The following is a 72,089-nucleotide window of genomic DNA, read 5'->3' as shown; positions in this document are numbered from 1 at the left end:
GTGAATTATATTTTTATATAAATTCTTTTTCAAATAGAAAGCATATTAAATACAAGGAGTATTTTAAGAAAAATATAAAATTATAATATCGTCCTTAAGAGATACATATAGGATTTCATATCGAATTACTTTTGATGTTTGAGTTGTAACGATGTTGCAGCTAATTTGCATATTATGATATATGTCATACTTTTTGCATTATTCATAGTTGAATTATAATTTATAAATATTTTAAATAGATTATTTTTTATAATTTTCTAATTTTAATGTAATTTTTATAATTATTTTTTATTTTATGCTATCTTAAAATTCTTGAAATTAGTAAAATTTAAAGATCTGTGGGACTTACGCCCTATGTCTCAGGCCTTATGTCTCGCCTCATCAGAGGTAAAACGTCTCGCCTCATGCCCCCGCCTTTTATAACATTGATAAACAATTAATATGTAGTACAAGATAGATAGATGTTAATAAAGTAAATAACGTTTAACTGTAAAATCAGATAAAAGTTAAATAAATTCTAGCTCAAGCATGTGAATTTGAGGAATAATTTTTACTATTATATAGAAATATTAAGATCCGCCTTTCTCCCAACACAAGAAAAGTTACTCCATATTGGAACTAGTACTAACAATGGAAATATTCTTGTCCATTAAATAAGAAAATAGAAAGAAATATTCAAGAAGAATAATTCCCCCAATTTAATTAAAAGCAGGAACTAGAGTAATTTCCTACACTGGAATTTATTTAGAAATAACAACTAAACCACTATTGTGATTTAAAAGAAAAGATAATTCGATACTAGTGAAAGAAATAAAACAGAGAAGCTTATTAAGAATTTGGATTCAGATTTCTAGCTCTAAGCTTTCTTTCCACTGCGATGCCCTTTCTGATTGGTAAATCCCTTCTTATATAAAAGAGAAAATTATGATGATCTTCTCGATTTGGTGCTGGTATGTTGGATTTGTCATGGCAAATCCGATTACTCATTTGCAAGTTGAGATTTTTTCATGTAAATCTAGATTTGTCATGTAACTCTAAATTTGTCCCGGCAAGTTGAGATGTCTTCATGGTAAGTGTGGATTTGGTGCATCATTAAAGTCCAACGTAATTTATGTGTTTATTTTCTTTTGCCAAATTATTTTTTCCATCATAACTTGCTCTTTACTTCTTTGTAGTATTTTTCTTGAAGTTTTTCTTGCTTTGTACGACAATTCTTCTAAAATCATTCCTGCAAAATTTAGTTAAAAATATGGAAGAAACATGATAATATTTATGTTTTTGCTGAGAAAAATTATATGGTTAAGATCAGGTAAAATACACTTATCACCTAGACCCAATTCCTTCTTTTAACTTATACCGGAGTCTTCTACGACTGATCATTAATCGAATAATTCCTTTCGTTCCATTTTAGCTTTCTTCAAACGTAAGCAATTGCTTTTCCTGGTCTTTTTGCCTCATTGTTGCGTGCATACTTAGCTTATCTGAGTTCACACGCATGCCAAAATATTTGTGCAACTCATATGGTCTCGAATATTACTTTTGATCTTACTCCCCGCTCATTAGCTATGGTAGGTGCCACTTTCTTTTGGAGTGCATACAATTTTGTGGTGAAACTGTTGTTACACAACCATTTCCTCTTTAGGTCACTATGCTTTGGTTGAAGCCTTCTTCCTTATTTCCTCAGCTAGTCTTTCATTGTACTACTTAGGGGGGATCCTCTGATTCTTGTAAGGTGCGAGCTTATCACACCGTATGCCTGACAGAATTTTTGATGTTCTTCCTCGCCTATAATTACCCGTAGTTACTTATTCCCATGCCCTTATGCTTGTAGGGTTACTTCTGAACTAATATTTCGACTGACTTCCTAGTGGTACTTTTTTTTATTTACGTAACACTCATACAGTATATGTATCTACACCAACTCTTATCCGAATATTTCTCAAGGATCACTGTGTCATAACTGCTATGCTGAATTCTCCATATTGGGGTTCCCTATGTTTATCTTGCACAATCTGTTGATTTGTCTGTATCCTCTTGTCTAGCCATAGCTAGGCTCTTCCCGAATCAACTACTAACTACTTGTTGGCCCATTCCCGTATCAATATTCCGCGTAATTGTTCTTGGATTATCTCCTTTGTCTTAACTTACCTCTCGCACTGGCTCCTTATTACACAATAACATCTCGGGCAGGAACCCTTACTTCCTCTCCTTGATGTTGTGTTTGCATAATGCTCTGGTATCGTAGCATATCTGTAGGCTTTGAATAAGTGCAATCTCATCCCTTTTTCATTTTATCGCATTCTTCCTTTACTATTCCATAATTACTAGAACCACTTAACTTTGACTTAATGCCACATCACTCCATATTCCCCCCTTTAGGGAAGTACTAATATTTAGCGCTATGACGATCTACCTATAGATGTTTTACCTCTTCATTATTGGCGTCTTCTCACATTATCGATGACCCTTACTCGCCTTGCGGTAATCTTTCTGTGCTAAGCAACTTTGCTCACATTGCTTGCTTTAGGGAAGTATCTTCCAGAGTGACCATTCTCTAAATTTCTCATGAATCTTCTTATATTGTCCATTCTATTATCGCCGAAACAAAATCTGAAATTCTCATGATGCCGACTATTATCCAATCACTCAGTCCCTAATTCACGTTTGGTTTATCTTGTGAACGAGCCCATACTGAATTATATTATTCTAGGGTCTAATTTTTCCTTCTGGTAGTTGCGTTAGAGTCACGAACTTATTTCTCGAAGTGAGGATATGACTTTATGGCATATACTCTTTTGTTGTCTCAAGGCCTGTCACCTCTCGTCTTTTCCTTCACTTGACTATAGACTCTATAATACTGCCATCTTTTTGACCTACCATTGTCATCCATGTATCACATCTTACTCTTAATGCTTCATTAGCTCTCTTCTTATTTTCTGCTAACATTTCTGTCTATCACTTTATTTTGAAAAATTCAACAAGATATTATTTTGCTTTTAGCTCCCCTTTGCTCCATCCACTGGCTCTTCGGGTTGCCTAGCATTATCTCTCTACTAGGGACGGGAGCCATACTAGGATAATATTTATCCCTTCCAGCCTTTCAATGCCTATCTTTGTAGTGCTCATATCTAGTTGTACTATTTTAGAGTGCAACATTTGGGTATCTCACGAGGAGATGTATTAGCACATTTGCAATATTATTTAGAAATGTCAACTGACGCAAACAATCCATCCATCATTTTGGGTTACTCTAATCCTAGCCGGATTCTGATATCCCGTCCTCCTTTTATACTACTTCTGTTGACCCCCATAGGGCATAACCGAAATGGGTGTGACCAATTGTACATACATCTGTTACTATTGAAGGTAACTCAAAATGCTTATATCTCTCTACCTGAGTTGAAAATACCGATAATCTTCATTAACTGGGTACCTCGTACCTTTTTTCACCCTGCTTTTGTTACTTGCTGGAACTTATGTCTACTTTCTGATTCTCGTTTTTTTTTCATTTTTATCGTAAAAGTGGATAGGCATTCTTGCCTCAAGAATCCTTATCAAGAAGCTTACACATCTTAGTATACATATGATCTGCTGAATACTTCATATTTATCCATCATAAGCATGATGCAAAAATTGAGTTCTTCTAACTCAACTCTTCCACAACTATATCTCTTACCACCTGTCTTTCTGGATGCAGGCATCGCCGTATTATGAATAAGATAGAGTTTAGAAAATTGAGTTCTTACCATAGAGCTCTACCATACGATCTAGAGTAAGAAGAAAGAGTGACAGTCTTAAATGCCATGTAGCCTCCTACTTATAAGTGTAGTGCACAACACACCCATAAATAAGACTCTAGTAAACACAGCTTGTAGACTTCCTAGGATAGAACTGCTCTGATACCACTTTTGTCATGACCCAAACCGATGGGCTGTGATGGGCACTCGGTACCTTACTCAATCGAGTATCAACATAACGTATCTTTTCACATACTCTCACAGATAATTGAGCCGAAAGGCTGCCGTGATATAACTAAAATATAACATGTGATACCAACTTATACATAAGACATACGGGCCTATAGGACCAAAATAACCACTCGTATACTAAACATAGACCGACAAGGCCATACAATCCTTTACGTATATGACATCTGTCTACAAGCCTCTAAGAATACATAATTTCAAAAAGGTCGGGACAAAGTCCCGCCATACCAAACAGTACACGTCTAAATCATACTAACCAAACAAGCAACTCCGAAACAAATGGAGCGCATCAACATCTTCCGTTGAGCTGATAGCCTACTTCAAGGGCTCTTGACCTATCTATCAGGACCTGCGGGCATGAAACACAGTGTCCCCAGGCAAAAGGATGTCAGTACAAATAGTGTACCGAGTATGTAAGGCACATAAATAAGTACGTAACAAACATGGAAGAAATACAGAGTAAATGACTCAACTTGTAAGTCTGGATAACTCTGTAATTTATGAAATAATTATAGTGTCATGCATATTCTTATGAATGTGATGTCGTGCATAGGTACATGTTTCATAATATCATCAGGCCTCTATGGGTATCCCATCATATCAGCTCAGCCACTATGGGCAAAATCATCAACGTATATCAGCTGATTAGGTGGTGGTGCGTATATAACGTCATAACCTATCCCATATCCCATATACATATATATATATATATGCATATATATACACGTATATAACGTCATTTGGTCATGGGTCAATGTGCATGTATAAATGCATGAAATACATATGAAATACATTTATAAAATCTCTCGATACGTCATAAGACCATTATGACTCTAATTAATATCATAAAATAAACTTTACCAACTTACGTATTTTTGAGACCCATGAACAGATGATAAAATAATATGACACATGGGGAATCAAGAACATAATTATCTCTAGTATTTCTATGAATAGAGTCGTTTATGGAAGTTGTACATTTGTTTGTTTCGTTCGTGTCATATAGATCATGCCAAAAAGAAAGAAGGGATAGCCTTAACATACCTGGAGTAGGGAAAAATCCATATGATATTCTTGAAAAAGGTTACACCGTACTCCTTTAAAACCGCAAAATTTTACATTGCTAAGGTTCTAATAATTCTTGTTGGAATTGCTAACGTTCTGATATGAAATGTTGTATTCCAAATATGAAGTGTTGCTATTTGGAAAATGAATTCACGTTCCTATGCTCCTTGGATTAGAATGTGACTGTATCGTAATGTTCTTGGCAAAAATTTTCTAAGGGATTAGAAATGGAATTGAGTTAGGGAATTATCCTTAACTTTAGGTGGCTCTCTTTAATTAATGTTTGGTGTCACATTTCTTTCTAAGTGTGACACCTTGCATCCTTTAGAACTTAGTCATTAAAGGGAAAGGGGTTACTTGCCACGTTGGGGGAAGAGTTAAATCTTATCCCACTCTTTAATTAATTTTCCAATAATTAATCAATTGCCCACATAATTAAAATTTATCTCAAATTACTTAAAAACTACTCACTTTTAACACCCTTTATATACCTTACTATCTTGGTCATGTGGTACCTTGTATGGCACTAGTCCATGAATATGGGGTATTATAGCTTGGACCGTATTTTATCCCCAAATTGTCAAACTTCGACGGAACTCATTTTCTTCAATTTGCTTACCCTCTCACCTTCACGAATTAACTTATCACTTGTTCGAAATAGCGTAATACTTATAATCCCAAAATAAATCTCATTCTTGAACTTATGTCGATTAACTTACGACAAAACCTTAACGTACGAAAATACGGAATGTAACATCTCATTTCTGAGCTTATATCAACTTACTTATGGCGTACTTCCATGTACAAAAACATGGGGTGTAACATGGATGATGATGGAAATTGGCTTGTTTTCCAGCTGAAAATAATAGCACAGTTACTGGCCATTGAGAGTAATCTCCATCCAGGACGCCGGCGTGTGGTCCTGTGGTGGTGGGGTGGAGGTCAAAATGATTGGAGGTTTGGAGGCGTTTCCATTTTTGGTTTTTTTTGCTTAACATTTTTGGACTACTATTAAATGGGGGTTATTGGGGGTAATAAAGGGGAATGGCTGGTGATGGGATTGGATCGACGCCTATGGTAGCTGCTTCGTAACCTATGTCTAATACACTGGTTTTGGGATTAAAGGAAAATCTAGTTAAGTTGATGGCTATTGTCAAATCAGTTAAGATTTTTTGATTTCTCAAAGATGGAACTTGAGTTTCCATGGAAGGATTTTGCACAGTGCATGTTGGTAGGGGAGATGTAGCACAGTAGGATTCATCATTTGGGTCTACTAGGGTGTCTTTGGGTTTGGGGTCGGCGTGGGCCTCCGCCTGAGTTATTGTCAGACTCCCCTCTAGGCCCTTTGGGCTTGTTGACTTTGTGCTTCTGGGGAAGGGGGTAGGTATTTTGCCTTTGGGGTGTAGGAACCTCGTCATTACTAGGTGTTGGGTCTCTCCCCTCTGGGCCCGCTTTTTTTTGTACTTGTATTGGGCCGGTCCCATATGCGATGGCTCTTGGTGGGTTGATTCTTCATGGCGGGTGAGATGTCTTTTGTGCTTTGAGATGGGCTGGTGTCTTGCACAGAGTTAGTCTTGGAATTATAGCGAAAGGTTTGGGTTTTAAGGAACTTACCGGAGATGGCATCAGGCATTCGAACTTGGATGTCGTCCAATTGGTCGGAAATTTTGCCTTTCCTATTCAGGTTCATTTATTGGCGTTGTTGTGTGGGGTGTCCTTGTTTGCGTCTCCTGGGGAGGATACAATTTTCCATTCCTCATTTTCGTCTCTATTTGCTTTAGTATTGGAGCAACCTTGGTTGTCCTGTGCCGTTGGTGAGTTGTGCCGGTGGTGAGTTGGGCTTTTTCCTGTTTGAATACCCTCTTAGGGTGTGACCTAGTCTTCCACATCCTATACATAGGACATTCTCACCTTCATAGACAATCACTTGCTTGTGATCACCAATGGTGACAGATGTTGTGACTGGTGATTTCAGTGGAACTTGGATGCAGATTCTCGTATATATCCCCCTTAGTGTTGCTGAGGTCACGTATCAATCTTGAGAAGCTTCCCAAGCTTCCTGCCAACTTTTTCTAGAACTTCTTTGTCATAGAATTCGGTGGGCAACTGGGGAAGTCGTACCCATATCGTAGTGAAAGATACGGTGGCTTCTTGTGGGATAAATTTTGGTTCCCACCGTCTGACAGAGAGGAAACTTCTGGATACGAACCATGGGCCTTGGTGTATAGCCTTGATCAATTTTCTTCCTTACCAAACTTGATTATGAAGAAGTCTCATCCTAGGTCAATTAATTTGGATCGAGAAGATGATGTGGCATACGCTGGCCAAAAAGTTTAATGATGACCGAGAAGCGTCATGGCTCATATAATCTATTTTTGTCCTCTTGGGAGAGAAGGATAGGGCCTAGATTTTCCTTACCCTTTAGATCATATTCTGACTTTTCAAGATCCGATACAAAGTAGTCTATTTGTGAGGTGTCCTGTTTGTCAAGAAGCATTTCTTAGTGTGTTTGGTTGGTATCTTTCTCCATGTGGTTTGTATCCGGTAGTTTCGGTGGTATGTTAGGTATTTTGGTTGTGTTTTCCATTAGGTTGGGTGTAGTGAAAGATGAGAGTCTCTATCTCTATGCAAATGTTCCTCCTCCAAGTTGTTTGGTTTAATAGTTGGAATAACCTAATGAAGATTTAAGTTAACAATTAACCTGGACAAACGAAACTGGTAAACCTCATCATTTTTCAGATTTTCTAGTTGTCTATACTTATTCTATTGTTATGTGTACAACATGCTTTAACTTACTCAACTAGCCTCCATGACAGGCCTATCGAGTAAGTTAATCACATGAAGAGCACAACTACAATTAATTCAAATGAGCAAGAGCTAGAGCAAAGGATTCTGTTTGTTCTCTTGGGAGAGAAGGACTAGGCCTAGATTTTCCTTGCCCTTTAGATCATATTATGACTTTTCAAGATTCGATACAAAGTAGTCTGTTTCTGAGGTTTCATGTTTGTCAAGAAGCATTTCTTTGAGGAGTGTGTTTGGTTGGTATCTTCCTCCATGTGGTTTGTATCCGGTAGTTCTGATTGTATGTTAGGTATTTTGGGTGTGTTGTCCATTGGGTTGGGTGTAGTGAGATATGGGAGTCTCTCTCTCTGCAAATGTTCCTCCTCCAAGTTGTTTGGTTTAATAGTTGGAATAACCTAATAAAGATTTAAGTTAACAATTAACCTGGACAAATAAAACTGGTAAACCTCGTCATTTTTTAGATTCTGGTTGTCTATATTTATTCTATTGTTATTATGTTTATAACATACTTGAACTTACTCAACTAGTCGCTATGACATGTATATCAAGTAAGTTAATCACATGGAGAGCATAATTACAATTAATTCAAATGAGCAAGAGCTAGAGCAAAGGATTCTGCTTTACATGTTCCTGATACAATCAAAATATATTCCAATTCATACAAACGAGTGGTTGTAGACTGATTCTAATCAAACCATTGAGTGTCATTAAATCACACTTGGATTTGACTTTTATGAAGATTGTACATAATAATATGCAGGTCTAACTCATTCCAATCATAGACTAAGTTTCTATAAATATCACTTTAACTCAAAACCAATCAACATACCATGATTATAACTATAGCAGCACAATCAATAAACACGGCTAAACATAATTCATAGCAACAGCGATTGAAATCAAAGAGGATAGAATTTCAATATTTACATAAATGTATAAAATTCAACACTTAAGGTTTTTGGAAGAATACCTAGATGCAGACCAAAACTGCAGAATCGACCACACAAGGTTTGAAAAAGCAAGCACTGAAACTCAGCAGCAAATACAACAATTGACCAGCAGTTTTAAGAGTTTAAACACTTTTAAAATCCCAGAAATCAACAAGCTAATCGACTGAATCCTCTTTTTTCTTTTTTTTGAATTTTTCCTTGAGCTCAGAATTTAAAAAGAACAAAGTTTTGTTTTTTTCAGTGCATGCCTAAATCATTTTCTAGAATTCAGTGTAATCAGTGTGTGTTTTTCAATGTATTTGAGAGGAAAATGCTGAGTATTAATGTGTGTCTGTGAGGGAGTGTGAGGTCTCTTATATAGAGTGTAGGAGTGTGGTCTTGTGAGGGAAAATGAGGGAGGAATGCATAAGATTCTGTCAGCTAAAAAATAGGAGATAAGGCATCTTTTTAACCAAAAATGGACAGTGGTGCTTCAGCTAATCTTTTTCTATTTCTTTTTACCCCCCAACTTCTAGATTTTACTCTTAAATCCTCAGACAATAAATCCTTCTTACTTCTTTCAAATTCAATCACAACAAGACAATCAATCAGACCTAAAAATCAAGCAAAATTGACAATTGAACCAATTAATCAGTTAATCTAACAAATCATGCAATTAAACAAGTCATGCAAAACTGAAACTATGAATCAATTTTCAAAATTTTTTTTTAAGAAGTGACATACTTCGAGAAGAATAGAAAATCAATTGATCAGTGAGGAAAGAAAAGAGATAAATACCTATTAACCTTTAAGATAAACGAACATAGAACCCCGACGAAATCTCAATAAACAAACACGGCTCCGACCAAAAATAGAATCTCCGAGATACGACGCGAAATTTACATCAACTTATAACTCTCATCAAGAGCTTTAATTTCGACCATAAATGGATGGGGGAACAGTTGAGTAATTAGAAGAGGGAAAGGGTGGCTAGGGTTTAGTTTTGAGATCTGAAAATTGACGAGTTTGAGGAGGAATTGGAGGAAACTACAAATGGATTTGGACTAGGGGAGGTTTGGGGATTGCAAGGTGAAGGTTTGAGGGGGATTGGTGGAGTGCCGGCGACAGCAGTAGTTTAGAAATTCTATGGCGGCTAGGGTTTGGTTGGCTAGAGAGGATGAGGGAAATGGGTGGTGTCTTCAGGGTTTGGAAGGGGGGCATTAGGACAGTTATAAGGGACATAGGGAGGGAGTTCCGGGCCGTCCAATCAAGGGGAATGGAGGGTTGAGATCAAGTTTAACCAGGGTTGAACCGGTTTGGAGACGGACTAGGGCGGGCCTGTTTGAAAGGATTTTGGGCTGCATTAAAAGCTGGCCCATACTACATTAATAGATCCAAACCAAACTTTTCTTTCCTTTCTTTTAGTTTCATTTTTGGCCATTAATTAAACTAACAAGATATGTAAACCAAAAATTACAAAATTAACACCTTACCACTTTATCTATCAATTAGTTAGTTAATTACCTTAAAATGTAAATTAATAAAAGAAAATTATTAATTTAAAACCAAAAGTTAAAAAGTGTAAAAATGACTAGGGTATTTTTTGTGATTTTCGTTTATTATGCAATTAATATGTGATTAAATACTAAAATATAAATAAAACCTAAAATGCTATGCAATAAAGATCTAGACATTTTTTTGGTATTTTCCATGATTTTAAAATATCAAATATGCACAAAATATGACTAAACACAAATAATTAACTAGAAATTCCTAAAAATTCTAAAAAAATTTAAAATAAGAAAAAGTCTTTTTTGTAAATTTTGTAGGAGTATTTTTGTGAGGCAAAAATTACGTGCTCACAGTCCTAAAAAGAGGATAGCATGCGGCCTTCTAGAGAGATCATTTTGGTGGGTACATGGCTGGATTGCAAGGTATAGGGACTTCCGCCCAGGGCAAAACACTTGATAGATCTACTCTCTTGGCTATGGAGAAGAAGATCGCAAAGCTATCAGCAAAGCTTGAAGAGGCAAAGGCTAGAGAAGAAAAGAGCGATCAACAATTTAATAGCCTTCGAGGTCAGCTAGAAAATAGAGACAAGCAATTTAATACCCTTCAAGGGGAGTTGGTCAATCTTCTTGCTAGTGGGGCTTTCCCGATTCTCCGGTCTCATGAGTCTTCTCCGGATGCTACTCCCTCTCATCATGATGCTTCTCACTGTATGACGATGAAGCTTCTAGTAGTGAAGATGATACAGTACAAAACACTCCATAATAATGTTTGTATTATATGTGAAGTTTTAACTTGTGAAAAGTTTAGTAGAGTGATGTTAATATAGTTTTAACTTGTGAAGATGATATTGTTGTTAATATAGTTTATAATTTAGTTGAATGATGTTAATATAGTTTTAACTTCTAATATGTTTGTATAGTTTAGTTGAATGATGTTATAATTGTTATTGTTGTTATTATTGTTATTGTTTTAGAAATTGTTATTGATTGAATAGCAACAATATAATGCTGCCATTATAGGTTTTTATTGGTTGTTGGCAGGTGGTGCAGCTGTAAAACAACAATATTCTGCCAAATTTTTACCCAGAAAATTGACCGCATTCTGACTGAAGTCGGTCGGAAATATTAAAATTAAATTCCCAGAAATTTAACATTACTGGTCGATTTCAGTTATCAACAATAAATAATTTTCAGGATTTAATTACCGACCGAAATCGATCGGAATTTGGGTCTTTAAATTTAATATATTTTGATAATACCGACCGATTTCGGTCGGAAATATATAAATTTTTAAAAAAATAAAAAATTACAATATCGACCGATATCAGTCGCTACTGTAAAAAATAATTAAAAATTATTTTTCAAAATACCGACTGAAGTCGATCATAATTTTTAATTTTTCAATAACTTGTGTCAGATTATTTGGTCAAAGTTTGGTTGAATTTACCGACCGCCTTCGGCCGAAAATTACAATCGTCTTCGATCGCCACACATTAGCGATCACTGTTTTTTTGACGAATTAAAATCGATCGATTTTTCTTGAATTTTGATCGATTTTGTTGGTATTGCTGAACGCTTTTTGACAGTTTTCTAATAGTGAGACTTGCCAGGAGATTGAAGGCTCTAGACTTTTATCCTTAGCATAAATAGCAGCTGACTAGTTGGTTAGTTTGCTGGAGTAGATACTGATGTTGTGTAGCAAGCTTGGGGCCTTCTGTCTAAGTCTTGCAAGTTTTTTCTGCTGTGTTGGTAAATAAAAAAAATATCGATCCATGTTGACTAGACCACAGAGACAATTGGATTTGACATGTAGTATTCCTCTCAATTTCAAATATTAGTCGTTTTAACAAACTGAATTTATTTTCAAATACATATTTGTAATTTTAGAGAAATACGATGCCATTTATTTTCTTATTTCCGAATATACAATTATTTCTTCAATTAGAGGAGGATTAATTAAGTGAGACATTTACGGGGGAGAGACAAATAACCATTTAGACAAATACTTTTACAATTAAAACAATCAAATAATTTTTAAGGGGTGCAAAAACTTTTAAAAACAGATAATATGAATTTAAAGTGTAATAATATACTACGTTCTTTGGTGTGAACTTTATAAATCCTATCTATGCATGACATTCAATGACCTTTTCTACGTTGCAACGGATAGAGAGAGTTATGTACAGGCTGATGGATATGAATACTATTTATGGCAATTTAATTTGTCTCTATGTTTCCTCATATTAATTGGATAATAAACAACTGGACATAGATAGGTAATCAGCTTTCTTAATACTGATAATAATTTAACTTAATCCTCTGTCTTATGTATGGATGCAAGTAACTAGTGAGACTGTTGGTAGAGCCGGAAATAAGACACATCTATAGCGATAAGCCTTGGAGCAACGTAAAAGTTATCTTTGTGTGACCTGTAGGTTACGGGTTCGAGCCGTGGAATTAGCCACTGATACTTCCATTAGGGTAGACTGCCTACACCGCACCCCCTTGGGGTACCACCCTTCCTCAAACTCTGCGTAATTATGGAATACTTCGTATACCGAGTTGTCTTTTGCATTTTTTATTTTTACGCTGAACAGAATAGGGTTACAAACTTGCTAGCTAAAGGAGTCAAAAGCAGTTGTTCAATGTACCTAGAAGTTTCTCCGGTCTTTGTTAGATTAGTTAGTGTTTGATGTGAGTATTTGAGAAGAGGTTGTTTTGTACCTCATTGGGAAAACAAAGAAAGGAAAAAGTGTTTAAAAACACCTCCTTGTCTTATATAGTTTGAATATTTTAAAGGATGTTTTGGAGGTAAATTGGAATTTGACTATATTATTTACAATCAAGATTGGCTTTGGGCCAATTAAGTAGCCCGGAATCATTATTTTAGTCACCTATTATTTTATTAATTAATTTAAAAAATATGTTAAAATTATATTTCAGGAAAACATTTTTTAACAGTTTTATTTTTAAAATCAAAATTGGTCACTATTGGTTTTAAAAGGTGCCTGTTATGAAGAGATGAGTCTGTTAATTCCAACATACTCCTAGAGATATTATAAATACAATATCATCTCCAACACAAAATACATCTGAAGATTTCCATCTCTTTCTCTTCTACTTGTTTTCTATAACTCACAAATATTCTGTTCATGTGGGAAATTCGAGTTAATTGCTGAAACTCGAACAATGACTTTATAAAATCCTGGAAGAGAATTATGCTATTATCCCTGCAGCAACAAAGTGGGAAGCTTAAATTCCTTAAGAACATTGTTTACACTATTGAAGCCAGATTACTTCATCTCATTATTTTTCTAACAGTGTTTGCTTATGAAGCTTATTGACATTTTGAAAAGTACCACTCCGTTTATACGCATTAGCTACCTGGCTACAAACTCTTTGGTCCAAATTTATCCTACATTTTGTTATGATGCATTAATATTTCATCTTTCGACCAGAACAATTGGATAAACATGGGTAGGTGATATCAAAGCAAAATTCATTTTATGATAACAATCTCCTTTAAAAAGAAGTTACAATCGTAAATAGGACAGCATAAATTGTTTGTTGAAACGGCTCATTCTTTGGCTGAAAGTTTCAAATTTTCATGAAAAGCAGTGTGAAAGTTTAAAAAAAAAAAAAAAAGAGTTTCCACGAGAATTTTTTTTTTTCTTATGAGATTTTGATTTGAAAGGAAATGCAAGTCAACCCAAAGTCAGCAGTTCTGAGGCTTAACTAAGAATTGTCAAATCTGTAGAGTATATAGAATTGTTTTGTTAGTTTTATATTGTTGACTACCAGTACCAAACAGCGTGATTGGAATTGAGCTTTAGGAAGTGGAAGTAGGGCCTGCTCAAATGTGTTGAGTGATAAGGCTTGCCCCCAAATTTTTAGGGCCCCCATTTTTTTATAATTAATAGGTTTATAGATATTTAAACAATAATATTTAGTACATAATACAAAAGTAGAGTTTTTAATATAAAAGAAAAAAAAGCTCTTTAGATAAAGAAATAATTTAACTTACTTAAACATGGGTATCCATGAATACTTTTACCAACGTTTTAATTTTTCACTTCTTACATAATTCCCCTCTCTCTCTATATATATATATATATATACCTTAACAATTTGTTTAAATTAGAATGGAAAAGTAAATATCACTTGAAATTTATACATAACTATATATGGATATATGGGTCTAAAATTATCATAAAAAATAATATTATATGACAAAGAATATTCATATAATATTATTCCTTATATGGAAATTAGAATATTTTGCAATTCAAGTATATTACCATATAAAAGATAATATTATATGTCAAACAATATTCATGGTTTTTACCATATTTCATAATTGATATATTAATTTCTTAACAGGAAAATAAATTTTAAATTTTGATTTAAAAGCTAATTATATTTACCATATTTAGCACTCAGTAGGCTTTTAAAGCTTATCAATAGCGTAATTAATGCCATTCAAACTCAATAATATCTTTTTTTTAAATAATTGTTTCTTAACCGATTATTATTGTTTAAACTAAAATTGAAAGATATAAAAGTTAAATTTGATTGGGATAGTAAATATCATTCAAAACTTATTATGTGAAAATATATAGATAGATGAGTCTAAATTTTGATTGAGATAATCCGGTGGTACATGTATAACATTTTAGTAAATTATTTGAATTCAAAGGTAACATTTTAGCATGTTCATATTGAAATTTAAAAATTATAATAAGTATTGTTACATAAGAAAATTAATATTACGTGTGCCTTAGATATAAAGGTAACTAAATCAGCGTATTTACTTCATTTATTACTTTTAGTTTGTTTACACTTTGAAGAAAAATATTAATATGGAAAATTAATTCATATTTTAAGTTTCACGTTTAATACATGGAAGTGAATAATTGATTGACAATCAAACGACATATATGGTAAAATAATATTGTGATTAAGATCCATTTAATATAAGCCTACGTAGAATAATTTATGTTCTTTTTTTTTTGTCTACTCTGAATAATTTATGTAAATAAAATTACGATCTCTTCAAACTAATTCAGTATTCAAAAACTTTTTTTGATTGGAATAACAAATTCTATGTTTTTATAGTTTTGTAGTAGCAAATAGCACAAGTAATATTTGTTTGTTTAGCCATGCAGTTTGTGATAACCTTATATGGCCTGCCACTGTGAAAGAATGGTATGAGACAACTTCGTTCTTTTGTTTTTTGTTTTGGTGTATCATTTGTTAAATCTATTAGAATAAGTTGTTGGTCTCCTACAAATTTCACTACCAAACAGAAATAAAGTTTTATATCTTTCTTCTTTTGAATTTTTCTTTTCAGTTCTTAGGGAAAAAACTTCTTCCTCATGAGTTGTGATCAGTATAACTTACCAAAGTGTTTTCCCGATGCTAATTATTTAGACTATTATTTGTTGCAGGTAGAATTTAGTATGAAAAATAATAAATATTTTTCACGTATCGCGCGAGTATGTATGCTAGTTATATATAATAAGTGACAACCAAAGACTTTTGTAGTCCTCACAAAAGTTTTCAATAAAATATAAACTTTTTAATTAATTATTTTTAGATCCTGACCTTATTTTCACACGCCACAACTAGGGGTGGGCATTCGGCATTTCGGTTCGGTATTCGGTTTATCAATTGTGTATACCAAATACCGTACCAAAATATTTCGGTACGGTTCGATATTTATTATATTGGTTCGGTACGATTTCGGTTTAATATTCGCTAAATAAGCAATACTAACGAGTGACAATTTTCCTATATTCAATGCCTTACTGTCTAACTATTCAACCAAGAAATACATATACAATGAAATTAAAGAACAGAACAATGAAATTGAACTAACAGAACAACGAAATGTTGTTGTCTAAGTCTAACTGTTCAGAAAGAAGTAAGTGGAAAGAAGCAAATACACATGAAAATTGAATGATAAAATTGAACACAATGGCTTAACGCACTGTAGGCTATAGCAGCATTTCGCTACTCACTTTCTTCAGTTCTTGCGGCTTAATGCCTTAATGGCTTAATCAACCATTCCAAAAAATGTGACAGTAGCATTGCAGCAGCATTAACAAGCTGGAAATTTTTTCTCTGAAAATGGCCAACCGAATTAAACACAGTGCAATAGGAGAATTAACAGTAGTAGCAGAAGTAACAAAATGGAAAATTCTCCACTAAAGGTCAAGATTTTCCTACCAAATGTGTGACTTTAACTTGCTAAAAAGATAAATACTAGAGAAAAGGTTCAGTTTTTTCTACCAAATTCTTGACTTCAACACAAATCCAGAATATCTTTAATCAAAAGCTTGAGCTTTAAAAAACAGCTCTAATGGGATATCCCAAATAAGAAATCAAAACAATCATCGTCTAATTAGGCAAAAATAAAGATATCCATATTGCAAGAACCTAGTACAACCCCTCCAGCTTAACAAAAAAAAATACATTTAAAAGTAAAAATTCTCAAAGATCTCAAAACTAGTAGCAAGAAGATTATCAAGATTTCATTTTTTCACAAAATCAAGATTGTTCGTTATTTAGACAACACTTAAAGTATCACTCAATTAACAATATTAAAAATTTTCTTAAAAATACAAAATAACAGCCGATCTCTTTCTGAATTTGTGAAACTATCGCAACAACAGCTGATCTCTTTTTGAATTTGTGAAACTATCGCAACAACAGACAATCTCTTTCTGTATTTGGTCCTCGTTAGCCCGGAATTTGTGAAACTATCGCCCTAAATCGGAATTGACTTTCTGAGGAGTGAGGAGTGAGTACTGAGTTCGTTCATGACTGCCTAATGCTAATGCCCTAATCTTTAGAGTTTAGACTTTAGGCTTTAATTGAATAGAGAGTGGGCTTGGGCGCTGGAGTGGGCAGTGAGTTGGGAATTATATTAAAAATATTTGGGTTGGGGCGTTGGGCAGTGAGTGTGGTAGCTAACTATTGGTCCAACTTAAAAAAAAGTCTTTAAAAATTCGATAATTCGGTATTTCGGTATATCAAAATTTCAAGATTCTAATACCGAGGACCGTACCGAAATACCGAAAATGTAATACCGAATTAGACCGAAATATCGAAAAAAATCGAAACCGAAATACCAAATTAATTCGGTCCAATTCGAAATTCGATTTTTTGGATTTTATGCCCACCCTAGACACAACAGAAAAAAAGTAGTGGTTTACTGAGTATTCTGGTTTCCAAGAGTAAGCGAGTCAGAAGTCTATATTACATGGGACCCATAAAGCCCATGGTAATGTTGTACTCGTGTAAGAACATGATTGTTTCTTCGCAGGTTCGCTTTGGACAAATGTTAGAACCAAATTCAAGACTCCTCTTTATCTACGTCTCTTCCATTATTGACACGGATATAATATGTGCAAAATAATTAATTTAGCACACCCATGATAACATAAATAAGTTTATCTAAATAGTATTACGCATAACTGTCTATCACAAATGAAAATAGTAATTCAATAAAAATAGAATAATTAGTTCAGATAGTATTATCTGAATACATTATTTATAGTTTGTTTGGTCAAGTTTCTAAAACCAGTTTATTTTATTAAGTATTTTTTCTCAAAAATACTTTTCTGGTGAAAACAATTTATATTTGGCTGCTTAGAGGATAAAGGGGTCCCGGTTGACTATATTAGGGTGATTAAAGACATGTATGCTGGAGCTAAGACTCGGGTTAGGACAGTAGGAGGCGACTCTAAACACTTTCCAGTTATTACGGGGTTGCACCAAGGGTCTGCGCTCAGCCCATTCCTATTTGCCCTGGTGATGGATGCACTGACTCATCATATTCAAGGGGAGGTGCCATGGTGCATGCTATTTGTTGATGACATTATTCTAATTGACGAGACACGAGGCGGCGTCAACGAGAGGCTAGAGATTTGGAGACATGCTCTTGAGTCTAAAGGTTTCAAGTTGAGCAGGACGAAGACGGAATACCTTGAGTGCAAATTTGGAGTTGAGCCGACGGAAACGGGAGTTGAAGTGAGGCTTGGCTCTCAAGTCATTCCCAAGAAGGGTAGTTTCAAGTACCTTGGATCGGTTATTCAGGGGATCGGGGAGATTGGCGAGGATGTCACACACCGTATAGGGGTGGGGTGGATGAAGTGGAGGTTAGCGTCGGGAGTCTTGTGTGACAAGAAAGTGCCACCGTTACTAAAAGGTGTCGCACCTCCTTTTTCCGCCACGCGAGGGTGCGTGGGAGTTTTTCCAATTAAAGGACAGTCGAAACGGGATTTATTTGTTTTGTTTCAGAGTCGCCACCTGGGAATTTTAAGGCGTCCCAAGTCACCAATTTTTAATCCCTGAATCGAGGAGAATATGACTCTGTTTGTTATTCTGCGAACCAGAAATCCTGAATAAGGAATTTTGTTAATCCGGAAGAAGGTGTTAGGCATTTCCGAATTCCGTGGTTCTAGCACGGTCGCTTAACTGTTATTATATTTGACTTTGATTTATTAAATTGCATATTTATTGCCCAATTTTATTGTTACCGCTTCTATTTAGACTGCTTGTAATTAAGGACCCTTCTTCGAATCGAATCACGCATACGTATATCCGTTTTATATATTATATATTTTTTTAACGTGAAAAATCGTGTTACGCGTACGTATACACAATGATATTGATAATATAATTTATTTATTTTTTTCGAAATTTTTATTTATTTATAAAAATAGACTTAAGTTCGAAATTGTGCTTAAAATAAAATTAAGAACACCTGTCGCTCTTGTATGATTAAATAGTGAACTGCACATCTCACGTTATATGAAATTAATTTGATATTCTCCGAAGAACCCCTTTTTAATAAAAATTTGCTCGAAGTTGCGCGAACGCATAATCCGAAATGCCTTTAGAAGTATAATCAAGTCACGCGAACGCATCCCTAATTATGCAAATTAGTTTGGGTCGCATAAATGTGTACCCATGTTTAAGAATGGAATTATTATTATACCGCGCCTAAAGCAATTAGCGTTTTATTTACTTTGGGGAAGGCCGTGAAATTTGTTAAACGGCCCATCCGAAGTCTAAGTAATCAATTAAACAGTTATTGAGGGCCCCGCAATTAGTGTGTTTTATTGGGCGAGGCTCATCTCATTTTATTAAAAAAAAATAGTCCTAAAATGCCTACATTTTCTGTTGAAATTTTTCTTTACAAAATAAAGAGAAAATGTCTTAATTTATTTACATGTTATTACCTAGTTACATTATACTAGGCATGTTCTCAATTTGTCAAATTAAAAAATAGCAATCTAATTTTAATCCTAGACCATTTACATGCTGAACTTAACCAATATTATTTAACTAAACAATATTTCTACTAAATTCTTACTAGATGGCCTATTCGTTTGATTTTTACTTGACGAAGTTACTACACCATTTATTTATTTTTGGCAATATATAGGTAGTTCAATCGTTAAGCTATCGTCGGATATTCCACTATATGTATTAAATAGCTACACGATTCTGATTTTTTTGCAAACTAAATAAATTATACATACAAATAAAATTCAGAATATAATTAAAACTAATTCAAAATTTCAACTATTTATTTTTTCGTATTCATGCTTCATATTCGGATTACAATAACCAGCTTTCAGTTGTGTACCTGATATCGGAAGCAAAAGAAAATAATGATGAGAATTAGCGACAGTAATAACAATACAGCAACAACAGTCCAGCAGCAGTAACAACCCAGTAACAGACCGGTGGAGTAGTAATCCCAAAAACAAAAGCTTTAAGCTTTAAATGAAACAACAACCATTAATACTAATTTCAAACAAAGAAAGAAAACAGTAGATTTTTTTTTGTTTTATTTTATTTTGAAAGCTTAAATATTTTTCGGAATTTTTCTCTCTTCTATTCTCTGTCCGTTTTTTTTCTCTCTATCTGTGTGTGTATTTTTTTTCGTATCTCTCTCCCTATTTTTCTTCTCTCTGTATTGTCTTGTGTTCAAGACTTCACATATATAACCCATCACATAAACCTTTCAATTAATTAAAATCCATACTTTTTCTCTACCCAACCCATTATCTTTCCACTCATCCCCATTACATTAAATAAACATATCACACCACCCCATTATATTTTGTCCCCCATGCTTCATTTAAAATAATGCAAGATTCCCCTTTAAATTAAATCTTGTCCCCCCTTTATATTAAATAACTATATCACAACCCACCCCATTTCATTTTGTCCCCCATGCTTCAAATAAACAATTTTAAAATGTACAATTCCTAAACTACTCCTCACGACCTTACTGAAATTACCAAACTACCCCTGAACGTACTACAAATTTACCAAACTACCCATCAGCTATAACACATCAATTAATCAAACTTAACCAAAATATAGACAATATGATCAATTTCTAACAATGTTCAAACAACAATATGAACACGGATGAACATCATAACAACAATATCATATGAACACGATTTTAACAACATTTCAACAACAAATCACATGAACACAAATTGAACAACAAAGAACAACTAAAATTTGATTGAACAATATTTTAGCAACAAACAATCCTATTTTCGGATTCAACAACAACAAACAAAGTATGAAGATTTCTAAATTCAATCATATTGAACTTAAAATCAATTCTAACAATATTACAACCAACAATTCCTATATTAAACTTTATGAGACAAATTCAAGAAATAATCACAAATGGTAAACAAGAAATCAAGCTATACAAATTTCGGATTCAAGAACAATCAAACAAAGTATGAACATGAATTAAATCTATTTTAAACAACAAACATGACGGATTTAAACGATTAAACCAACATATTTCTCTAACACAACTAAATTCTTTAAACAAATAACAAGATCGACGAAGAAACAATTATGAACTTAAACTTGAACTTAACAATATTAACAATTTCTAACAATACATAAACACATGAAACAAATTGAAGAAATAGTTAATTAAATTTCAATTTGAATCTAACAAACATCAAACTAACAAATACTTACTTAAACAATAATACAAACATGAAATAAACATGAAAACAACTAATTAAACTTCTACTTTGAAATCTGAAAATTAATTTAACAAACAACATGAATACACTAGAAAATTATTTCAAAGATGAACAACGAACAAAACAAGGATTAAATCATTTAACGATTTTGGATCCGGAAAATATCAAACAAAAATATGGACAAAAATAAAACTCAAAAACAACTAACCGGAGATGAATCAACTACGAACTTTGATTGTAAACAAATTTGTCCAAGCCTCGACCAAAGCTCGAACGAAGAACGACGAAGACGAAGAAGAAGTAGAAGCAGACGCAGCTCGAAGAGAAGAGACGCAATGGCAGCCATGGCTGCCTGCGTTGATGAGGAACAGCTGAACGAGCTGGAACGGCAGCAGCAGTGGCGACCATGGCAGCAGCTGTCCGTCGACGAGGAGAAGAAGAAAACATCGGCAGAAGCAACGGGGCATAAACGGGCAGCAGTGACGCGTTTGAACGATGAGGAAGCAGCTGCGGCGCAGTAGGAGCTTCGACGAGCAGTAGCAGCAGTCTTAAAGTGAGGAAGAAGAAGCAGCAACGTTGGTTAAAGCTCGACGAAGAACGAAGGAGGAGGAGCAGCCATGGATGAGGCTTTTTGAGCTCGACATGGAGAAGATGAAGACGCAACTGGGTTGTCCATGGTGAGGGTGAAGATGAAGCTGTGAGGGGTTGTTTGGACGTGATAATGGAGGGTAAAGGGCAGCCATGGGAGCTTGAGGGGGAAGCCATGGATGAGCTTTGGAGAAACTTGGAGAAGAAGAAGATAGGGAAGGGGGGGGGGCGGATTGTTTTAGTGTTTTTTAGGGTTTTCCTTCTTCTTCTTTTTTTGTTTTGTTTTTGTAAAATGCAAGACAAAGGGGTTTGGGTCTTTTGGGTTATGGACTGGGTCGACCCAGTTCAAAATGGACTGGGTCGTAGGGAAGATTGGGCCATTTTTTGGGCCTATAGCTTGAAATTGAAGAAGAGGCCCAATTCCGACTTTCTTTATATTTTCGCTCTCTTTTCTTCTTTTATTTTTCTAAAACTAAATTATAAAAATACTTAAACTATTATTAAGAACTAAATTAAGTTATAAAGGCGCAAATTAACTCTCAATAACAATTAACGCACAATTAAGTATTAATTAAGCATAAAATTGTATATTTGGACATTAAATGCTAAAAATGCAAACGATGCCTATTTTTGTAATTTTTAATTTTTGTAAAACAATTTTAATTACTAATAATTGTAGAATTAAATCCTACATGCAAAAATGCGACATATTTTTGTATTTTTTATTAATTTAGCGAATAAACACGCACAGACAAATACAAATAATTCTTCAAAATATCACAAAATTGCACACCAAAGAAAAATCATTTTATTTTTGAATTTTTTGGGAGTAATTCTCATATAGGGCAAAAAATCACGTGCTTACAGCTGCCCCTCTTTGCCCGGAGACACGAAGGGTTTTCGTGCAAAGATAAAGCGAGCGATTTTTGCCCATCCGAGTACTCCGTTGAAGCATTTTTTTGAAAAAGATTTGACCGAACCTTTGCTTCAAAGGTTTCCTACATATCCTGGCTAAACAGGAATCAGGTCAATGTAATTCGAGAAATTTTGGTAGCTGGGACTACCGTTGGACTGCAATGTTACTGTTGTTGCATGCTATTACTACTGCTTACCGATCTCCTTGTTACACCGTGCCTAAAAAACAAGAAGCTAGGCTAGAGTATAATTTGTTTTTGTTGCCTTGCTTACTTGTCTGCTTGCATTTCTTTCGGTGCTTTACTTCTTTTGACACATGTACTTGAGTTTGTACTGTGACCTCTTGTTGCAACCTTCTGTTTCCCGGTGCCGGGGAATTTTATTGTTTCCTGCTGGGGATTCCTATTGTAACCCTCTATTTTATTGTCCTCTGACTTGATCTTGAAATGTATGCCTCTGTTATCTGGGCGGGCTCCCAACTTCAATACTTGAAAATTAAAGACTTGAAATGTATGCCTCTGTTATCTGGGCGGGCTCCCAACTTCAATGCTTGAAATGTAAAGACTGAAATTTATGCCTCTGTTGTCTGGGCGGGCTCCCAACTTCGACGCTTGAAATATAAAGACTGAAATGTATGCCTCTGTTATCTGGGCGGGCTCCCAACTTCAATGCTTGAAATGTAAAGACTGAATGTATGCCTCTGTTTTATGGGCGGGCTCCCAACTTCAATGCTTGAAATGTAAAGACTGAATGTATGCCTCTGTTCTATGGGCGGGCTCCCAACTTCATCAACTGAAATGTAAAGACTAAAATGTATGCCTCTGTTTTCAGGCGGGCTCCTGACTTCAACAACAACTTTGAAAATAATCGTCATTCCTCTCTTCAGGCGGGCTCCTGACTTCAACCAATACATCGCCATTCCTTTCTTTAGGTTGGCAAGATTTCAACAACTTTTAAAAACGCCTTTCCTCTCTTCAGGCGGGCTCCTGACTTCAACAACAACTTTGAAAATAATCGTCATTCCTCTCTTCAGGCGGGCTCCTGACTTCAACCAATACATCGCCATTCCTTTCTTTAGGTTGGCAAGATTTCAACAACTTTTAAAAATGCCTTTCCTCTCTTCAGGCGGGCTCCTGACTTCAACAACAACTTTGAAATTCTATTCTTCAGGCTTCAACAACTTTTTTTTTTTTTAAATTATCCTAGGAGAAAATTCATCAGACTAGGATTTGATATATCGGACTAAGATTTGATATCTTATCTTGGGAGAAAAATTTTCATCAGACCAAGATTTTGACTCTAGGAGATAAATCGTCAGACTAGGTCCATTTTGTTGTGATCTTAGGAGAAAGATTCATCCGACTAAGATTTTATCTTGGGAGAAAAATTTCATCAGACCAAGATTTAGACTCTAGGAGATAAATCGTCAGACTAGGTCCATTTTTTGTGATCTTAGGAGAAAGATTCATCCGACTAAGATTTTATCTTGGGAGAACAATTTCATCAGACCAAGATTTTGACTCTAGGAGATAAATCATCAGACTAGGTCCATTTGTTGTGATCTTAGGAGAAAGATTCATCCGACTAAGATTTTATCTTGGGAGAACAATTTCATCAAACCAAGATTTTGACTCTAGGAGATAAATCGTCAGACTAGGTCCATTTGTTGTGATCTTAGGAGAAAGATTCATCCGACTAAGATTTTATCTTGGGAGAACAATTTCATCAGACCAAGATTTTGACTCTAGGAGATAAATCGTCAGACTAGGTCCATTTGTTGTGATCTTAGGAGAAAGATTCATCCGACTAAGATTTTATCTTGGGAGAACAATTTCATCAGACCAAGATTTTGACTCTAGGAGATAAATCGTCAGACTAGGTCCATTTTGTTGTGATCTTAGGAGAAAGATTCATCCGACTAAGATTTTATCTTGGGAGAACAATTTCATCAGACCAAGATTTTGACTCTAGGAGATAAATCGTCAGACTAGGTCCATTTGTTGTGATCTTAGGAGAAAGATTCATCCGACTAAGATTTGATATCTTATCTTGGGAGAAAAATTTCATCGGACCAAGATTGTATCGGGAGGTAAATTCATCAGACTAGGACTTTTTATCCTAGGAGAAAAATGTAGTAAAGATCAATGATTGAGAAACTTACCTTCGTAATTTCTTCTTTTCTTTTCTCCTTCCTTTGCGCTGCTTTGTTCTTGCTTGCTGGGGATAATACCACTGTGGGAGTCTCCTTTCTTCCCCTCCTTCAAATTTGTTTTTGGTTTTTTTTCTCAACACTGCTGGGGATAAAAGTGTTATCTTCTTGGGATAACGTTGTTGAGGATAATGCTGCTGGGGAATTTTATCCCTTCAAATCGATGCTTCATTCTTCTGGAAGCTGCTGGGGATGATAATGGCTCTTTGCTTTTCTGAGCACAAGTGTCATCCTTTTATTCTGTCTGCTGGGGATAACTTCCTCCATTGGAAACTTATTATGTTGGGGGCAACCCTGGTTCAAAGACCACTTCCTTGGTGCTATTTTTATTCTTCCCCAAATGGGTACCTGATTTTCCAGAAAATTTTCTAACTGAAAAGAAAATTTTCTGCCCCAGTTTGACAATCTTTCTTGTGGCATGCATTTCCGACATCAATGCCATTTCCTTTACCTGTTTTAAACAAAATTTGTTAGTTTAAAACGCGGTGGTTGGTTGTGATACTCCTACTTGGGATGGCTTTCCCCTTTCTCCTTCCTTGCTCTGCATTCCACAAGGGACGATATTATTTGCTGAGGATAATCCTTTTCTGCTAGGGATATCCCTCTTCTTTCGTGGCATGGCTCGGAGACTTGCATTTTTCCGACCTTTTAGTCTCGCATGAATTTTCCAAGTCATGCTTATTGCTCTCCTTGTTTGTCCACGGGCCTTGGCCTTGAGGTTTTAATAACCTCTGATTTTGGCAAGGATATCCCTCTTGACACTCGTCAATCCTTTTGTCAATTCCCTTTTGCTGGGGATATCTTTCTTGACACTGGCCTTGTGCTCGTTCCTTGCTGACTATACCACTTGGATGTACTAGCCATATCTCATCTTGCATAATTGGAAAGCTGATGGCCTATTTTGAAGTCATTTCCCACTGGTTCTGACCAAACAGACTCTACTGGGGAATTTTCTATGAAAGGAGAAAGATAAAAAGGAACAGAATAAAAGACAAAGGAAAAAGATGACTCTTTAACAAAAGAAATTATAAATAAAAACCTATCAAACGCAGACACCGACTCTAATGGTCATGACATGCATATGTGGCCTATCCTCCGTCGTCAATCGTCTTTCAAGATCTTCCCTTGACTATCCTCCATCTGATTCCCAATCTTATTCGACTTGTAGTGCCCAAAAGGTTTTCACCATCAAGTCTCTCTCATTTTGGTTTTTCTCTCATCTTTCATTGCCTTATGGTGTCCGTGAAGATTTTCACTGATAAGACTCTCTCATTTATATCACTTTCCAGCTGGGGATTTGGAATGTTGCCGGTATGACTCTCTCTGCTGGAGATTAGAGTCCTTTCTGCTGTGGAACAGAATGTTATGTTCGCCGGTAAGACTCTCATTTGTCTGACTTGGCATCTTTTGCAGACTGGTCAGAAGGTCTTTCTTTGGACCGTAATGTGGGTTTTTTGGATAGGTTTAGAAAGAAAGGATATTAAAGGCTCAAAAAACAAAATAAATTTGGGGTTTTAAAATTACAACCTTCGGAACCAATTTTGCTTAACACGAGCGCAACCCTTGCCCCAGTTTCTTGCTTGGGGATTATTTATTTATAATTTTTTTTTTACTTTTTAACACCATGCACACCATGCACACTATGCATACTATGCACCCTATGACCGAGCCGTGAAGCGCCTACGTATCCTCTTTGAGGAATCAGGTCAAACGTAGTTCCCAATTCCTCTTTTTTCATTTGACTTTCTTTTTTTTTCATTTTTCGTTTTTTGTTAATTTTTTTCTTTTTTCTTTTCTTTACCTTCCAGGCTCGTATTTCCTAGTCGTTGCTAGTGATTCCGAACGAGGGGTATGAAAGAAGATAAATAAGGCTCAAAAGGGGTAACGAAGGATAAAGTGTTTAGGTAGCAGAACAAAATGCCTTCGTCATTCCAGTCTTCAAAACATGCCAAGTGCAAACAACACAATTGAACATAGATTTATAGTCTCTTCCGATGGTGCTGGACTTGACAATTATGTTAAACACTTGCTTTTTCATTTGTCATTTCTAAAGCACTGCTGGGCGACACTCTCACTCTCGTGCACGACCCTCATGCCAATTTGGCGAATCTTGCATTTAACGGTTTTCTTTAAGTTTTACTTGCCCCAGTTCCACATGACTCGGGCTTCAAATAATCTCAAACCGTTCTTATTTCCCTTAAATGCTTTGATCACCTCTCCAGGGTTTTATGATTAATTTTAAAGATTAGGCCCAATATGTGCGCATGTCATGTCACGAGAATCGGTGCTGAACAAAAAATGATAAAAGGACTAAACAAAAGATGACTGGAAACAACAAAAGACCGACTTTTGTATTAGACTACTGGCGAAATGGTTTGAATAATAAAACAAACAAAACAACCAGAATAAAATCCTAACACAGCCTTGACAAAACTTAAACAAATTGATATGACAAACTGGAAAGATAAGAAGGTTTGACACAAGACAATATTCGGATTACAACCCTAAGAATAATCCGGACAACAGAAATGACAACAAAATAAGACACCACCAGCTTCTCTCTTGCTAACCAAGGAACGGAGCGTCCTTCCATTTTATCAAAATTGGCATCTTAGCCACTAAGCTTTGCATTAGTATTGCCAAGAGCATTACCAACTTCAATATCATCAACTTTAGTCAACAAGTCCTAATAGGATTTGAGTGTTTCTGTTATCAAGCCTGATCCCCGCAAAGTGTGCTTCTAGGTCTTGTAGTTTCGGCTTACCACAAACAAACCACCTTCTTTCTTTGCGATTCAAAACAGGTTAGAATGGACTCAGTCGGTCCTCATTATTAACAATATTTTTTTTTCATTTTTCTTCTTTTTCGATTTTTTTTCATTCATTTTTTTCTTTTCTTTTTTTTCGATTTTTTTTCATTTTTTTTTCTCTTTTTTATCATTTTTTTTTGTGTGTGTGGTCGAATCTTATGGAGATTGCCTACGTATCATGACCCCGCATGAATCAGACCTTGCGTAGTTCGGACCAATAAAAGATGAACAATACTAATCATTTTTTTTCAATTTTCATATTAAAATAAACTGAGTTTCAAAGGTTTGAAAATGACCTACAAACTCGAAAATCAAACGACCCACATATTATAATCAAAAGTTTTACAAACTCCAAGACAAACGGCCAGCTTCCTTTCTCCGTTTGACAAATGCAACCAAACGGTTATTTTTGCAAATGTGACCCCTTCCAAATTTTGAGGCCGGAGAGGATTATTTTATGACACTTTACAAACTTGCTCATTCTTTTACGAAAATAGCCTTTCGACAACTGAAAGATACTCTAAGGCTATTTTGGCAAGAACGGTTTAAGACGCGGTCGAAGTTGGCTCGGCTTATTTTGACCAAAAGATTCAAATGGTATTCACCTGACCGCTGACTCTTTGTTTTTTTTTTCAAATTATAATGAAAACGTGGTGTTGCAAACACGGCCCTTCAGCGCCTCGGGGACGAAGATTTTTTAAGGCTGTGTGGGTCAACTGGACCAAAATCCTAAACATGACCGAAAAGGTGGCTGTTTATGCAAAGTCAGCCTTCCGGCGTCCCTTTTGGGAACATTCGGCTATGTCTTGATAAAACAGCGTCACCCGACTTCTTTATGACAAAACTAAAATTTGACATATTTTTTTTTGGCTATTTTGTTTTAGCAAAAAGTGGAGGCTGGACACTGCCCGACTTATTTATGAAAAAATTAAAATTTTGACATGTTTTTTATTTATTTATTGGTTTTTGGCTATTTTAGCAAAAATGGGGGTTGGACCCGATGAGGGTTGCCTACGTATCTCACATCCGGTGAGAATCAAACCCGCGTAGTTCGGGCAGGTCATGAATAAAGTAAATAAACTAATTTTAAATTTTTTTTTTGAATTTGTAAAAGAACTGCTTTAAAAGAAGAAATGAAATATATATATATTTTTTGGATTTTTAATTGATTGATTTTCTTTTTGAAAGAAAGACTTCTAAGAATTCCTTTTCTTTTGATTTGAACTTTGAGAATTTCAAAAGTAAAAGGAAGATATATATATATATATTTTGAATTTTCATTTGTTTTTTCTTATTCTAAGAAGAAAGAAAATATTTTTTTGGAATTTTACCTTTAATAAAAGAAATGCTTTCTAAAAAAATATTTTTTTGAATTTTGAATTTTCTTTTCAATTTTTAAAGAAGAAGGAAAATATTTTCGAATTTGTTTTATTTTATTATATATATATATATATATTTTTAATAATTAAAAAGACTTTCTTAAAGAAGTCAATAACGGAAAATATTTTTTGGATTTTTTGTTTTGAAAATTGGGAGTCTAAAAAAAAACTTTTCTAGACTTTGGCAGGACAAATATTTTTGCAACAAATAAAGATATATATACATTTTTTGGAAATAAAGAAAAACTTTTTGGATTTATATATATATATATATTTGCAACAAATAATAAATAAATAAAACTTGGGTTATATATATTTGCAACAAATAATAAAACCACTTTTAACGCGACTCTTTTTATTTTATTATTTTTATTTTTATTTTGGTATCTAAACAAATAAATAAATAAAAACCCATTTTGAAAACAAAACTCTTTTTCATTTTCATTTTTTATGGCAAGACAAACTATTTTTTTTAATTTGTTTTTTTTAAAAACAAGACAGAACAACGACTTTTTTTTTTATTTTTCCTTTAATAAAACAAACTAATAAAACATTTTTTTTTCATTTTCTCAAAATTTCGGCAGAGTTTTGACAGTTATTTGGGCATTGTTTTTTTTTTTCAAAAATAAACAATCAATTCCCTAACCGCTATTTTTTTTTCAATTTTAAAAAATTATTCCTGATATTCAAAAGTCAGTCAGCACACAAGTACGAATCAAATAAATGCGCAAGTAGGAGCAAGTAAGATGCATCAGGATGGTCATTTTTATTTTTTGGTACACCTGTCCTAGACAGACCCAACCCCTGTGTTGAGTCTCCAAAGTCAAATGCACGTGATGCAAACAAACGCTCCTACTAGGGATCCGGCATGAAGCTGAGTTATTCTAAGTGAAAAAACCTGAGGCATATTGATCTAGCCCTGGCTTACCCAAACGGACAGTTTGAGCCGAAGCGGGGGCAACGTACCGGGAGCACAAAAGTCTACCCGGCCTAGTTACTTGTCCCAACTTCGTCTTATTTGGTATGACTTTAACAGAAAGGTGGGCCACGCGCACGTGTGCACCATAAATTTAGAAGACTCAGAAAGAAGGGGGTTTCGTAGCAATTGTATATGCACAATTCAAATAATATTAAAGCGGTAAAAGCATCATTTAGCACATTAGGCATATATCATGTAAAAATCAGATAATAAATAAAGCCAACTATAACAGTTATTTTAAGCTCGAATTTCTAACCCTGAACCAGTGGTTCTGGGTTTTAGTCCCCAGCAGAGTCGCCAGAGCTGTCACACCTCCTTTTTTCCGCCCCGCGAGGGTGCGTGGGAGTTTTTCCAATTAAAGGACAGTCGAAACGGGATTTATTTGTTTTGTTTCAGAGTCGCCACCTGGGAATTTTAAGGCGTCCCAAGTCACCAATTTTTAATCCCTGAATCGAGGAGAATATGACTCTGTTTGTTATTCTGCGAACCAGAAATCCTGAATAAGGAATTCTGTTAATCCGGAAGAAGGTGTTAGGCATTTCCGAATTCCGTGGTTCTAGCACGGTCGCTTAACTGTTATTATATTTGACTTTGATTTATTAAATGCATATTTATTGCCCAATTTTATTGTTACCGCTTCTATTTAGACTGCTTGTAATTAAGGACCCTTCTTCGAATCGAATCACGCATACGTATATCCGTTTTATATATTATATATTTTTTTAACGTGAAAAATCGTGTTACGCGTACGTATACACAATGATATTGATAATATAATTTATTTATTTTTTTCGAAATTTTTATTTATTTATAAAAATAGACTTAAGTTCGAAATTGTGCTTAAAATAAAATTAAGAACGCCTGTCGCTCTTGTATGATTAAATAGTGAACTGCACATCTCACGTTATATGAAATTAATTTGATATTCTCCGAAGAACCCCTTTTTAATAAAAATTTGCTCGAAGTTGCGCGAACGCATAATCCGAAATGCCTTTAGAAGTATAATCAAGTCACGCGAACGCATCCCTAATTATGCAAATTAGTTTGGGTCGCATAAATGCGTACCCATGTTTAAGAATGGAATTATTATTATACCGCGCCTAAAGCAATTAGCGTTTTATTTACTTTGGGGAAGGCCGTGAAATTTGTTAAACGGCCCATCCGAAGTCTAAGTAATCAATTAAACAGTTATTGAGGGCCCCGCAATTAGTGTGTTTTATTGGACGAGGCTCATCTCATTTTATTAAAAAAAAATAGTCCTAAAATGCCTACATTTTCTGTTGAAATTTTTCTTTACAAAATAAAGAGAAAATGTCTTAATTTATTTACATGTTATTACCTAGTTACATTATACTAGGCATGTTCTCAATTTGTCAAATTAAAAAATAGCAATCTAATTTTAATCCTAGACCATTTACATGCTGAACTTAACCAATATTATTTAACTAAACAATATTTCTACTAAATTCTTACTAGATGGCCTATTCGTTTGATTTTTACTTGACGAAGTTACTACACCATTTATTTATTTTTGGCAATATATAGGTAGTTCAATCGTTAAGCTATCGTCGGATATTCCACTATATGTATTAAATAGCTACACGATTCTGATTTTTTTGCAAACTAAATAAATTATACATACAAATAAAATTCAGAATATAATTAAAACTAATTCAAAATTTCAACTATTTATTTTTTCGTATTCATGCTTCATATTCGGATTACAATAACCAGCTTTCAGTTGTGTACCTGATATCGGAAGCAAAAGAAAATGATGATGAGAATCAGCGACAGTAATAACAATACAGCAACAACAGTCCAGCAGCAGTAACAACCCAGTAACAGACCGGTGGAGTAGTAATCCCAAAAACAAAAGCTTTAAGCTTTAAATGAAACAACAACCATTAATACTAATTTCAAACAAAGAAAGAAAGCAGTAGATTTTTTAGCTTTTATTTTTATTTTGAAAGCTTAAATATTTTTCGGAATTTTTCTCTCTTCTATTCTCTGTCCGTTTTTTTTCTCTCTATCTGTGTGTGTATTTTTTTCGTATCTCTCTCCCTATTTTTCTTCTCTCTGTATTGTCTTGTGTTCAAGACTTCACATATATAACACATCCCATAAACCTTTCAATTAATTAAAATCCATACTTTTTCTCTACCCAACCCATTATCTTTCCACTCATCTCCATTACATTAAATAAACATATCACACCACCCCATTATATTTTGTCCCCCATGCTTCATTTAAAATAATGCAAGATTCCCTTTTAAATTAAATCTTGTCCCCCCTTTATATTAAATAACTATATCACAACCCACCCCATTTCATTTTGTCCCCCATGCTTCAAATAAACAATTTCAAAATGTACAATTCCTAAACTACCCCTCACGACCTTACTGAAATTACCAAACTACCCCTGAACGTACTACAAATTTACCAAACTACCCATCAGCTATAACACATCAATTAATCAAACTTAACCAAAATATAGACAATATGATCAATTTCTAACAATGTTCAAACAACAATATGAACACGGATGAACATCATAACAACAATATCATATGAACACGATTTTAACAACATTTCAACAACAAATCACATGAACACAAATTGAACAACAAAGAACAACTAAAATTTGATTGAACAATATTTTAGCAACAAACAATCCTATTTTCGGATTCAACAACAACAAACAAAGTATGAAGATTTCTAAATTCAATCATATTGAACTTAAAATCAATTCTAACAACATTACAACCAACAATTCCTATATTAAACTTTATGAGACAAATTCAAGAAATAATCACAAATGGTAAACAAGAAATCAAGCTATACAAATTTCGGATTCAAGAACAATCAAACAAAGTATGAACATGAATTAAATCTATTTTAAACAACAAACATGACGGATTTAAACGATTAAACCAACATATTTCTCTAACACAACTAAATTCTTTAAACAAATAACAAGATCGACGAAGAAACAATTATGAACTTAAACTTGAACTTAACAATAATAACAATTTCTAACAATACATAAACACATGAAACAAATTGAAGAAATAGTTAATTAAATTTCAATTTGAATCTAACAAACATCAAACTAACAAATACTTACTTAAACAATAATACAAACATGAAATAAACATGAAAACAACTAATTAAACTTCTACTTTGAAATCTGAAAATTAATTTAACAAACAACATGAATACACTAGAAAATTATTTCAAAGATGAACAACGAACAAAACAAGGATTAAATCATTTAACGATTTTGGATCCGGAAAATATCAAACAAAAATATGGACAAAAATAAAACTCAAAAACAACTAACCGGAGATGAATCAACTACGAACTTTGATTGTAAACAAATTTGTCCAAGCCTCGACCAAAGCTCGAACGAAGAACGACGAAGACGAAGAAGAAGTAGAAGCAGACGCAACTCGAAGAGAAGAGACGCAATGGCAGCCATGGCTGCCTGCGTTGATGAGGAACAGCTGAACGAGCTGGAACGGCAGCAGCAGTGGCGACCATGGCAGCAGCTGTCCGTCGACGAGGAGAAGAAGAAAACATCGGCAGAAGCAACGGGGCATAAACGGGCAGCAGTGACGCGTTTGAACGATGAGGAAGCAGCTGCGGCGCAGTAGGAGCTTCGACGAGCAGTAGCAGCAGTCTTAAAGTGAGGAAGAAGAAGCAGCAACGTTGGTTAAAGCTCGACGAAGAACGAAGGAGGAGGAGCAGCCATGGATGAGCTTTTTGAGCTCGACATGGAGAAGATGAAGACGCAACTGGGTTGTCCATGGTGAGGGTGAAGATGAAGCTGTGAGGGGTTGTTTGGACGTGATAATGGAGGGTAAAGGGCAGCCATGGGAGCTTGAGGGGGAAGCCATGGATGAGCTTTGGAGAAACTTGGAGAAGAAGAAGATAGGGAAGGGGGGGGGGGCGGATTGTTTTAGTGTTTTTTAGGGTTTTCCTTCTTCTTTTTTTTTTGTTTTTTTTTGTAAAATGCAAGACAAAGGGGTTTGGGTCTTTTGGGTTATGGACTGGGTCGACCCAGTTCGAAATGGACTGGGTCGTAGGGAAGATTGGGCCATTTTTTGGGCCTATAGCTTGAAATTGAAGAAGAGGCCCAATTCCGACTTTCTTTATATTTTCGCTCTCTTTTCTTCTTTTATTTTCTAAAACTAAATTATAAAAATACTTAAACTATTATTAAGAACTAAATTAAGTTATAAAGGCGCAAAGTAACTCTCAATAACAATTAACGCACAATTAAGTATTAATTAAGCATAAAATTGTATATTTGGACATTAAATGCTAAAAATGCAAACTATGCCTATTTTTGTAATTTTTAATTTTTGTAAAACAATTTTAATTACTAATAATTGTAGAATTAAATCCTACATGCAAAAATGCGACATATTTTTGTATTTTTTATTAATTTAGCGAATAAACACGCACAGACAAATACAAATAATTCTTCAAAATATCACAAAATATCACAAAATTGCACACCAAAGAAAAATCATTTTATTTTTGAATTTTTTGGGAGTAATTCTCATATAGGGCAAAAAATCACGTGCTTACAAAAGGTAAGTTTTATAGAGCAGTGGTTAGGCCTGCCATGTTATATGGAACTGAATGTTGGCCGGTAAAGAACTCACACATCCAGAAGATGAAAGTAGCAGAGATGAGGATGTTGAGGTGGATGTGCGGGCATACAAGGATGGATAAGATTAGGAATGAAGATATTCGAGAGAAGGTGGGCGTGACCCCCATGGAGGACAAGATGCGGGAAGTAAGACTCAGATGGTTCGGGCACATTCAGAGGAGGAGCACTGATGCACCGGTGAGGAGGTGTGAGCGACTGGCTGTAGTGGGCACGCGGAAAGGTAGAAGGCGACCTAAGAAGTATTGCGGAGAGGTGATCAGACAGGACATGGCGCGACTTAGGATTACTGAGGACATGACCCTTGACAGAGAATTATGGAGGTCGAGCATTAAGGTTGTAGGTTAGGGAAAACTTGTGAATATTTCTACAGCACAATAGAGTGAGACTAGCCAGTTAGGAGTTAGACTAAGAATGTCATTGGTCGTCTATTGATGCAGGGCTTTACCTGCTAGTTTTACTATACCAGCCATCTATTTCGTATTTCATATTCTGTATTTCATATCTCTTATATTGCTGTTATTTTATTATGCATTTTTATGGTACTAATATATCGGCTCCTGTTGCTTTTTTTGAGCCGAGGGTCTCCTGGAAACAGTCTCTCTACCCTTCGGGGTAAGGGTAAGGTCTGCGTACATATTACCCTCCCCAGACCCCACTTGTGGGATTATACTGGGTCGTTATTGTTGTTGTTGTTGTAATCCTTCATTAGATAACGTATAAAAATTTTACTCTCCCTTTTTAATTTATCCAAGTCAATCTTTCTTTTTCCGATCTCTTCATATTTCAGAAGTCCCTGCATATTTTCTATCTTTCTCTTTAATATTCTTACTCATCTTCTTTCTCCAAGAAATTTAAGCTTCCAATAGTTCTATACTTCTATTGCTCGATAAAATCTTATTAAAATTAACAATATCTCAAGAAATATTAAATGAGTTGGTTATGTTATCAATTGAAAATGAATCATTAGGGGAAATCAACTATAAAAAGGATTATTAACACTTTGTATCTCAAAAAGCTAGAAAAATAGACTTTAAATGAAAACATATCGTATAACTTTCTTTTAAAAATTTAGGCCTCATATTAAATTTTGGCTTTAGGGCCCCGCATATACTGGGGCTGCCCCTGTGGAACTAATGCATTTTTTTCGTAAAAATTGCACGGGGCGCCCTATTTGGTTGCCCCCATTTAACCTATACCTATATTTTTAAAATTATTTAACATATACCCGAATTTTTACAACTTCAGGCGCCTCCTTCTTCCTGCTACCTGTGCGCTCCTTTCTTCCTCCTTTCTTTTCTTCTTCCGCAAATGAAACTCTCATGTTTTGCCTAGATGGCCAAGGCGACGCTTTTCTCCTTCCTACCCATACTACCCTAGGTACGTTACATTCTATTAATTATTTTACTAGTCCTTCCTACAAAATAACTACTACTCTCCTGGTAGTGACTCTATTCATTCTTTACTGATGGTTCTTTTGCATTATGCAATGCAAATTCGACAGAGACCTCAAATGGAGAACTGGAGCTGAGATTGTGCCAATACAGTGCACAAGTTCAAATGGCCTCAAAATTACAGAATCCGCTTTTGAAGAAGCTTATCTAGAAGCCAAAAGGCGAAACCTTAGAGTGAAAGGTGTTCTAGTGAGCAACCCATCAAACCCATTGGGCACAACACTAAGCCGAAACGAGGTTTTGCTCATTAATGGTAATACTACTAGAAGATGCACCATCACCCGGAGATACACATAAATCTTTTTCTCCAATACTACCAATCATGTCGAAATTAGAGGGAACTGAAGTGTTGTTGAGCTCAGATAACATGCTTTGTACCCAACCAGAAAGATCAGAAGGATTTTTATGAACTGTATCAGTAGAAAGATGAGAAATTCCATCTTCTAATGTTGTACACATAGCCATCTCAAGTTGTTCAAGTTTTTGTGCTACTTCAGCCATATCTGAAGATTTAACCTTATAGCCCAAAACAGCTAAAAGCTCATCCATTCCAGCATCTGGTTGTTCTTCTTCAAAAATAGAGTGCTTAAGTTCAACAATTACAAACAAAAACTTCAGCCAACACTAAGTTTACACGAAAAACTTCAGCTAAAACATGTTGAAGTTCAACAAATAGAGAACAAAACTTCAGCTAGTAGAATGCTTAAGTTCAGCAATTACAAATAACTTCAGACCCGTCTACTAGAATGCTGAAGTTTGCGTGATTGCCTTTGCTACTTCAGGCCCGTATGCCTGAAGTTTAGACCGGGTTCTGTGGATACATTTACAATTTTTTTGTAAAGCGAGTATAAGTTAAAATGTGACCCATAAAGCGGGTATAGATGCAAATCCCCAATTTTTTTCTAGAAAAAACTAATCGAAGAATTTAAGGGTCCTTAATTTCATGAATAGACGTTCTTAACCAAATTGCTTAAGGACCATTATCCAAGAACTTAGGATGAAAGGAGTTTAACTCATAAAACCTTTTCCATTAGCACTTGAACTAAATTCACAGAACCAAAGTTCCAATTAAAAAGAATGAATTAAATAGCTTTTATTTACTAACAATTACACAATTAGTGAATTCCTTCTCCTAATAAGCTTCTAATCCATACAAGACTCCAGCGTGTTTTTCTGGCCCGTCTTTTACGAAATAAATATCCCTCATTTTCTGAAATGCATGCCACGTCAACAAGCTATCTGAACCGGCCTGGTGGCATTTGCCGACCACCCGGTCCACAGCCAATGTACTCGCAACCCGGTCTAACCCACCATAGAGGCTATTACAGAACCTCATCATATGCTTCACATCATAAACTTTGTTTCCAAAAAACGCCCTAAGAATCTCCAAAAAGTCCTCTAAACCACCAGGCAATTCCCTGCGCGTGAGAATCTTCACAAGATACCCAAAATCGTACGCGCTGTGAAACGTGACCCAACTTACTGAATCATTACATACCAGACCGGACGACATCATAAACTCTGCAAACCGGGCCGAGTCAATCCCACATTCTCGGTTCATCTCGAAATCAATCCCCTGTCGCCGGAGAACCTCGATAGAGTCCGGCGCGTATAAATCACAGGTCACATCAAAATCAGAGAAGTTGAACTGCCAGATGTACCGGTAACCTTCGCCGGAGCCCAAATCAGGTAAGTTTCCCTCAGCGTCAGATAAGGTAAGACCGAGCTGAATAAGATTCAATACGTCAACGTTTGACTTCAATAACTTATACTGATCGGACGGCAAATTTTGCCGGCGACGGTAAACTTCAGCAGGCTTGAAAACAACACCGGGAAACTCCGTATCCATGGATATAAAAGGGTACTGATCAATCACCGTAGAAATGAGTTCAAATTCTGATTCAAGATTATCAGCCCATACTTCCCGAATTTTTATAGTCATGTCGTTTAATCTCCAAAATCCTTAAACGGGTAATCCCTAAAATTGAAAAAAAAAATTATGGGTTTTGAAGGAAAGAGGATGTTGTTTGTTTTGGTGGAGAGTGGTTTTTATAGGAAGAAGGGTGAAGTGGATAAAGATAAAGAATATGTTAGTATTGCTTATTAGGAAAGGGAAAAGAAGAGGTGGGGATGTATTAAATTAAGAAACAAAAAAAAGCAGGCAAGTGGGGGAGTTCAGTGGTCTGCAGAAGGAGAAAGGAAAGAGATGGGATGGTAAAATGAAATAGGGAGGTTTTTGGTCTATGTTCAACGCGTTTGACTGGTGAAGTAAAAGGCTGCTAGCTAGTGTAGTAATATAAAAATTTGGTTTGTAATATCGATAATACACGCATATTGATAATATATATACGCATTAAGTTAGAATCATATATTATTTTACGTTAGATTAAACATTGAACTAAAATTACATATATTAGCAATGCGGTAATATTTTAAAACAAAAATGAGTTTTTAATTGTAATATAATAATCTCTTTATTATTATTGACTGCACAACAATTTTTTCATTATCAATCAGCGCATAAATAAGTTGCGCTTTATAATTTCTGCATATGAACAAATGATTCCTTAAGTATATTGGAATAAATTTTATCATCTACATGTAAAAGTTTATTTACAATTCTTTAAATAAATTATTTAACTTAGTGTAACACGAAGTACAATGAACACAAAGTATGAATGTGTTTTCACAATGTTTGGATAACTTTTTAAAAGAGGGAATGGTTTTCGCTCTACAGACTGGAAGTGAGCTAAGCAAGAACTGATTTTGTTTTGTGTGTATTTCTGGTTTTTGTGAAACTGTGGATTGTTTTGATAGCTTGAGAATGAGACACTTGCATGGCGGTGCACGTCAAAAATTACTGAACTCATAGGGGTTGTTTGGCAGGATGCATATGCATTAGATGAAATAATGCATGCATTATGTTTGTGTATTAATAATATTTTGTTTGGTAGACATTTTGAACGTATGCATTAGTTATACAAGTATTAGTTATACATTTTATTTGGTATTATTCTATGCATAACTAATGCATAGAAAACCATGGTATTAGCAATGCAATGGGTTTTAATGCATGCATTAGCTTAATTAAAGGCAAAATTATCCTTCAAAATTTATGCTTGATTAAAACATGCTAGTTATTATATTAATGCAGGTTTAAAATAATCCAAATAGTGAGAAATAAAATTATATCTTTAGTAAATAAATAAATACTTAAGCATATTACCTTTTTTATAAATAAATATTTAGTTCTATATTACAATATAGATAGACAAATTAAATAATTTTTTTAAAATTTTTCATATAAAAACATTTCTCAACATATATTTCTTTTAAAAAGTTAAGTGATGGACTGGTTTTGAGGGCATTTTTGTAAACAAGCAATTCTTTTAGAAATTGTGCAATGCTTTAATACATCAAACCAAACAATGGATAAGTAATATGCTAGCATATCCAATACCAGCATAACTAATGCAAACATAACTAATACCAATATTACTAATACACACTATTCAACATTATTCTTATGCACCATACCAAACGACCTCTTAATGATATTTTTTTAGGAAAATTATTTACCCTCAAAATCGGATAACAATTGAATTTGTAAGTGCTTTTAAGGATACGTAGATTAACTTGACACAAAGCGATAAATTGAATTGCAATTGAAATGAACAATGATAAAGTAAATTCAAACCACACGAATTGAACAGTTACAGTCTGGGGAGATTAGCCACCCTAGAACTGGATGTACTTCGATCGGTATTAAGACACAACTATAATAAGAACTTAAAAAGAAGAATAATGTATTGCTTTGGAATGGGTGTTACAATGTGTTTTATAATTAATTAGAGACCCTTTATATAGTAGGGAAATCCTACTTTAGGTACAATTCTATAAAAGGTAAAAATCTCTTGATTCACTGATTTGCCGGTTCCTTATTGATATGTGCCAAGATTCCCTCCGTAATATCTGACCGGATATTTCGGTCTTCTATTGGTTAGGCTGACAATGTTTCCTCGAACTCGTTCGGGGTCAAGGTCGATTCCTGGATCACAGACTCAATGTTCTCGATGACAGACATACTGATCTCGGTTTCTGGCCTGGTGGGACTTGGGGTTGATCTTTAGTCCCTAATGTTTCGAGCCCGATCTACCATGTCGTAGACGAGACTGATTTCTACCATATACAGATAATCCTCTCGTTTTTCAGATAGTAGACGACGAAAAATGAAATGAGCTCCCGATTCTCACCTTGATACCTTGCGACAGAAACGACAAAATAAACGAAACGTCGCGTCAGTCGAGTCTTAATGGCATTAAATGATTGTCAATCGCCGGTCGGTCACTCTGGATGCGAAGCGTCGTTTGAAAACTATAAGTACCCCCTTCTTTATCCATTCAAACTTTACATCCAACCTCTCTACCCTTGTTCCTTAGAAATTTCTCTACTTTAGGGCACTTATACTCTGATTTCTTGAGATATTTTTGTGAGGACTTTTGCTCGTCTTCACCCCAAATCATCAAGCGTACTGCTCTAACTTCCTCTTCTTCTTTTCCCCTTCATTTAAAAAGAAATGGCGAAGACTTCAAAAATTGTTCCGCAAAAATAAACTCCATCTACATTGCGGCCGGCTGTCGAGGAGACTGTTCCACGTACTCCTGTTGAGGAACCAGCAGCGGAACCCCCTTTGAACATGTTCATCCCTAGTGGGTGCTCGGTAACCGCCGATTTTAAGATTGAAAAACCTTCCTCCGTATCGGATCGGTGTGAGAAGGTCTCGAGATACATATGCTCGATCACTAAAGAAATACTCCCCACGGTAAAAAAGGATTGCAACTGGGTTGACAAGCACGTGGTGGTTCCCGGGCCCGATGAAAATATCACCACCCTCTTTGGGGGATATTTAAGTGTACTTATCCCTTTACGCTAGGCCCATTGGACCCGGTTATCATTGACTTCTGCAAAAGGTATGAGGTGTGCCTTGGCTATATTCACCCTTCATTCTGGAGGATCATCATCCTTCTCCGATTTTTTGTGAGCAAGATCGATGGATGTTTGTTCCCCGTTGACCACCTCATGCGCTTATACAGTCTCCGACTCTTTTAGGGGGGAGGGGAGGGGGGACTAATTAAACTCGCGCGTTGAGCTAGTAAAGCCCATTTTCAAGTATCGATGAAGATCAGGATCGAGGATGGCTAGGCTGTTTTGTCCGGGTGAGGACCTCAGACCTGATCCCAGCTGAGCGCATGCCATTCCCCGAGAAGTGGAACGCAAAACGTAAGTAAAATTTCGTTTTTCAAAATTTCATTTACTCTTTTTTTTCCTTCCTTCTTATCGGTGCTTGGTGGTGGTGCATCTGTCGCTCGGGTCCCGAATGCAGTCCCTCGACTCAAGGAGTGGGTCGAGGGCATCATGTCACAAAAGCCATATTCTGAGCGCGCATGGTGCGAACTCTCGAAGGGCCGGTAGGAGGCCCGTTCTCATGGTGAGTTTTCTTTCCTGAGTAAGTAATACTTGGGTTTCTTTTTTGTGGCTGAGTTCTTACTTGTTTCGTTTCCCTTTGCAGATTTATCCAAGGACGTCACAATGAGGCCTCCATCCGGTGACGAGGATTGTCGCGTCGAGTCCCCTACTTCAAAACAAGGTGAGGAGAAAAAGAGGAAAAAGGTTTCGAGTTCTCCAAACTCGGAGGAGAAAAACCGGAGGAGAAGGCTGGTGCGCAAATCTAAAGAAAGCACCAGTGCCCGAGTGCTCTTATCGGACTCACTCTACCGACCGAGGGACGAGTTCGAAGAAGAAAAAGAAGAGTTTGATCTGGTGGCCCGAGATCCATCACAGTTGGAGGGGCAAGGGGCCTCCATTCCAGAGAGAGGCGAAACTAAAATGCCTCAACTTAGGGAGGACGATGAGGAGGCCTTGGCCGAGGCTTCCGAACTAGAGGGAGGCGAGGCTGTTTTTCCTCAAGTTAGGGAGGTTGACAAGGAGACTGTGTCCGGTGCTTCTCGGGCAGTGGGCAATGCCCCAAAGGACTGACTCGGTGTAATAGACCTCTCTAAGTCGCCTTCGTTCACTGAGTTTATGTTTAACGAGGCTCAGATGATGAAAGGACGCCCCAACTAGGGCCCCCAATGGGCGGCAGACCCCTTCCACAACTTTTCTGATGGAGTAGATTCTACCTCCATGGAGGACGTCACCGGGTTGGGTGACTTAGCCATGCCAAGGAAAAGTCCATCTTCGAGAAAAAGCGGGCCTTCCTCAAGTCCGAAACTAGTCAATCGGTTCCTAGCTCCGATTGCAAATCTTGACCAGAAGCGATCGATCATTATCTATTCTGGAGGATGCCCGAGTCCTCTCTGCCCCCGTAGAGGTGGCCAGTTATCTTCGGTGTCTGGTGATCGAGGAGGACCAAGCCAAGATGAACGAGGTGGATGCACCTGCCTGTTCAATGAAGCACAACATGCGTTAAACCGGATAACTTCAGATGCCTCTTGATGACTTCTAATCTGTACTTAGATTAATTTGTAGATAATCATAACTTTTTTTTGTGTGTTTGTAGGCCTCAGTGCTTCATCACGAGAATTTTCTCTGATATCGGGAAAAACTAAACCAGTATGAGGTCGAGATTCGAGGGCTCACTTAGAAGAGAGATGCTTACAAACTTCTCAGCGAGCAACGCGAGGGGGAGGTTAAGAGCCTCCAAGATGAGCTAGAGGTGGCTCAGATTGAGCACGCCGACATGGTGGAAAAGGTAAAAGTCTTTGAGGTTAGTGGCGATGAACTAGACTCGGTGACTAACGCTCCGAACCCGCAGGTCCAAAAGAATCTTGATCGGATCAACCAGCTTCGGGTAGAGATGGATGTGATAAAGGTCGAGGCCGAAGAATGGAAAACCAAAATGGATCGCTAGGCCTCGAAAAATGAAACGACCCTGGCGCAATTAGCTTCAGCTGAGTTCCAGCTTCGGGAGGCAAAGGAAAAGGCCGTGGTGCATGCCAAAAAGATTGAGGAACTCCAGTCTTAGCTGAGTTCGGCCGCCCCTGATCGAGAAACTCTGGTCAAGGAGCTTGAAACGGCCAAGTCGGTGGCCGTGGTGGTCAAAGCCGATACTGATGAGATGGTGGCCCAATATAAGGCCGGCATCGAGGTGGCCCAGGACCGAGCGAAGGACATAGTCGAGCACGCGAAGCGGCAATCTCGAAGGGAGGCCCTCGATGAGATTCATGCTCGGGCTTTCGACTTGTCGGCTGAAATCGAGAGTGCTAAGGGGCTCGAAGCCTAGGCCAAGAGGTTGGCTTATCTCAAGGATGATGAAGGCTCCGAGAGTTTGAGCGGATCCGAGGATGGAGGAGACCCCGAAGCTCCTGTCGACAAGGCGGGCTGCGATGAAGACCAGGCCGTTTAAATGCCTTGTACATTTTTTTTGTATCTTTGTACTTGTGTACTTTTTTTCTTTTCTGTTGAGGCCATTTGGCCTTTGTAAAATTTTGTATCGAGGCCGTTTAGCCCTCGTAAAAAATCTTTTGATATGTATATAAAGCTTTTTCCCTTAAGCAATTTCTGAGTTTTTCCTTTGCTTTATGATTTATATTTGCAAAGATTGAATGCCTTAGCATGAAATGGTTAGGTTATGCTGGGGGGTTCGAACGGGCCTTGCCTACAATATTGTTTTGTTTAAGGCATTGTGGGGATTCAGTATGATCGTATTTTTTCCCAAAGTACAAAGTACTTATAATTTTATAGTTTGCCGATGGTAGCCTTTAGAACCGGTTAAGAAATTTTGAAGGCCTTGTTTTTGTTACGGATTTCGAACGTTCCGAGCCGCTTTAATATGGCCATAGCCCATTTAGTTCGGGTGCTTCCGAGTGGAATTGTCACCCCGAGTTATCCGAACTTGCCTAATATATCAGTCCCTGAATGGGGATGGTCGTAGCCTTTAAAATTCGGGCATTCCCTAATAGGTCTTGTGCCCTTGAGCTCCGATAGCCCGGACCGTCCGAGTTTGTCTTCGGTTGGCAGTCCCCGAGTGAGAGTGATCGTTTGAACTCGGATTAAGATGGCCCTTGGACTCGATACCTTTAGGGGATCGGATGCAGGAAATTCCTTAAGAAATGCAAGAAATTTTTTTAAGGGACAAGATATTTATTCGCAAGGAAGAGACTTCTTTTTGTTCTTGTGCGTAATAGTTACACATGTGTACATGTTTTGTGGCAGGGTTCGAGCTGTCTATGCGGGCATGGTTCATCTGACCATTTGACCCTTATAATAAATCCTATCAATTGAGCCGAGACCATTCAATCACGAAGTGTCTTTCCTTGCTAAAGTCGATCCGAGGGTAATGCCCCCAGGTTGAACATAGAGAGAAGCCTCGGATACCGTTGATACGATCTTTGACACCGATTCATGACGGATATTCTATTCTAAGTTAGCACGATCCACTGTTGCCTCGTTAAAAATCTTGCCGGAAAATTCATTTGGGACAAAACCGGTTCAAACGAAAAAGAGTGCAACACATGCTTTCAAACCTAAAACTTTGTACCGCTCCTTGTTGATTACCTGCAAGTGTTAGTTCAAAATGTAAGTAAAAGAAACGAATGGGGTCGTACCTTAGCAGTAATATCGTTTCAAGTGACTTATATTCCAGTTGTTCATTAGGCTGGCCCAAAACAACGGATCGAGAGATATTACAACCGTTATATACCCTTAAAATCGGATAACAATTAAATTTGTAAGTGGTTTTAAGGATACGTGGATCAGCTTGACACAAAGTGATGAATTGAATTGCAATTGAAATGAACAATGATAAAGTAAATTCAAACCCTACGAATTGAACAGTTACAGTCTTGGGTGGTTAGCCACCCTCAAATTGAATGTACTTCGATTGGTATCAAGATACAACTGAAATAAGAACTTAAAGAGAAGAATAATGTATTGCTTTGGAATGCGAGTTACAATGTGTTTTACAAGTAATCAAACACCATTTACATAGTAAGGGAGTCCTACTTTAGGTACAATTCTATAAAAGGTAAAAATCTCTTGATTCGCTGATTTTCCGGTTCCTTATTGATATGTGCTGAGATTCCTGCCGTAATATCCGACCGGTCACGAATATTTTGGTCTTCTGTTGGTTACGTTGACAATGTTTCCTCGAGCTCGTTCGGGGTCAGAGTCGATTCTGGGATCACGGACTCAATGTTCTCAAGGACAGACATTCTGATCTTGGGTTCTGACCTGGTGGGACTTGGGGTCGATCTTCAGTCCCTCATGTTCCGAGCCCAATCTACCATGTCGTAGACGAGCCCGATTTCTATCATATACAAAAAGTATGGTTTTAGTGTTCTTGTTTGAGTGAGGCAACGAGGAAACTATTAGAATTGAGTCATCAAATGATTGAGAAATTAACAAAAAGAGTAGATTTAAAGAGTAGACTCATGAGACTACTATGAGCCCGTTTGGATTAGCTGTTTGTAAATAGCTGATAAGCTTGAAGTACTAAAACGTATTTTTAAGTGCTGAAATTGATTTTTAAATAAGCATTTACGTGTTTGGATAAACATACCGAAACTGTTAATAAGCAGTTGATGTGTTTGGTAGAAAAGTGCTGATAACTTGTTCTTTTATTAAAATGACTAAAATAACCTTAAAAACTTACAAAAAATTATAAATTAAAATGTTTCTTTATAAAGAAATAGATGAACAACGAATATGGAATGAAAAGAAAGTTAGAAAATCTATTTTGGGAAAATTATTTTGTAAATTAGAAAATATTATTAAGGATAAACTAGTAAAAACCTTAGAGGGTGTTTGGCTAAGCTTATAAGCTGGTCAAACTGGCTTATAAACACCTTTTGGCTTATCTACGCGTTTGGTAAATATCCAAAGTGCTTATAAGCCAAGTGGTTATAAGCTAAAATCAGTCATAAGTCATAAGTTGGTCACCCCCAACTTATGGCTTTTTAGCTTATAAGCACTTTATAAGCTTTTCCATAAGTCATAAGTTGGTCACCCCCAACTTATGGCTTTTTAGCTTATAAGCATTTTTAGTTTGCAAAGGCTTTTACTAGTTTATTCTTAATAATATTTTCTAATTTACAAATATTTTTCCCAAAATAAATTTTCTAACTTTCTTTGCATTCCATATTCATTGTTCATCTTTTTCTTTGCAAAGAAAGTTTTTAATTTATAATTTTTTGTAAAGTTTTTAAGGATATTTTAGTCATTTTAATAAAAGAACAACTTATCAATGTTTTTCTACCAAACACATCAGTTGCTTATTATTAGTTTCAGCATATCTATCCAAACATGTAAATGTTTGTTTAAAAAATCAGCTTTAGCACTTAAAAATGTTTTTCAGTACTTCAAGCTTATCAGCTATTTACAGTCAGCTAATCCAAACGGCCACATGAGAAGTATGTTTCTTTCTGCTCGAGACAAACTAATGAGAGCTTCTTCATTTTCCTTTTCTTCGAAAAATATAGGCTTTTGAAAAATATATCTACTTCCATCACATAATTTGATGCTAAACCAAAAATTTCAGTAGGATAAGGTAAAACTTCAGCGAAACAAAAAAAAAATAAAAAATAGTAATAATCAAATAATTTCGGACTTTAGAAATAAAGGGATTGCAGTTGCTAAAAATCTTATATGCAAATAGAAATCATTTAGAGCAACGTGATTTTTGAACCATTAATTTTTAATGCAAGAAGTATATTTTGATAAGCAGGATTAAAAGCCAAGAAACATTTTTGTAGTGATAAGATACCAAAGGAAAGAAAAAGAAAAACTCTAAAAAGAGTTGTGGATATTTCTTTCTCATTTCCACAGGCGTGGAGTTTTACGAATCTTTATACTCTATAATATCTACTGTATCAATTAAAATAGTAAGATAGTGGGCTTTAATCATTGATTTACTTTTTAATATCTTCTTGTTTAGAAAACGTGATAAAGGAGGGGACTCAGCATTTTGGTGCCGGTCAACGTTGATGTTGTTGCCTTCTCAGAAGACTCATTCTGTGGCCTCTGTAATTGGAATTTAGTACTCTAATATGTAGTACTACCAGATTATCCTCCTCATTAGACCCTACTTCTCTATGTTGACTTGACTCTAATTTTTAGACTGATTTCTGGTCAATCATGTCCACTCCTGAAGTGCAAAAACAGTGCTGTAATTTAACGTTATCTATGTTGGAATTTACCCTTGAGAAGTACTGGTTTGGTTACATTTTATTTTACCCACTTGAAGAACTTTTGTTTGTTAATTAAAATAAAAAAGTAAATGAACACCGTTGCCAGGGATCGAACCAAGCGTGACAGGCAGGAATACTCACCACTATACTACAACGACTTGGTCGTGAGTCTGGGACATTTGGATTCACTAAAGCAACAATAAGAAATAAACGTTTTATAGTGATGACGAGGAATAACCCCGATAACAGTTTGGCCATCATCATTGCTGGCAATTTGCAAAGTATTTGAATATTTGTGAATTATTAAAAAAAAACTTGTTTAAAAAGTATCATTTGGCAACTCTAAATACCCATTTTCATTTTCCACCTAATATTATCCAAGCGCCTAGTTGAAAGCATGGAGTAAGCACAATATCTTAGTTTAGCAGATCGGGGACTCCTCCCTCCAACTTTCTTAATGTAACAAATGATATGTAATTGAGTTATTAATTAGACTAGGAGCTTCAAATTTCGATACAGTTAACGAACAAAACAGGTGCTAATCAGTTCTTGGACATTAATCCATAGAACGTAGGCAAGGAATGTCAAACAAGAAAGTTGTCAAAGCAGTTGCATGATCCAATAAATTAATTCCTTGACATTTTGCACTTGGACACATAATTGCAAGGTATTGAGTCTATAAATTTCCATCTTACATACACTTCTTGTGGCTACTCCATTCAGAAAAAGGTACCTTCTCGGGGTTGAACAAGCTTTCGGTTGTGAGGTGCAACCATTTCTTTTCTCAACTTGGTCAGTATATCTTCCATGGTGTATTCTCTCTGGCAATTTTCCAGCATACGGAACTTCTTTGCTTCAACCTATCACCATAATGTTAAAGTGACTTTCTGCTGCTTCCAACAAAACCAGAAAATATGAAGTCGTGTATCGAAATATATAAATTGGGAGTCAAGTGATAACTACACAGCAAACCTTCCCCTCCAATAAGAGATACTAATCAATTTTAAGCTATTCAGAAATAGAGCTTACCAACCAATCCTGAAAGATAGAACCTAATGAACAAAATTGCAACAAAATAGGAACATTACCACTCCGCTCTCGGGGTTCACACAAGTCATGTTGATGCGTGAATGGAAACGAACACTTGGAGGTTTGTCTGGATAGTCTTTGTCACAGAATAACTTCAACTGATAAATACGTCCCTGATGTATGTCCTGACAATTGAGAAAACGGGGGGAAATGGTCAATTACAAGCATCGTGATGGACCAATGAAGTGTTTCTCTCAGCATGTTCTTTCGAGAATGTTCTTCGCTTCACGCGAAGTTGCAAGCATTTCCACCAAATGTACATAATATGAAGATAGACTTTGCATGCTGCTCCTAACAATCATAAATACAATAGTTGCATTCTGGAGAGGCTAAAGCAGTAACAAGATACTAATTTGCACAAAGTGGTTAACCGCTCTTTGATCATTCTTGATCAAAATTGTCATGCTAATTTACGTCCAAGACAAATCAGAAGGATTTTATTTTTGCACATAAATATATTATTAGGTGGAAGAAAATCAATTATATATGTAAAGTACTCAAAACAGAGAACTTATGGAAAGAAAGCCATGTACTTTTCCTAACCTAGCACGCATATCCTTGCGCAGTTCAGCCACAACCTTCCTTAGGCATTGTCGATTAGTATTACTGCCAAAGTACTAAACTAACTAGTATTTTTTTGTAAAATAGACCACAAAAGAATCATCACACACCACTGAACTTGACAAAAATTCGTTGACCTGGTCTCTTACTTGAACAATGCGTGAAAGGCCTTGTAATTCTTTTTGTTCCCCCAATTGCAGGTAGGGGTGTTCACGGTTTGACGGAAAATCGATCCAAACCGAAAATCGAACCAAATCGATTAAGTAAACCAATAATTTTCTTGATTTGGATTGATTTTGGTTTTAAATTTTAAAAACCGATAATATTTGGTTTGGTTTTGGTTCTATTTTAAAAAACCGAAAAATAAACCGAACCAAACTGACTAATTATATACAAAATTTAATAATTATTTATATACAATATAATATCTTTTTGTAAATAATTTTAAATATTTTATGCATTTTAATTGTTATTTTGAATTTTGGTTTATCCTTTTATATCTTAAAAGATTGCCTAAGCCCAAAACAACAGGACTCGACCAATTTTCTTTTCATTAAGAGACTCCAATTCTCTAACCCTCCACACATACTTTTGCCTAATAGAATAGTTAAAAAAAAATCACCACAAGAGTAAAGAAAGCAAATTCAAATTGCAAGACAACAATGGCTAAAGCTTGAGAAAGCAAACTTTTAGTTTGTTTTTTGTTCATTCTTTTCATATAAAGAGGTAAATAAACTTTCAGTTCTGAAAGAAATATATAAAAAAGTATAAATTAGCAAATTATTTTCAGATTGTTGTCTAGCGTTGTTTTACTATTATCGACTTATCATTAGCTTACTAAGAACCGAAAAATAGAACCAAACCGAACCAAACCAACAACAATCAAACCGATGGTTTGTATTTAATTTGGTTTGGTTTTGGTTTTAAAATTTTAAAAACCGATTAAATTGGTTTGGTTTTGGTTTTAATCAAAAACCGACCAAACCGAACCGTGAACACCCCTAATTGCAAGAAGTAAATAGAGGAATTTTAGATATATCTATAATCTGTTATTGACCTTTTCTCACATGGAGTCCCAAATTCGCAGATATCTATAATAAATCTTTAACATCCAAAAGAAGCTTTAGTTCACCAGTTACAGTCTCAAGATAAACAATTTCACTTGTTCTAAGATACACAATTTGACTTGTTCTAAAGTACCACAAAATAAGAAACATATATTGCCTTAAGGCAGAAGATGTACAATGTTCAATACTCTACTTGGTCAACAAGTCAATCTTTCCACCAACTTAATTCAATTGAATTTGGAGAAATATTAGCCAATTGTCCATACATGAACTTCTTATAATGAAAAATATCCTTTAAAGCAGTTAAAAAAGTTTCACATTCTGAAATGAATTAACAACCCAAAACTTCTACAGCTTAAGAGAAAACAATAAAACAGAGATCACTGATGAAAACTTTTAGCATCCGGAGAAGCTACTAGGATAGACAGGAAAACACAGTTTTGAGAAGAGCTTACATTGTGAGGACCAATTATTGTTCCAGTCCAAGAACGCATAAAAACATCATCTGCATCATCCATCCCGTAGCTAACAGAACCATCTCCAATACCTTTTTCCCCACGTTCAAGTTCCTCGAGCAACCTAAAGTTCTGTGGGACTGACAAAAAGAAAACATTACTATGCATGATTCATTATCCAGATTTTCATAAATGGAAATGAAGTACAGAGAAATTTCAAATGTCAAGTGAATTTATAGGGTGACAAGTAAGATACGAGTAAGTTCAAAATCCGTCACAGATAAATCCATAAAGAGAAGGGGAGGGTTGGGGATGGGGGATGGGGGATGGGGGAGTGATTATGAACAGAGCAGTAAAGTCGCAAAATGAGCAACACATTCATGTTGGTGACAGTCATCCAAGTGAATTGCTGAAACATGGGATAACAATCTAAACTAAATCCATTACAGGCTAGGAAATGTCCAGGACGTACGTGGAAAATCAAATTATGCACGATAACTTCATAAACTTAAGTTATATACGTCAATGTCATTTCATTGAAAAACAAGGATGGTATGAAAAGTAAATGTACAATGTAAGCAACTGCGCTATTCTTGATATCATAAAAAGCTTAACCAACTATCTGTGTAAGACGTTTGCTTTCTGTAGTCATAAGTATAACCGAAACCAAAGAGAGACTCTTCGTATTTCTTACACTCTTTTCTACCCCTTGAAACATCTTCCTACTTCTACATTCCAAATTGTCCAAAAAAGGCAAACCGGCTAACTTTTCATGCTGCTTTCATCTCAATCTCTAACTTCTTTAACCTCCAACTAGCCATAGCCTCTAGCATTATCTTCAGAGGTAGCCATCTCTTATCAGATAAAGAGAACACCACTGCCCAAAGCTGGTTTTGCATACGCAAGAAGAAAAATATGTGGGAAGATCTAGAAGTAACCCACCTGCTGCTCCCGACGACAAAGCCAATGAACCTCGTGAAGTCATCTTCTATTCTCATAATCACTTTTGATAAGCTACTCCATGAGGGTGTATTACTTCATCTCAACCATCAATTATTAAACATCCCTTATTTAGGCCGATCACATTTTTTGTTTGAACCATTCCATCTAATCCAAAGCCAATACTCAAGAAAGCCATATTGAAGACCTCCGGTCTCCTTATTCATCCTCTCTCCCTTATAGGGTCATTATTTTTCCATTCCACCAGATAGTATTTCTTCTTTCTACCCACAAAAGTTCCAACTTATTTCGCTATAGCCGTAAGGATAAAATTCAATAACAAAGTATGTGGATATGCTAGACAGTGCAAATTTCGACAATGTTAAGTTTCCAATTTTTAATAATACTATCTCTCAGAGGCGGACCTATGTGGTGAGGTGAGGGGTCAAGTGACCTCGTTAGTCTCGGCAAAAACTCTGTATATACATATTATATATATATATGGGACCCCTTAAATATTTTAAGTGTTCCCCAGAAATAAAGAGGCGGATGGGTGAAGTGGTTGATTTGTGGCCTTAAATTCCCAACTTTGCTGGGGACGTATGTTCGAAACCCCCTTTGGCCCTTTAGCCTTTTTTTGTTCCCTCCTTTCTTTTTATTCTTTGAGTACAATATAATTTATATTTAATAGCAAATTATTTTTTTTTACTTTTATCTTCTTCTTTTTTTATTTCATTTATAGTTTAGTACTAATAAACAACAGTCAACTTAATTAATTTTATTCATTCTCTTCCCATAGCACCCATTTTGTGAAGAAATCTCTGTTTCTCTTTTTTATATATATATATATATATATATATATATATATATATTCGATGTTTTTTTTTCTTCTTTAGAATTTTATCGCTGGTGATTAGCATACAGTGGTGCCCCCATCGCGCTCAAATCCTGGGTCCGCCTCTGCTATCTCTTCCAGAAACAGCCTCTTGCAGAAATGCAGGGTAAGACTGCGTACAATAGACCCCTGTGGTCCGGCGGCCCTTCCCTGGACCCTGCGCACAACGGAAGCTTAGTGCATTGGGCTGCCCTTTTTTATCTCTTCAACCCACTCAATCTCCGATCCAAATATTCAGTCACTGACTGTTACAGAGTCCATCTAAGTAGTGGTCCAATTTATTTAAGACTTAGTCATAACGGTGAAATTTCCTCCAAGTTGCTACTCCAAATGAACCTCAGAAATGTAACCACTTTAAAGTTGCAAATCCACACTAAATTATGACTGTCCTGCATATCCCTAACTGGTAGTATTAGTTAAGACTTAGCCATGTTGATGCGTGATCTTGATATTTTCAGACCATAATAGTGTCCTGAACAATATGAAGCTGTCTAGGACAAGACCCACAAAAAATCAAAGTATCATCTGCTAAAAGCAATTGAAATATAGCCCTGCATTCACCTGAATCATCCCCACATTGAAGCCCCAAATTAAACCCCCAGTCACTATTTTGTCCATCAATTTACATACATTTTTCAGCTCAAAACAATACACATGCAGAGAGAGTATCACAACAAAGCAAGGTCAGAATAGAGAAGATAACAAGGGGGATAATTTTGGGAAAGAACTTCCTAAAACTGGCGGATTTCAGTATCAAACACAACACTTAATATTAATAGGACAGTTTGGACTCTGCAGTGCAATGCCCATACAAGTAAAGAAATGAGACTGGAGACAAGTAAACTGAAAAATTGCCAATTTGATCCAGGTTATCACATAAAACTGTTAGGACTACAAAGACAGGAAGAACAGTAAAATTCCTGCAGCAGCACACACCATACATCCATAAACACTCAAAAGATAAAGTAAACCATAAAAGCATATCAAAGAATAACCGACAGAAACTACTCCTCGATTCGAAGCTAGTTGGTGTGACAATATGAATACTCTATATCCATTCCCACTATTTGGACGCATTTCACTCCAAAGCACATAAGAAAATATTTAAATAACTTTTTTTTTTTTAAAAAAGGAAAAGGAATTAGCTGAAAGCACATTCAAATTAAACACTTGGAACACAACCCTAAAGCCATGGTGTAGCTAGAACCTACTTCACTTTCCAACAATAAGCAAAATTAACTACAATCATAAAGTCCCAACATGGAATTGCACATACCCAATAAGATTAAATAATAATAAAAAACAAAACTTTCAAGCGAGAACTTACCAACTACGCTAGATCCTCCTGAACCAAGAGTCAGTCGTGGTCTTCCAAACTTTACCGAGAGCTTTTTTGATATATAACTTACAGCCTTAAAGATCAGAGCTTTATTTTCTTGAAGATACGCAAACTTCAGCTTACTAAAAAGAAGAAGAAAAAGCGAAAGCAAAAGGGGTAGGGGAAGCAGGCCACAGCAATTTAAGCCTAGGAATATGAATACTGATACCTTCCCAAGGAGAAGATCTTTTCCTTTTGCTAATAATAATAAATAATAAAAAAAAAAAGATGAAATTGCGTTGAAGTAGCAAAAGGAAAAAATAATACGGGAGATATTTTTTCAAGTGGGGGTATTCGGTTAAATAGTCCATTAGGGAAAAGGCTGAATACAACTTTTATAAACCTAAAGCCATCTCCAAGCCACCTTCATTTTTAGGTCATCTCCGATGAGTCACTCCAAAATAGAATAAACTAACTCCAACCATTACTCCAAAAAAAATATTCATTTTTATATTCTTCTCTCTCTTATATATTATATTATTATCTTTTATTTAAATTTTATTTTTTATTTTCATTAAACAAATATTATCTTTTTTTCTTTTTTACATATTCATCACATATAATTCATATTTCTTTCTTATATACATTTAATATAAAATTATTTTATACCATAAATCTTTAAATAATATAATTTGTAAGCAAATATTATAGATTATACATATTAATGGATAATTCAAATAAAAGTGAAATCATTGAGATACAAGATACTTCAATACATATTACATGTAGTTTAAAATTTAGTTTAAATACTACTTAAATATTAAACTTCCATCTCTACTATGCTCCCATAAATGATCTATTAATGCATTACGAAGTGCAAAATGAATATCTTTGTCCTTAATTTTTTTTTGTCGACCTAAAAATTATTCAAATCGGTGATTTTCATCTACTATCATTTCTAGTGTTGGAGTTGGACCTTCCCAAGAGTCTTGAATTGGTACATTAAGATCACGCCCATCCTCGATTATCATGTTGTGCAGTATAATACATGTAGTTATAATATCATGTAGCACTTCTTTTCTCCAAAAACGTGACGGTCCTGCAATACTTGCAAAATAAGCTTGCAAAACTCCGAATGCATGTTCAACATCTTTTCGACATGATTCTTGTTTCATCGCGAAATATTTCTTCTTTGGCGAACGTGGCGTTTGCAAAAGGATAGACTATTTTGGATATATATAACGTCAGCTAAATAATAACCCACATCATATTCTTTTCCTTGAATAACATAATGGGCAGGAGGAGCAATACCTTTAGCAAGATTGGAAAACAGATGTGATGACTCTAAAATATTAATATTATTATTGGTGTCGGGCATACCAAAATATGCATGTCATATCCAAAGGTCATAATCAACTATAGCTTCAAGAATAATTGTTGGGGATCCGCTACGACCTGCATATTGTCCAACCCATGCTGTTGGACAATTTTTCCATTTCCACTGCATGCAGTCTAGACTGCCTAGCATTCCTGGAAAACCACGTTGTCCACCGATGTGCAGAAGCCTTGCAACATCGTCAGCTGTTAGTAATCTCAAATACTGCTCGCCAAAAACCTCTACGATAGCTCGACAAAATCTCTTCAGACTTTCAATTGTAGCCGATTGTAATTTTCACATATTCGTTAGTGGCATCTGTTGGCAAACCGTATACCAATATTCTAAACACGGCTGTGATTATTTGTAGAGTAGATAATCCAAATCTACCTATAGCATCAACGTGTTGTTCAAAGTACATATCATGACCTTTGATTGCATCAACAATTTGAAGGAATAAATTCTGGGACATCCGATATCTACGATGAAACATAACCTCATTAAAGCGTGGATTATCTGAAAAATAAACGAGAAATCCATTATTATCAGCACCTTCATGTGATGACCCGAAAGGTCATCACTTGTTTTAAAATGAATTCTGCGTTTCGAGGCCTTAAAAACCTCTTTCGGCATTACCTCGATTTGCATGCGTAGTTCGGGCGCGTACCCGGAAAGCCATTATGTGAAAATCTGTGAAAAATGATAAATTTTGACTATAAAATGGATTTAAGTTGACTTCGATCAATATTTTGGGTAAACGGACCCGGACCCGTGATTTGATGGTCCCAGAGGGTCCGTAGGAAAATATGACACTTGGGTGTATGCCCGGAATCGAATTCAAAGGTTCCAAGTCCGAGAAATAAATTTTTTAAAGAATTTTGGGAATGAAATGTGTTTAAAACTCGATTGTATCGAGCCCATATTTTGGTTCCGGAGCCCGTTACAGGTCTTATATGTGATTTAAGATAATTCTGTGAAAATTGGTAAGAAACGGAAGTCGTTTGAGGTAATTCGGACCCGTAGTTGTGAAATATTCATACTTTGAAAGTTTTGAGATTTTCTTAGATTTCTATGCTAAATTCATTGTTTAAGAGGTTATTTTGGCAATTTGATTGCACGGATAAGTTCATATGATGTTTTTGAGTTAGTATGCATGTTTGGTTTGGAGCCCCAAGGGCTCGGGTGAGTTTCGAAAAGTTTTGAACTTGGAAAAAGTTGCAGGTTTTTGCTGCTCTCAGTGCACAGAGGTTTTGTGCTTCGCGTTCGCGTGGTCCCACTCGCGAATGCGTAAGGCAAATTCCTCAAGTGTCAATTTTTTCTTCGCGAACGTGGAGCTTGGGATGCGAACGCGAGGCTGTAGGGGGAGTACCCTTCGCGAACGCGTAGGCTAATGGTCTGGGCAGGGGGAAGGGAATCTTGTGCTATGCGAACGCGGCCACTGGCTCGCGAACGCGAAGGCTCTAGGAGCTGAAGCTCCGTGAACGCGAGCCGATGAACGTGATGCAAAGGTTACCTAAGCCTGACCCATCGCGAACGCGACAGGCCTATCGCGAACGCGATGAAGGCATGTCGAGTGATTCTAAAACAGAAGCCAAAACGAGACTTAACCAAAATTTCATAACTTCTTCTTCCAAACTCCAAATTGGGCGATTTTTGAACGAGAACTTCATCACAAATTCATAGGTATGTAATCTTATACTCATTTTCTTCAATTTCCATTAACACCCATTAGATTTCTAGGCCTAAATCATGTTCTTAAGGGTAGAAAATTAGAGATTTGGGTAGAGTTGAGGCTTTTTGCATAATTGGGATTTAGACCTCGTTTTGGGGTCGAATTTTGGAATTAAATACATATTCGGTATCGTGGGTGAATGGGTGATCAGGTTTTGGTCTGAACCTCGTGTTTTGACTAAGCGGGGCCGGGGTCAATTTTTGACTTTTTGGGAAGAATGATGGAAAATCTATAATTAAGCATTGGAATTGGATTGTTTAGCGTTTATTGATGTTGTTAAATCAATTTGGACAAGATACGAGTTGTTTGGAGCCAAATTCAAAAGGAAAAGCGGTGTTTGAGGCTTGAGTTGGCCGTGGAAGTTCGAGATAAGTGTTTGGTCTAACCTTAGCTTGAGGGATTATGAGTTGAGCCCTATTGGCTACATGTTACTTGTTGAGTACGACGTATAGTCATGGTGACGAGTATCTATACGTTGGTGTCAAGCATGACCGTGAGTCTTAAGTTGAAATTGTTGTGTTCTGAATAAATACTACGAATGCCTAAGTTGTTGATTCTTTGAGTTGAACAAAGATTATGATTATCCTCGTGGAAATTACTTATGATTGAGTATTGGTGCTAGTTGAGGTAGTTAGATATTGGAACAAGTTTGGTTATAGCTGATTTTCCTTTGTCGGGACGTATTTACTTATACCGTCGATTCCCTTGCCGGGATAGTGTTATTTCTTTATTGATCCCTTGTCGGGATTCTTGTTGTGATTGGTGTTGAACTGTATATTTGGATCGGGTTGCGCGCCGCAACAATATTATATTTGGATCGGGTTGCGCGCCGCAACAATATTATATTTGGATCGGGTTGCATGCCGCAACAATATTATATTTGGATCGGGTTGCACGCCGCAACAATATTATATTTGGATCGGGTTGCACGCCGCAACAATAATATAATTGGATTGGGTTGCACGCCGCAACATTGATAAATGATATGGATTGGGTTGCATGCCGCAACAGAGTTATTATGTTTTGGGATCGGGTTGCGCGCCGCAACAATTGATAATAAGAAGTGTTCATAGATTGGTTACGAGTTCCTTATTATTTTGCGGTAAATCCTAAATTGTTTCTTATGATTTTCTCTTAATTTATTGTTGGTACTAATATTCCCCCGTAGCATGTACCCCCTCCCATCTTTACTTGTTTATTCCTGTTTTATTTTCCGCTGCATATTATATAACTGCACAGGTTTATTTGGTAGTCTGGTCCTAGCCTCGTCACTACTTCGCCGAGGTTAGGCCAGGCACTTACCAGCATATGGGGTCGGTTGTGCTGATACTACACTCTGCACTATGTGTAGATCCCGGAGCGACAGCTTTTGGACCATAGCATTAGGTGGTTGCCTTCAGTCCAGCTAGAGATCTCGAGGTAGTCCTGCAGGCGTCCGCATGCCCGACGTTCTCTTCTATCTTTATATGTATTCTGTTTTCATTTGCTTCCAAGACAGATTGTACTTTCTTTTTAGACATTTGTATGTAGTATTCGTAGACAGTCCGTGATATTGTGACACTGGATTTTGGGTAGAGTCGTATGTTGGTATTGCCGTACTGGTTTTGGCTAAGTTATTAGATTAAGTCTTCCGCATATATTTATTTATCGTTGATATTTCATTGTTAATCGCATGTTGATTTAAATTGTTAAAAAGGCTAAATAAAAGAGTTAGGGATTCTATATTACGCAGCTTGCCTAGCTTCCACGAGTAGGCACTATCACGACTCCCGAGAGTGGAAAATCCGGGTCATGACACTTCACGATCTCGATTGATTATCAAATGACCTGGAACGGAGCCAACTCTAATAGGATGATTATTTCGATTTTCTTGCAAACACTACAATACATAATTGTTCATGTGAGTTGTTTGCATGCACAATTGCGTCTCAACTTCATCATCGAAAACTAAAGATGATGATGCTAATGATGATGAAGAGGAATTTGAATCATTATTATTAGATGAACCTCCCATATAGAAATTCATTTTCAGAAAACAAATAGGAATATTTAATTTGATTTTGAAATGAATTGAAAATCCAATATTATTTTCCTAAATGATGTTCATTTTTATAGAATGAATTTTTTTTAAAAGATAAAATAGGAATAAGGATAAAATGCATCGGATGGTTGAGATTAAGATGAAATCCATTCGACAGTTGAGATCAAGATAAAGTCTACCATATTCTTATCTACTAAATTATTGTATCAACTAGTTGTCTACACATTCAATAATGTGTAGAGATTTTTTAAAAAGATAAAATAGGATTAAGGATAAAATCATTAGACAGATGAGATTAGGATGAAATCCATTCGACGGTTGAGATCAAGATAAAATCTATCATATTCTTATCTACTAAATTATTGTATCTACTAGTTGTCTACACATTCAATAATGTGTAAAGATTATTTTTTAAAGATAAAATAGGAATAAGGATAAAATCTATCATACGGTTGAGATTAGGATGAAATCCATTCGACGATTGAGATCAAGATAAAACCTATACTACTTTTATCTACTAAATTATTGTGTCTACTAGTTTTCCACACACTGAATAATGTGTAGAATTTTTAATAAAAAGGATAAAATAGAAATAAGAATAAAATCCGCCGGACAGTTGAGATTAGGATGAAATCCATTCGACGGTTGAGATCAAGATAAAATCTATCATATTCTTATCTACTAAATTATTGTATCTACTAGTTGTCTACACATTCAATAATGTGTAGAGATTTAGTTTTTAAAGATAAAATAGGAATAAAAATAAAATCCATCGGACGGTTGAGATTAGGATGAAATCTATTCGATGGTTGAGATCAAGATAAAATCTATCCTATTCTTATATGCTAAATTATTGTGTCTACTAGTTGTCTACACTTTAAATAATGTGTAGAGATTTTAAAAAAAAGATAAAATAGGAATATCGATAAATCCATCGGATGGTTGAGATTAGGATAAAATCTATTCGATGGTTGAGATCAAGACAAAATCTATCTTATTCTTATCTACTAAATTATTGTGTCTGCTTTATTTCTATATATTAAAGTGCCAACATACCCTTCCATAACTGCAATTGGCTTTTATTTTTCTTTATATAATCCATTTTTTCTCTAAAATCATTTGAAAAAATGTCCTCTCGATCTGCAAGATACTCCACAAATGACGATGTCTATTGTGCCAAATTTATTTAGATATTTCTCAAGATCCAATAAAGGGAGTCAATCAATCTAGAGATCATTTTTGGGGTTGAGTTATAGATGAATACAATAATGCAAAGTTAGAGAGTTGGGAGATTCACACCAAAATTGTTGCAATGTCGAATTCAGACGATTGAGAAGGTCGTAAGAAAATTAAATGGATGTGTACGCCAAGTATAAAATTTGCATCCTAGTGGTTCTTCAGATCAAGATATTGTGAGTATTTAGTTTGTAGTTACTTACAATTTATTTGTACATATTTACTTAATATTTTCCTTAATTTTTTTAATATTTCATATTACACAAGCAAAAGATTTACTTATGCAAGATCCGAACTTCAATTTTTTTTTAAATTTGATCATATGTGGGCTATAATGAAGGATTTTGAGAAGTTCAACGACGGCGATGCTGGAAGAAAAAAAGCAAGAAAGCAAGGCTATACTGATATATCATCGGAGTCTGAGACTCCTACCCCTGATTCACCCTTGTGTCACGACCCAAATTCCCTCCGTTGGGTGTCGTGATGGCACCTATAAGCCTAAAGCTCTAATACCAACTTGTCATGACCCAAATTGCCTCCATTGGGTGTCGTGATGGCACCTATTCTTAGGGACTAGGTCAACCTAACATTAACGAAAATAGCAACAATATTTAACCAACATCTGACAATTTCAAAATAGAAAAATCTTTATAAATTTACAAAGTCCAAAACCGGTAGTACAAGTCATAAGCTCTACTGAGTTACAAGGAGGTCTGCAAATAAAACTGTTTTGAAATAAGGACAAACAATATAAACACAGTATTAGAAGGTGACTCCGAAGCCCGCGAACGCAACAGTAGGTTTATCTTGAGTTTCCACAACAAAATTCGTACAGCTAGCTAACGATCGACTGACTCCAAAATACCTGGATCCGCACAAAAAATATGTAGAAGCGTAGTATGAGTACACTACAGCGGTACCCAACAAACATCAAGACTAACCTCAATGGAGTAGCGATAAAGAACAATCAAGATACCTACTGGACTAAATAACTTGAGCAAGTATAAGTGGATAACTAACAGAGTACAACAAAACTATGCAGAATGACAATAATAATACAATGCTTACCATAGGAAATATAAACTACTATTAACAGCGGAATACCACAAGTAATAACACAGAAGAGTAAGCTGAACATAGTTTAAATCTAGTGAAAACAATTAAAGGAATGACAGGTAGCAACTAGATGAGAATAACCACTTTCACACCAGATTTTATCCAATAATCTCCACGAGGTACAGAACCTCAAAATATTCATAATTCACGGGTCCCAATTTGTGAACCCTAAACATTTGGCATCTTGTGCCCTCATTACAGCTAATAACTTCATAGACGACACACGCGCCAATAGAACCCTTCTAAGGTAGAGGCAAATAGATGAGGGTGTATAAAAATGATCAATAACATCAGGATCCATTTCTTGAATCGTTAGGGGTGATTAACTACATGTATACTTGTGCCAGTGTTCTATCACAGTTCCAGTCAACAAGTAAGAGTAGCGACAATGAATGACACATAAGAAACGATCACCACGAAATGAACACGGTATAACTCACACAGAGTAGGCACACCACTACACAAATACAACAATAACAATGCCCCCAGGCCATCACAATCAATCCCCAACATAGCCCACCTTGTCTCGCCACGTGCGTAATAATAAAGTAAATGCCCATCGTGTCTTGCCATATGTGCATAATAATGTTCCCACCTTGTCTCACCACATGCGCAACCCACATATATAGCCCACCTTATCACGCCAGATGTGCAAATATCAATAGCAACAATAGCACGGCAGAAACCTCGTGCAACACAATAACATCCGCACGACAGAAACCTTGTGCATCACAATAACAACCGCACGGCAGAAACTTCGTGCATCACAATAACAACCGCATGCATCACAACAACAAGTACAACAACAACAATGACAATAACACAAGAGTATGACAAATAAATCAACTAAAAAATTCCAGAACTCAAAGAAAGAGAAGAAACGAACTCACAAGAAAAGGCACACAAAATAACGATACCACCTAGAAATAACTCAACAAGGAAGAGATACTGTATAGCAATGACCTCCACGTAAGTGCAATTCAACAACAAGGGAGTTATCACGAGTCGATAATTCCAAATAAGGATAAAGAATTACAGAAGAGATAATAATAATTTCAAATAAAGATAAGCAGTTAGGAAAGGATAGCATGGCAATCGAAGAGGCAACAACTTCAGTTAAAGCACACAAGAGTCAAATAGGCAATAAGAGTGGAACATGAAGCAATTAATTCCGAATAAAATACGTAGAGGTGAAAACTTAACATAATAAAACAACTTCATATCTAATGAACATAAGAACCTACTAGCCCTAAAGGGTCAATTTTCCACAAATAAGTACATGATACAATTAGCATAAAGACTCAAATCCTAAGGGGTAGTTCCCCCACACAAGGTTAGGCAAGATACCTCAAAGAAGCTAGACCACTACTCTAAAATGAACTTCTCGAGTGAAATAACCTCCGGACAACTCAAATCTAGCCAAAATAACTTCAAAGCATAAATAAAACTCATAAGAAACTATTCAGGATAATAAAGCTTCAATCTTTATCAAAAACTAAAAATCAACCCAAAAGTCGACCCTCGGGCCCGCACCTCGAAACCCGACAAAATTCACAAAATCTGAACACCCATTCAATTACGAGTCCAACCATACTAATTTCATCCAATTCTGGATCCGAATCTATGTTCAAAACCAAAGTATTCTCTTTAAAAATATTTTTGATAAAACCCCCAATTCTCCAATCAAAACATGAACTAATTTAAAAATGAAATTCTGAAATCATATTAAAATACAAAAATTATAGCTATATACTGACCCCCATGAAAAGACTAGAAGAATGCTGCAAAACTCACCTCAATCGGAGCTTTAGGACTCAAGATATGCTCAAAATACTAAAATAACGCGGTCTGGTTTTATACTCAGGGATATTCACTTTTGCGACAAAAATCCGCACCTGCGCATTTCGAGCTGTAATTTCTGCTTTTTTGGACAAACTTTCTCACCTGCGGGGTCGCAGATGCGGACCCAACTTCGCATCTACGAAGCACCAGCACCAGCTCTCTTCTCCGACACTAAAATGATTCCTTATACGATTATCGACGATTCTTTTTGCTATGGCTCCGTAATTATGATACAAATATAATGCTTCAATAAAAGCAGAAATTGGAGCTCATTTTCTTAATATGGTACCATTTATGCTTGAAGGAATGAAGTCGAAACATAAAAAACGAGCGCAACACAACCGAAACCTATTCGAAATCACCCGAACCCCTCGGGACCACGTCCGAACATACCAATAAGTTCCAAAATATAATGCGGACCTGCTCGAGGCCTAAAATCACATCAAACAACATCAAAGCTACGAATCACACCATGAATCGAACTCATAAACTTTCAAATCTTCCAACTTCTAAAACTCACGCCGAAACCTATCAAACCAACCAAGAATGACGTCAAATTTTGTAGGCAAGTCCCAAATGACATAACGGAGCTGTTCCAACTCTCTGAATTGTATTTCGACCCCGATATCATCAAAGTCAACTCTTGGTCAAACATCTCAACCTTCCAAACTTCAACTTTTCCAACTTTCGCAGAAATGCTTCAAATTACCCTACGGACCTCCAAATCCAAATTCAGATATGCGCCTAAGTCCAAAATCACCATACAAGATTGTTGGAATCGTCAAAACCCTATTCCTGAGTTGTTTACACAAAAGTCAAATTCCGGTCAACTCTTATCGCTTAAACTTCTAAAACTAGAATCCTTCTTCCAAATTGACTCAGAATCATCCGGTAACTGAACTTGACCATGCATGCAAGTCATAACACAAAATATGAAGCTGTTCAAAACCTTATGCCACTGAATGAGACTTTAATTCATAATACGATCAGCCGGGTCGTTACACCTTGTATCTTCTCCTAACTTATCATCATTTTCATTAAATTTAAATACAGATGTTGCAGGTGAGTCCACCTCATCACCTGCAACATTTTATGTATGGAGGAAATAAATAATTTCAGAGAGATTGATAATAAAATATTTTCCTTCATATTGGTATCAAAACTTCTACGATCGAGAGAATCAAGTAGCTTCCGCTGCCGGCAGGCGGCACTAGCTAATGTGTGCTGCCCGTCTGGCCAAAAAATATGTTGGAAAAATTATAGATAGTTTTCAACAGCATTAGACTATTCGATAAAAAGTTTCAAAACAGATTCAAGAAAAAAAGTAAGTTTAAAGAGGTGCAAACAAATATTGCACAAGAGGAAGAAACTCTTCTCTAAAAGTTGGAGAGAGGTTTAAAAAAGTTGAGAGTTGAAAACTAGCGCTTCAATAAAATTGGGTGTTGGTGGCATAGTGCATCAATGGTTGGTGACAAAGTGCATCAATGTGAGTTGGAGACAAGTTCTTCAACATAATTGAGTATTGGTGACAAAGTCTATCAAAGGTTGGTGACAAAGTGCATCAACGGCTGTTGAAGACATGTGCTTCAATAAAATTAGGTGTTGGTGACAAAGTGCATCAACGGCTGGTGACAAAGTTCATCCATAGGTGTTGGAGACAGGTGCTTCAACAAAAATTGAGCGTTGGTGACAAAGTGCATCAACATGAGTTGGAGAGAGGTGCTTCAACAAATCGAGGGATGAAGACATGTGTTTCATCAAAAGTGAGAGTTGGAGAGAAGTGCTCCAACATAACTGTACAACGAACAATTCAGACGCATACAATTTTGAATTACAGGAGAATGTTGGAAAACTAATTCAAAGTTGCAGAGGAAACCTTAGTTATTTAGGATTTGGTTGATTTAATTCATATCTAAATAGGATTTGCAGTTAGAATAAATATAGGAATAGACTTTCTTGTTTCTAGTTGAAATAGGTTTCATACTATTATAAATAAGGGTATTGATAGCTTATTTTATGGGTGGAGATCTGTGGAGGAAATTAAGAATTGTAGAGAGCTTTGTGAGATTAATAATAAAATATTTTCCTTCTACTTGGTGGAATGGACGTACTGAAGAGGATTGTATATTCAAGAGGTTAGACATAGTTTTTGCAAACTGTGAACTTCAACAACTATGGACAGAATTAGAAGTAACTCATTTGTCCAAAATTGGTTCAGATCATTGTCCATTGTTGATCAACTATAATCAAAATTCTGTTCCAATAAAGAAGAGCTTCAGATTTCTCAAGTTTTGGATTCAGCATGAGTCGTTTAAAACAACGGTGAAGGAGAATTGGCAAGTAGTTTTTCATGCAAATCCATTCTATCTACTCAATCACAAGATCAAGAAATTGAAGAAGGCTTTATCTACATGGAGCAGGGCAACCTTTGGAGACATCTTTCAGAAGATAGACAGCTTAGAGGAAGTGGTTAAAGTGCATGAAGCACAGTTTGAGTTACACCCTACACTACAAAATAGAGAGAGACTTCATAAGGTGCAGGCAGAATTGTTTCCATATTTGGCTTTGGAAGAACAATTCTGGAAATAGAAATCTAGGATGAACTGGTTCAATGATGGATATAGAAATACGAAACTCTTTCATGCACATGTAAATGGGAAGATAAAGAGACTGCAACTAAGTGGAATACAAAGTATTGCAGGTGACTGGATTGAGGATAATGAAGGTATGGCTAATGAGGCAGTGAATTTCTTTCAAGCACAATTCCATGATGATGTTCCTTCATCTTTTGGAATCATTGATCATATACCACACATGGTGGATAGTGAGCAGAATAATGATCTACTGAAGCAGCCTACTAGAGAAGAAGTTAAAAAGGCAGTGTATGGGCTTAATGGATATAGTGCTGGAGGCCTAGATGGTTTTAATGTCAGCTTCTATCATTCCTGTTGGGACATTGTTGGAGATGATGTAGTGGATATGGTAAAGGCCTTTTTAATGGACAGGAGCTGCCCAGGTTTATCACTCACACTAACCTGGTATTATTGCCAAAAAAGAAGGAGGTTAACACCGATTCTGATATGAGACCTATCAGTCTAAGTAATTTCATTAACAAGGTGTTCTCCAGATTTATTCATGAGAGGTTAGTTGGCCTACTTCCTAACCTTATCTCTGATGAACAAGCAGGCTTTGTCAAGGGTAGAAGTATTGTGGAGAATGTCTTCCTAACACATGAGATAATAACTGATATTAGGTTGAGAAGAAAAGCAGGACCTAATGTGGTAATCAAGCTAGATATGACTAAGGCATATGATAGGTTATCATGGATCTTTCTGACCAAAGTGTAGAGAAAGACTGAGAGGTTCATTGGTTGGGTGTTTGGGATCATATCCAACAATTGGTATCCAGTTCTCATCAATGGGCAACCATATGGTTTTTTAAATCCACAAGAGGTGTTAATTAAGGGTATCCATTATCTCCTACACTTTTTATTCTGGCAGCAGAAGCATTGTCAAGGGGATTGAATGCTTTGCATTTGAACCTTTATTTTTGTGGTTTTGGACTGCCTAAGTGGAGTCCTAAGATCAATCATTTGGCATATGCAGATGACACCATTATTTTCTCTTCCTCAGATGAAACTTCATTGCTTCTAATAATGGAAGTATTGGCAGCCTATGAAGTAGCTTCAGCTCAGCTGATTAATAAGTCGAAATCTGCAGTCTATATGCATCATCTTACAGATGAAGCTGTGTTTACAAAGGTAGAAAGGGTAACTGGAGTTAGTAGGTAGGATTTTCCTTTTACATATTTGGGCTGTCCAATATTCTATGCTAGAAGAAAGATGAAATACAACTAAGGTATGATGAGCAAGGTGTTGGATAAGTTACAATCATGGAAGGGGAAACTGTTATCTATTAGAGGAAGGGCAATGCTGATCTCTCATGTTGTACAAAGCATGCCTATTCACCTATTATTAGCAGTAAATGCACCAGCCTGTGTGATCAACAAGCTTCACAAACTCATGGCTAAATTCTTTTGGAGCAGTTCAATTGAAGGAAGGAGTAGACATTGGGCCTCATGGGATAACTTATGTTTACCACAGGAAGAGGGGGGAATAGGATTCAGATCACTCCATGATGTATCTAAGGCCTTATTTTGCAAGCTATGGTGGAACTTTCGAACCAAACCAACATTATGGAGCTCATTCATGAGCCAAAAGTATTGTAAGAAACTGAATCCTATTGTAGTACCTTGGAGGAGGAATGATTCTCATATTTGGAGGAAAATGATAGAATGTAGAGACTACATTGAACATCAAATTCTGTGGCAACCAATGATGGGATCTTCTTTATTTTAGTTTGAGAATTGGACTGCACTGGGAGCATTATACTTCATCACCTCACCTGACTTCTATTGTGATGAATCAGCTCAAAATGTGAATGAAGTTGCGCAGGGGAGGTGATGGAATGAACAAAATCTAAGGAGGTTATTACCGGATGACATAACAGATCATATTATAGAGAACATCAAACCACCGGGGGAAAATTTGGTACTGGGTAAACCTGTTTGGATGCTTGAACCAAAGGGTGAATTCAGTGTTAAATCTGCATGGGAATACATAAGGAAAAGAAGGGAACCATTTAATGCATACAGAATGATATGGATAAAGGGATTGCCTTTTAAGGTATCTTTCTTTATGTGGAAGGTGTAGAGGAATAAACTGCCTCTTGATGACTTTTTCAAGAGGTTGGGTTATTTGATGGCTTCAAGATGCTGGTGCTATGTTCAACCACAAGAAGAAACATTACCTTATCTGTTTTTCATATCATATGCTGCTAGGAGAGTTTGGTCTTATTTTTTGTCATGTGCAGGAATTAAGCTTGAAGGTTTGACCTTTCATCAGGCTGTGGTGAAATGCTGGATTGTCCAGGTAATCCCAAGACTACAACCAATTCTACAGGCATTACCACCGATCATTGTTTGGGAGTTATGGAAAAGGAGAAACTGTTATAAATATGGAGATGTAGTTTCAGTCAGTAGGGTTATTTACCAGATATCCACTGCATTTCAATATCCGGTTAAATATAGAAAACCAAGCTTACAAAAGGTTCCACATAAGTGGCCAGATTTGATCCATATGATGGAACAGTATACTCCAAAATTGATGTTCACTAAGGTACTGTGGGAATACCCTGAGCATGGTTGGATAAAAGTTAACACAGATGGGGCTTCGAGGGGGGTAATCCAGGTAGGAGTTCTTTTGGATATGTGCTTAGAAATGAAGAAGGTGATGTTGTATATGCATATGGCAAAGAAATATCAGAAGGAACAGATACAGAAGCTCAGGTGAGAGTTATTTCAGAAGCATTGAAACACTGAGTGGAACATGACTATATTTTTGTTGATTTGCATACTGATTCAATGCTTGTCAAGAATGTGATGCAAGGGGAATGGAGTACAACATGGGCTGCGGCAGAGTATGTTGAGGAAATAAAGAAGCTGATGGGGAGATGTCACTTGAAAATATCACATACACTAAGAGAAGGCAACCAGTTGGCAGATCATATTGCCAATTATGCACTGGATTATGGACCTATAGAATGCAACAAGTTTGAAGATTTGGATGTAAAAGGGAGAAGGATTGTGAATAGTGATAAATCAGTCCATATCTAAGAGTGAAGGTTGCAAGAAGCTAGGGAGAGAGGAGGTAAGCAGTAACAGAAGCAGAAAGAAAGCTGGGAATACACTTGATCATCATACTCAAGTCCTTATGGAGGAGGGTATGATGATCATTTTTTATACTAACACTGTGTTCTTTTTTGCAGAAAAAGTTATTGTAGCTAAGCCCTATTATCTAAGGAATTCCCAGTTGGTGTAATCAGTACATAGTACTCATTCCACTTAGAGGGACTTGGAGATAGGCACAAGCATAGAGGCAAGGAGGAACACCATGCTGATCAGTCCACTGCACAGAAAAGTAATGTTGTGCAGCTGATTTCGAAACCATTTCTGGGCACAACTTGGGTTTTATGGGATCATAGTCTAACATATGATAACACATCATGGTCACAAGAAGTAAAATCAACAGGAATTCAATCAGATAAACTAAGGAAATCACACGCAAAACTGATCGAAAAAGGGTGGTTTAGCTGTATTCAACACTGGACCACATTGGTAATAATATGTATGCATGTGAAATGGAATGGCTTATTGATCAAAAAGACTAACCTCTCTACTTGGCCAACTAAACATACAGGGAGTCAGGAAAAATACAACATGAAACACATTGGTTACGGGGATCACACAGTAATCTTCCATGATCAAATCCTTAGGGAGGAGATCATGGAGATTAATGTTTTAACTAACATGGCATTCTTTTTTGCCGGGAATGTTATTGTACCTATGCCTTATTCATTGACAAACCTTATAATGGTGGTATTAGTACTTTGTACTCATTCCATTGAAGGGGAGTCATGGATGAGCATAAGCATAGCAGCAATGAAAGGAAAGGGCAAATTTGATGCCCAGTTTTACTACAGGAAAGGTCATTCGAACAGCTGGTTTTGGCAAAGATATATGGGTAAATTTACTATGTTGAGGTGCATAATCTCAATGCAACATGATTTTTCAATATCCAAATGTCAAACCATGCAAAGATTTCTGTTGAAAAGTCAAGGAATGCACACGATTTTGGGCATAAAAATATCATACTGGTGCAATTCTGGGCAGAAATTTCGCCAAGGCCTTCTTGGAACAATTTTATGAAATCAGAAAAAAACAAACTGGAGATGTATCTCAAGTCAATGTAAGAATAGAACACCTTAGAAGCATTTCAAGACAAAAAACATAACCAAACTCAGAAGAAAACCATGCGAAAAGGAAGATCAAAATAGTGTAGGTGAGCAGCCATGGGCAATGCCTTTTCACAAAGTCAATGATAGTGTGAAGCATTATTCATCATTCTATCATTACTGGGAAGATATACTGGGTACCTCTGCGAGGATATCACTGGGAATGGACCTATACGAGCATCAAACAGGGTCTCAAAATATCAAGACCTGGGCAGTGCTAAGAGTGCAAGGAAAAGGGGGCTATGCGACAGAACAAGAATATACGTACAAGGAGCTGATTTTGAACATATTGGGCTATTATATTAAGGAGCAGGAAATACAAACTCAAAGAAAATGGGCCTATTTCATACTCAAGCGGAAGGACAACAACGTACATGGATATACACGGCTAATTCTATGTGGACGGGATTTCTGTAGGCTAGTTCTTATACAAAGCTTAGTTTTTTAATTCAATTGCGTAGTAGATCAAACTGTAATATCAGTTTTGGGTACATTTTGCTCAAAATTGATAATAGGATATATGTAGTAAACATATCGTACTATCTTGCTCCTAGTAAGACAACATGCTATATTTCTTTTGTTCTTTATAAATAAAAACTAGCCCAAGGCACTGCCTGGTAGATTGATTAAAAACAAAAGTCCACATCATCACAATGACTTGGTGGTAGAAGTCTCGGACTTCGATGAAATATTAATGAAAATAATGATAAGTTAGGCGAAGATACAAAGGGTGAATCAGAGGTAGGAGTCTCAGACTCCGATGATATATTAGTATAGCTTTGCTTTCTTGCTTTTTTTTTTTTCTTCCTTTGAAGTTTGGATTTTACATAAGTTAATCTTTTGCTTGTGTAATCTGCAATATTAAAATAAAGATTAAGGAAAATTTTAAGTAAATATATACAAATAAAGTATAAGTAACTACAAAATAAATACTCACAATAAATTGATCTGAAGCACCACTAGGATGCAAATTTTATACTTTACTCATACATCCATTTAATTTTCTTATGGCTTTCTCAATCGTTTGAATTCGACATTGCAACAATTTTTTGGTGCGAATCTCCCAACTCTCTAACTTTGCGTTATTGTATCCATCTACGACTCGACCCCAAAAATGATCTATGGATTGATTGACTTCTGTTATTGGATCTTGATAAATTTGGCATAATATAACATCTTTATTTATAGAGTATTCTGTAGATCTGTCAAGACCCGTATCTCCCTCCGTATGATGTCGTGACGACACCTAGTCTCTAAGACTAAGTAAGCCTAACAGTTGTGAAAAAACTGAACAACAACAGAGATAACTACAAAACCTTAATGATAACAGTGATATATATTAAGCTGGAAAACTGCCACTCAGCATATACAAGTAAATCCAAACAAGTTTGAGCATAAACAACTCCCCAAAAACCCGGTAGTCACAAGTAACAAGCTCTAGGGAAAACCTCTAAATGTCTCTATACATCAGCATTTAGGAACAATAAGATGAGACAACATAAAGGATAGAGGGGGACTCCAAGGTCTGCGAATGCTGACAGATGTAAGTCTCCGAAAACCGCAGCAAATACTCTCGACTAATAGCGGGGCTGGTAGGAGGTACCTGGGTTTGCACACAAAACATGTGCAGAAGAGTAGTATGAGTACACCATAACAGTACCCAGTAAGTGCCAAGCCTAACCCCGGTAGAGTAGCGACGAGGTCAGGTCAAGGCCCTACTGGGATATAATGATAAGATAGAAGATATAATAATATGATAAAATATTGAGAATTTAAAGAAAAATAACAACACATCACATAGAGGTTGTATACGGCTAAAATCGGAGAGCCCGATTTTATGATTATTATGATATCCCGCAGCCCATTTTCAAAAGGCTCGAGTCCAGTTCAAGGTTCGAACCCGAGTGTGATGACCCAGCTGGCCGTCTTAAGAATTAACGCCCCGATTCCCTATTAACTGCTTCCCCCGAGTTTATTTCTACTATTTTGATTTGCCAGGATGTTCGGTTTTAAGTTTCGGAGAATTTTGGGACACTTAGTCCC

The 72,089-nt window shown here is 36.1% G+C and overlaps 2 protein-coding genes and 1 pseudogene across 3 annotated transcripts; all 3 read right to left on the bottom strand.

The window, feature by feature from the left end:
* Positions 1–37,350: 37,350 nt before the first annotated feature.
* LOC107815219 (putative CCR4-associated factor 1 homolog 9) lies at positions 37,351–38,459 on the bottom strand. The gene has a single exon (XM_016640757.2). The coding sequence runs from the start codon at positions 38,283–38,285 to the stop codon at positions 37,476–37,478; it is 810 nt and encodes a 269-aa protein (XP_016496243.1). The 5' UTR covers positions 38,286–38,459; the 3' UTR covers positions 37,351–37,475.
* Positions 38,460–48,048: 9,589 nt separating this feature from the next.
* Positions 48,049–54,130, bottom strand: LOC107815220 (ubiquitin-conjugating enzyme E2 variant 1C). Of its 2 annotated transcripts, none has more exons than XM_075219450.1 (4): positions 53,863–54,130; positions 50,702–50,841; positions 48,618–48,743; positions 48,049–48,389 (listed from the first exon to the last, which is right to left on the bottom strand). In XM_075219450.1, exons 2-4 carry the CDS (start codon positions 50,762–50,764, stop codon positions 48,249–48,251), a joined length of 330 nt encoding a protein of 109 aa, XP_075075551.1. In that variant the 5' UTR covers positions 50,765–50,841; positions 53,863–54,130; the 3' UTR covers positions 48,049–48,248. The 2 variants fall into 2 exon arrangements, with proteins under 2 accessions (XP_075075551.1, XP_075075550.1); XM_075219449.1 differs by having other exon boundaries at positions 50,702–50,833; positions 53,863–54,002.
* A 532-nt stretch (positions 54,131–54,662) lies between these two features.
* On the bottom strand, positions 54,663–61,654 carry LOC142163190 (uncharacterized; annotated as a pseudogene).
* Positions 61,655–72,089: the final 10,435 nt, after the last annotated feature.

The sequence above is a fragment of the Nicotiana tabacum genome, chromosome 8, assembly GCF_000715075.1.
Source record: "Nicotiana tabacum cultivar K326 chromosome 8, ASM71507v2, whole genome shotgun sequence".
Taxonomy (NCBI): domain Eukaryota; kingdom Viridiplantae; phylum Streptophyta; class Magnoliopsida; order Solanales; family Solanaceae; genus Nicotiana; species Nicotiana tabacum.
Note: the sequence above shows the minus strand (reverse complement) of the source record. Positions and strands in the feature narration are given on the sequence as shown.

What these genes read in the sequence shown, in the direction of transcription:
- LOC107815219 (XM_016640757.2), bottom strand. Translation starts at nt 38,285, where the DNA reads ATGACTATAAAAATTCGGGAAGTATGGGCTGATAATCTTGAATCAGAA.
- LOC107815220 (XM_075219450.1), bottom strand. Translation starts at nt 50,764, where the DNA reads ATGGATGATGCAGATGATGTTTTTATGCGTTCTTGGACTGGAACAATA. An exon ending in CAATAATTGGTCCTCACAAT is followed by an intron (nt 48,744 to 50,701) that starts GTAAGCTCTTCT and finishes CTCAATTGTCAG; the next exon opens with GACATACATCAGGGACGTAT. An exon ending in TGAACCCCGAGAGCGGAGTG is followed by an intron (nt 48,390 to 48,617) that starts GTAATGTTCCTA and finishes TTATGGTGATAG; the next exon opens with GTTGAAGCAAAGAAGTTCCG.